The sequence below is a fragment of the Gigantopelta aegis genome, chromosome 4 (genome assembly GCF_016097555.1).
Source record: "Gigantopelta aegis isolate Gae_Host chromosome 4, Gae_host_genome, whole genome shotgun sequence".
NCBI lineage: Eukaryota > Metazoa > Mollusca > Gastropoda > Neomphalida > Peltospiridae > Gigantopelta > Gigantopelta aegis.
The window spans coordinates 81,874,124-81,928,790 of record NC_054702.1 but is presented as its reverse complement, the minus strand read 5'-3'; the positions used below and the strand labels follow the sequence as shown (position 1 = coordinate 81,928,790).

At 35.9% G+C, this 54,667-nt stretch overlaps 1 protein-coding gene across 3 annotated transcripts; it reads right to left on the bottom strand.

The window, feature by feature from the left end:
• Positions 1 to 9,201: 9,201 nt before the first annotated feature.
• Positions 9,202 to 30,565, bottom strand: LOC121371203 (ADP-ribosylation factor-like protein 6-interacting protein 4). 3 transcript variants are annotated; one of them, XM_041496910.1, is made up of 10 exons: positions 30,495 to 30,565; positions 26,464 to 26,557; positions 23,399 to 23,458; positions 20,780 to 20,845; positions 19,211 to 19,273; positions 17,249 to 17,314; positions 15,755 to 15,813; positions 12,507 to 12,551; positions 11,356 to 11,448; positions 9,202 to 10,607 (listed from the first exon to the last, which is right to left on the bottom strand). In XM_041496910.1, exons 2-10 carry the CDS (start codon positions 26,498 to 26,500, stop codon positions 10,557 to 10,559), a joined length of 540 nt encoding a protein of 179 aa, XP_041352844.1. In that variant the 5' UTR covers positions 26,501 to 26,557; positions 30,495 to 30,565; the 3' UTR covers positions 9,202 to 10,556. The 3 variants fall into 3 exon arrangements, with proteins under 3 accessions (XP_041352844.1, XP_041352846.1, XP_041352845.1); XM_041496912.1 differs by having other exon boundaries at positions 12,507 to 12,548; XM_041496911.1 differs by having other exon boundaries at positions 30,535 to 30,552.
• Positions 30,566 to 54,667: the final 24,102 nt, after the last annotated feature.

Sequence of the window (54,667 nt, the reverse complement as noted above, 5' to 3'; positions counted from 1 at the left end):
AAAATCCCATGCCTCGACTGGGATCCGAACTCAGTACCTACCAGCCTGTAGACCGATGGCCTAACCACGACGCCACCGAGGCCGGTATATGTACTGCTATTGTCTTGCAATATATATTAGATACCGGGAACTCTATTTGATTACTTTTACCACCGAGGGGGTAACTAGGAAATAATCAGATTTATCTCATGTTGCTCGACTACACCAGTCCATAAAGCGAAAAGACGGCCATAGCTCTGTAAACGTTGTTTTCTTACTATGGTGTGTATTACACTTATTTTTTATATTTTTTTCAGAACCGATTAAAAAAATATAATGAACACATAAATGGTCTACTTTTGTTATTTCCAAAATACTTTTACTATTCTTTCTATCTGAAACCAAACTGAAATTATTTGAACCCTCACCCCACCCCAAAACAAAAACAATCACCTATTGTTCATGAAGGCCAATATGGACTATAGGTATTGTATAATTAAATGTTATAGGTAAAATGCATAAAACAAATGCACTGAACTCCACTGAAAATGCACCATCCAATGTTCAGATGTTTTTACTATCATATGCGTGTGAGGCTGCAGCATTAAAGCACGCAGTAACTCTAACCACTGTACACACAAAACTACCTCAGAACAAACTTTTTAAAGTGTCAGTGTTATTAGTATATTTAAATATAAATACAGCATGAATTGTTATAGTACTGCATCAATTATTTGAAATAATTAATATAAATATTAAAAGAATTGGTGTGTTGTGATTCATTCAGTCAGTGGACCACTGGTCATATTCAACACACAAACCATAGGCGTCAGAAACGGGGGAGTTAGGGGACAACCCTCTTGTACTTTAAAGGTAAAGTTCCTATTGAAATGGTTTTGTTTGGAGTTTATTGATGGATGCCAATAAACGTAGTACTCTGTGTGTACATGTGCGTCTATATTAATCAAAATAATTTAAGAGTCAAAAGGTAATAACCAAATCGGTTTCAGGGTGAATTAGATTGGTGATGCAAACTACATCCAAACGTTTATTATTCCATATTTACAGAAAACTATAAATAAACGTCACTGTATACAAGTGAGTAACGTGACATGCTGTCAAAGTTGGAGGAGGTCAAACATGGAGTTTACAGATTAGCACATTTGTTTAATAACGCGTCAATCCACCCCTGACACACATACACACACACACACACACACACACACACACAGAGAGAGAGAGAGAGAGAGAGAGAGAGAGAGAGAGAGAGAGAGAGAGAGAGAGGAGAGAGAGAGAGAGAGAGAGAGAGAGAGAGAGAGAGAGAGAGAGAGAGAATTAAATGAAAAACTCCAAATGAATGCTGACGTAATGATCGGGTGGTCTTTTTATCTTTATAAAATATAAACATATTTGTATGTTGAAAAAAACATGTATATGGTGATCTTATAAAACAAGTTATTGTTATACATGGAGCTCTTTTTAGTAGACTACTGTATTGTGTTGTAAAAAAAGGTCTCTTGACACAAACGACAAGGTGGTTTCGTAAAATGATAACATGATGGTGTTTCAAAGGATATGAGTTGTATGGTCATGACCTACTTTTGACCGTTATCTATTTCCCCGTGACCTTGACCTTGATGACGTCACACACACACACACACACACACACACACACACACACACACACACACACACACACTCCTGTACCATACTTTATGTGTCAGAACGTATATAAGTAAAAGGGTAGTGATATTCGTCATTTGAGGTAGAACCTTCAGGGGAGCAACATTTCAGACCAATACAAGTTATATGTACCCGACGTGGACAAGTGAACCCGTTTCTCCAAACTGCAGGCACAAGGCAAACATCAACCTCACTTCGAAATTCAACGTGGTGGGAAAAGTCAGATCATGTACATTGTGGATTGATGTCTAGAACTCTACGATCCCACGTGAAAAAAAGAAAAAGAGGAACAGAACAAGCCCCCGGCAACCAAAGTAGAGCAAGCCAAGGTCGACCTGAAAGGGAAACAACAACAACAACAACAACAACGACAAAGTGGTATGGGTTGGAAAGACCCTAAACGGCAGAAACATTTCTAAAAAAGACTACAAAAGGAATTATGTGGGTCAGATATCGTCATTTCATTTAGAGTCGTCATGCAGAGCACATGTTCAGAATGTGGTTTCACATTCTCGAGGAGAGACATTTTCAACAAAAACATGCTAAAGGTCTACCACCACCACCAAAACAGCAGCAGCCACCACCACCGCAGCAGCCACCACCACCACCACAGCAGCAGCAGCAGCAGCAGCATCACCTAAGATTGCTACATCCCTTCACCATGATCGTGTGACCACAGGTATCGCAAGACTGCAGGGACACCCAACTGCTATTGGAAGCGACTTGCAGGGACACCCAACTGCTAAGGGATGGTAAAATCTTCCCACCTCCTCAACGCATCATCTGGCTCTACAAACGATGGCAATCCCTCTACGACATCATTGGGGCAACCGTTCGAATGAAATCTATTAAGAGGCATTCCTGAGAATTTGGAAAAGAATCGTTATTTGGATCCCAGTCAGAAATCTCATCGTGTTGGACGACCTGGTATGTATGGCCAATAAAGACCCAAGGATCACCGACCAGTTCACGGAAGGCAATCATCACAGACACGTATCCGTCATCGCCATAAACCAGAACCTGTATCACAGCAAAAACCCGGCACAGAGAAAAAACTGCCATGATCTAGCGCTGTTCAACAACCAACTCGGCAAGCAGCAAGTTCTGACGTTGGCACAGCAGATGTATCCGGAAAATACTCGTCATTTGATGCAAACGTTTGAGGAAGCAACCCACAGGCCCTGCGGACATCTCATGGTGGAAACCGACCACGTCTGAATATTGGCGTCTCGACCTAATGGTTTAGAAACAGACGTGACTGAACAGTATAAAAGCACAACGCAACGGCAAATGTCTCAGAAGACGTGCAATCACCATCAGAGAAAGAGCTCTACATGCAAATAATGCAAAGGGACGCATTCAAAAGAAAACTACCAAACATACCCGCCTACGAAAGTGACTACGAAGAAGATGATGAGGTAGAATTCTATCTGAAAAAAAGTCAAGAGGATGCTGTCTTGCGATACCTGTGGTCTGGTCTTTAAAGACGGAAGCGACTTGCAGGGACACCTGAGATTTAAAACGTGCGAGGAGGAGAATGAAGAGCCGTCGGCCGATCTGGAAACGAAGGCGTACGTCTTATGGTGGAACGTGAATTGGACATCAATCGTGACTATTTCGAAAGCAAGAGGAAACGCTACGAAGAAAAAAAAACATGTCCAAATATGCCATCGAAAGAAACATGAAGACATTGCAATGGAAGTTATTTAAAGACACGTACTCTCGCTTTCTGACATATATGCATTACTGTGACAAAGGCCCCAACACGCGGAAAATGCTACAGTCTGTGGATTCTGGCAGAGATGTGAGACCACAGGTTCGTTCTAAATTAAATCAGTATCGTTTCTGGATCAGCGAATATTTGCGCGACGAAGTAGGTCAGTCTGGAAGCGCTCTCTTTTGTGAATGCATTGGCGCCACCAGACAGCGCGTGACGAGAATTCTTTTTTTACACCAATTTAAATCATTTCGTATTCTGTCACACTTTGAGAATGTAACTTTTAGAAGTTCCGTAGAGTATAGCGACGGACAATGAAAATAAAAGCAAGGCCGGATGTAAGCAGTTATAACCATTCAACATTCAGCACGGTAAAATTAAACACACTACCTCGTGTCGGGCCGAGTCCTTTGTTTAACGACACCACTAGAGCACCTTTATTAATCATCAGCTATCAGGCCCGTAGGAGCCGGGGGATGGGGGTGGGGGGGGGGGGGGGCCCGAGCCCCCCACTTTTTTCGCCAGTTTTTATTTCGGGACTTTAAAATGTCTTATAATGCTAATACGGAAACCTGACGCTAGAACAACCATAAAAATTAGCCCCCCCCCCTCCCCACACACACACACTTTGAAAATCCGTCCTACGGGCCTGGCTATTGGATGTAATGTTCATTAATGTTTCTTCTCATTACAAAGATTGCCGGTACCGTTCATTTAATTACAGAATTGTTTTGTACAAATGTATGTTGTAATCACGCAACATGGAATTTCGTTGCTTTCTTTCGTCTTCTAAAATATGTACTGCTCACATCCACATGTCCAACATAACTGCCTTACTAACTTTGTTTATATGCATGAACTCTGCATGTTTCCTTATTTTATTCCATCGTCAATTATTTTGCTTTTGTATCTCTGTGTACAAAATGCATAATTACTAATTAAATCTGTGTATAATATTATTTTCCTCGAAATACCCCTTCATCTCTTATAAACAATCTTCATTTCCCATCCATCTGTATGTCTAAGTGTATAGTCCCATAAGAGATTAAATACTGTTAAACCAATTATATACAATTCTGTTGGATATCACACAGTCTTTTGTACCTTTCTTTTGCAACTTAATCCTGTTGATTTATTATCCTGTTACTTGACCGTCTTGGCAGTATACAATTCTGTATAACTTTGAAATTGACAATCCACTTGACTCACAATTTAGTTTTTAGTTTTTTTTAATCTGACAATCCTGTCTGTTTACAATTCTGTAAGACTTTGACAATTGACAATCCTGTCGGCGCCGCCATTTGTGGTCAAGTGCATAAAGCACCCTTACACAAACACTACACAAGTTCCATCTCGATTATATTCTTTAATCCATGATAACATATAGACAATGTAAATGATATAGAGAGTTGGCCCCAAACGTCTTTCTCTCTTGCCAGATACTCTCTCTCAGCAGCTCATCATCCTATATGGAATAACCATGCTGGTCGCTTTGACTCTCTGGAAGATCGAAATCTGGATTCTGCCTCCTTACTAATATCTTTAACGGCTATGGAAGCCGAAATCTTGAAAGCAAAAAATGGTGACCATTATGAAATACAAAATGTCTATCCTCAAATATTATTAGTTGAAATATATGACTCTAACTGCAGAATTGATACAAATTTCTAGAACACAGTTGGTCAGTGAACGTTTTTAATATTGCAGGGAGAAAGGAGGCAAAATTTCTTCTTTTTTTTCGCAATATATTTTCTGGGTGAGCATGACTTAAGTGAACTTTATGAACGCTCGATGTCCCTATAAACTTCTGTCGCCAGTCCAGACATCCCCTGCTAACATTCTCTCTCACGCTGCTGTTTCGCCCGTCCTCTCGTTTGCAATGTGATGACTACGTGTGAAAACTATTGCCACAGAACAGTAATTCCCGCATTAATTAATTAATACAACGTAAATATGTTACACTTCTTTATTAGTATCACAGCTGGATCTTGCGTTTGTCTAATTTATATTCATAGTAATAAGCATCTAATCAAAATTTGATTAATAATGAATATCGTTATTAATGAAACTTGGTTAGACGCATATTACTAAGTACTAGTATGTAAATTAAACAAACGTGAGGTCCAGCTGCGATATTAAAACGAGGTGTCACATTATTTGTTGTATTAATTAATTTTAATGTTATATATACAACGGTGGTCGCCAAATACTTTATCATTTTAAGTTGACACAGACTTAGCCGTGCTGTAACATACAATTCTCAATTCACTGAAGACCATGGGCGTACGGCCTGGGGGTGGGGTGGGGCAACTGCCCCCCCCCCCCCCCCCCAAATTCGGGCAAAACAGTGGGGAAAATTCGGGCAGTTTTTATCTGGGTAAAATTTCGGGCAAATCAACCCCTCCAGCCCCCCTAAATCAAAGAGTCCCCATACGCCCATGCTGAAAACTGACAGGTATTTTCCTTTACTTTGTGTATACTGCCTTTTATTTTATCATTTGTGAAATTAACTGGAAATATTTTGTAGTAAGAGACTGTCAAGTAGTTTATAGTTAGTAGCTTATTGGATTTTAATTAAATTTAAGTGTTATATTTTATGATTTGTTATGCAAACTGCTGGATACTTAATTTGTTGGGAGTTGATAAAGCAATGTGTAGTTTACGTAAACGCAACATGGTTAAATAATGTAAACAACAACAACAACAATAATAATAATGATAATACACTTTGTATATAATGGCTTTGTATAAACCATAGGCTACAATATTCTACTTCATTAACTTTTGTATTCATTATTGTTATTAATTATTATTATTGTTGTTATTATTATTATTATTTTATTCAAGTGCCACTGCGGTCTTGTATAATTATATTTTAACCTACAAAGTGCACTACATAACAACGTTCACAGAGTTATGGCATAACTTGTTTCATGTACTGGTATAGTCTTGCAATAGATATTAGATACCGGAAACTATTTGATTACTTTTACTACCAAGCGGGTAACAAGAAAATAATCAGATTTATCTCATGTTGCTAGACTACACCAGTCCACAAAAATAGAAATGGCGGCCATAACTCTGTAAACGTTGTTTTCTTACTATGGTATGTATTACACTTATGTTTTTACTTCTTTCAGAAGTTAAAAAAAAATAAATAATGGACACATATATGGTCCACGTTTGTTATTTCCAAAACACTTTTACTTTTCTTTCTATTTGAAACTATTTTGAAATTATTGGAACCCCTCACCCCAAAACAAAAACAATCAGCCATCGTTCATGGAGACCAATATGGACTATAGGTATTGTATAATTAAATTTTATAGGTAAAATGCATAAAACAAATGCACTGAACTCCACGCATCTTTCTAGTGTATCTCCTGCTCAGCTGCATCGTTATCACCCAGGCCTGGTGGCACTACGGTATCGGAAGAGCTGGGCTAAGCAATGATGACAACCGAGTCCGTGATCAACGAAAACGAAGCTTACCGTTTTCGGCTCTGAATGCACCTAAGGGCACAGACAGACATAATCAACCTTCACGGAATTTAGATGACCAAACGGGCGACCGGCGAAAATGATGTCTGGAAGAATAGTTAATAATAGCGCTTTAAAACGTTTTTCTCAGCAACTACAAAACTAACTCAGACCAAACTTTTTAAAGTGTCAGTGTTATTCGTATATTTAAATATAAATACAGCATGAATTGTTATAGTACTTCGTCAATTATTTGAAATAATAAATATAAATATTAAAAGAATTGGTGTGTTGTGATTCATTCAGTGGACCACTGGTCATATTCAACACACAAACCATAGGCGTCAGAAACGGGGGAGAAACACCCATCTTGAACTTTAAATGTAACATTGCTATAGAAATGTTTTTGTTTGGAGTTTGTTGATGCATACGTCAACTGTGGATGCCAATAAACGTAGTACTGTGTGTGTACATGTGCGTCTATATTAATCAAAATCATTTACGGATCAAAAAGTAAATCGGTTTTTGGGTGAATTAGATTGATGATGTAAAGTACATGCAAAATTTTATTGTTCCATATTTAAGGAAATCTATAAATAACGTCACTGTGTACAAGCGAGTAACGTGACATGCTGTCAAAGTTGGAGGGGGTCAAACATGGAGTTTACACATTAGCACATTTAATAGCGCGTGAATCCACCCCTGACTGACACACACACGGCACAGAGAGAGAGAGAGAGAGAGAGAGAGAGAGAGAGAGAGAGAGAGAGAGAGAGAGATAATTAAACTGAAAACAAATGAATGCTGACGTCATGATGAGGTGGTATTTTTATCTTTATAAAATATAAACATAATTTTGTATGTTGAAAAAACCCCAAACCCAAAACATTTATACGGTAATCTTATGAAACTAGTTACAACACTTGGAGCTCTTTTCAGTAGACTACGGTTTTGTGTTCTCAGAAAACAACTGTGTACAAAGGTCTCTTGACACCACACAGTCATACTGTTCACATATGACAAGGTGGTTTCACAAAATGATAACGTGATGGTGTTTCAAAGGACATGAAAGTTAATTTTATCATATATTAACATGCCGCTGATAAAGCTGGTCCGATCCATGGCACTAACGACCGCCGGTATTAGGGGAGTGGTAAACGGAAAGAAGGAAACAGGACAAAAAAGTAACGGAAAGAAAGAAACAGGGTTAGGGTTAGTATATATTAACAAAAAAAGTTAGTATAAATTAGTATATATGGGGCGTTTGTTTCTTTCCATTACTTCCCCCCCCCCCCCCCGTTTCCTTTTTGCCGCTTCTTTCTTTCTACGTTTCCTTCTTTCCTGCATTCTAGGGGAGTATAGTAGGTCGTTACAAGTGTCAGAAGTAACTACTGAAAACTGCCCCAAGTGGTTAGTCTTAGACTAAGCCCACAGCTAAAAACTGATGGTAAATGACAGGTGTGTTGCGTGGATAGCCACAAGATTCAAGCGGTTGAAGAGACAAGGACTGGGACATGGAGGTGAACAGTGAAAGACGTTGAAAGATACGAGGTGTTGTCAGGTTGAGAAGAAATGAGATGGAATTCAAAGGAGAGAAGAACGGAAAGGGGAAGTAGGATAATAACCCCAAAACCAAAGTAATGTCACTAGCAAAACATAATGTTTTAAATGATATAGTCACTAGGTTTTTGAACCAAATATATATACTCAAAGTAGTAGAGAAAAGTGACCGCTTAAGACAGGTGGCAACTGATAACAGGTCGCCACTTATAGTCTTTAAAACATATGTTGTTGTTTTTCCTTTCTTTTATCATCTGTACTGCTAGTTAATGTTTATGTAGTCCATAGTGGACTATAAATCAACTTTTGACATGTCAGAAATAATGTGTAACTGGAAAATTTACCTGTTCTCAACACATTTGTTTTCCATTTAATTCCTACTTCATGCTGTGTATTGTCATAAAAAGTCAATCTATAAATATTATGCATAGCCTACCCAGACGCAATTAGATGCATTCCAGTCATACTTTCTTAATTGACACACAGTAAAGATGTCCGGAATGACTGGGTGTTAATATTCCTGAAGGATGTGAATATCGGTTATTTGCTGCACCTTGTCACTGTTGTTAAAATATCCCTTTTATGCAATACTAAACATTTACTGTGGCCGCTTAATACAGGTATTTTAGCAATTTGGAATCCGATTTAGGTGGCCGCTGGCCACGTTAGATAGGTGGCCGCTTATTACAGGTGCATTTACATTAAAAATCGTTTGTGAGGGGAAAAAAGTGGCTTCTTAAGTATATATCTACTAGTATTCATGAAAACAAACACTTTTCTTATAACATTAATAAACATTTTAATTCATACAAAATGAACTAATAACAAATTATTAATGAAGTGACCGTCCATTCTGTGAAGAAAAAAAAAGATATTGGTATGGAAGAAATGCCCATGGTTCAGTTAATAGTTATTAGTTGACGTAACGTATATTTGATTGTACCTGTAAAAAAAAGGGTACCAAAATTATAATTATTATTATTTTTTTATGTACATGTAGCCAATACAAAGGTACAATGTCCACAATTTCGTCTCAAAGATATGACGACTATTCTATGATAGTATTTTGGGCAGGTAAAATCCTATAAAGTCCTAGAATTCATTATGAAAATACAATAGATGACAACTAACAAAAACATGCTTTGCTTTTGATGTACTGCATTAAATGCTTACATATTGATAATGTTTCCAAGAAACGTGTGTCACACTGAAATTTCACATGACATCATTTTGAATGATGTTTTCTATGAATACCACATCTGAACATTGTTTTTACAGACACAGTCACATATTGTAAGTGTGACACTTGGTCTAGTGCTAGAGAAGAAAATTATATTTCTGATCAGCAGCAAAAAAAAATCTACTATTTTAACCTTCCCAACATCAGGGCAACTCATACCATGCCGTTTGATAAATCAGTTAACACAGAAAACAATGTTTACATTCTAAGCAAAAACAACGACAAAATGTTTTCAATAAACAAGTCTGCGTAATGTAATACTACTCAACTTTCACTAGGGGTATACCAAACATATGTCATAAAAAAACTATTTGTGCACTTCTTAAATCTGTGTAAAATTTGATAAAAGAGACTCTTCAGTTTACATGTTCCATACATCAACATAGTAATGCATTCATGACTACAACTACCCACTGAACACAATAAATACAATTGCAATACTTGCAATATATTTTTCCAAATATCCCTATTGAAAGTTGAATAATATATTTCTACAGATATTTAACTGGCCATTAATAACAAACCATTAACAATATCCAAGATACAACTCAAATGGCTGCAGTGTGTGTCCTGTCCATAACATGTTTGAATCAAAAGTGGTTAAAAGCATGAAAATAAATGTAAAATTAAAAATTATACATAAAAATCAAGCAAAAAACTAAATAAAAAAGGATAATTGTTTTTCCTTCTTCAATTGAGACATAAAATATTTTTATATGTCAACAAAATCCAATGTCCCACTCTACATAAATATTTTAAAGAAGGCCTATCTACATGTATCTATATATGTATGTTTTTATTAATATATGATACCATTGGTCTGATGTCTATTAATAACAGTTCATTCACATAACTGTTTTAGTCACGATGGCACTATGTCCACAATTCTTTCTAAATTTACAATGTCGCATTCAGGAAGTCCAGTATTTTTTCACGAGTTTTGTCTCTCTGAAAAGATAAACAAAATCCACTGCAAATAATATATGCCTTGTGATGTAAAGTTATGAAAAACATCAGAGGTGATCGAGCATGAAGTACTGCAACATGGTAAAAACTAACAATATACAAGCTCATTATCATTAAAACTAAAACAATTTGAATAACCCAACCCTCACCACACACACATACCATATGTGATGAGCAGATTAGCCTTCAGGTGTGTTCTATGTCCTTGTATTTTTGGTAAATACAAGGTATATGTCACAGTGAACAACCAACTTCTACAAGTTTTATTGAATTAACTTAAATATACATGTATAAACCTAATGAGAACAAGCTGAGAACAAACTGAGTGATTATGTCGTAACTGTGACGTGTCCCTGCTGAGTTAGGTCTTATTCTCTGAATTGGGGCAGGACATAGCACAGTGGTAAATTACTCACCTGATATGCTGTGGTCTGGGAGTGATTTCTGTCGGTGGGCCTATTTAGAATTTTCTCGTTCCAGCCAGTGCCCTATAACTGGTATATCAAATGCTGTGGTATGGGCTGTCCTGTCTGTGGGATGGTGAATATAAAAGATCCCTTGCCACTAATGGAAAAATGTAGCGGGTTTCCTTTCTAATGTTTGAAACCCAACAGCTGATGATTAATAAATCAATGTGCTCTATTGGTGTCATTAAACAAAACGAACTTTAACTTGAACTTACTGTCTGTATTATGAATTTCTGTTACAACACCATTGGTGACAGACTAACCTGTTTGTCCTGTTTAGTTTTCTTAATTTTCATCTTTATTTTCCTGCCAGATATTGCACTCACAGACCCCTTGCTCTCTCTTTCCTTGAAGTACTACAAAACAATATTCATATCACATAACATAAGAGTAAGCATAGTCGTAAATCTTACTATGTGCATGTGTTTATTTAAAAAGAAGAAGACGTATGACAGAAATAGTCATTACATGTACAAACAACTTTTAAAAAACAAAGTGAAAGCAAATAGCCATACGTTAAGAAAATTAACCTGTATTGATCCTTAGTGAAACAGATGCTGTCATACTTGAAAAAATTCATGGTATAAAAACACCCTCCTCCCCCAAAAAAACAAACAAACAACAAAACAAAAAATGAAAAGAAAGACCCCAAAACACAAAAAAACCCCATAACAAATATTTACAGAAACACCACTGGATCACAACACAAAACTGAAAGATACATCTTACATCTGGTAACTTCTTGCTGCAGGTGATGTTCTGTTGCATACACTGACAAGTAAATTACTAGTCTGAGGTTAGAATCACAATAAATTGAAGGGTCTAGTATTTTGATAGGCTCTAGCACAATCTCAGACTCTATGAATGGTGTTTTGTCTTGGGCAGCACTAATGTTTGTTAGTAATACTTCAGAACATTTTAAACTATGGCTACTTACTGTCTAAACTATGGTTATTGCCATATTTTAAACTAAATAATAGATGGTAATTTTTTATAAGCACGTCCCAGCAGACAGGACAGCACCTACTACAGCCTTTAATACATATCGTGGGACACGGGCTGGGATAACTCCATTTGAAGTTCCACTAAGTGGGATGTGTATCAAGTTCAGTTTTTTTTTTTTAAATGGTATTCTAAATTTATAGTACATGTGTATTTTTGTGATTGACAAATTTCACTTTATAACATAATTATGCATGACACAATCCACACATAAACTTATGCAAACTCAGAAATATATTTTGAAAGTGAAACCAAAATTCGATACTCAGCATATTACTGGTGATGAATTGTGTTACTTCTCTGAAATATATTTTCTGAATAGGGATCAAGAATTCTATTTATTTTATAGATCATGTTTTTTTAAAACATCTGAATTGGCTGTTATCAACTTATTAATCAAATTTAGTTTCACCTTGGAAAGCTGCACAGGTCCCTTGCTCTTTGTTTTCTTCTTCTTCTTAAATCCACAGTGTGTGATCCAACCCGACAGTGATCAAACAGAAGTCATACCAGCAAGCAAAGCAGATTGCCAAGTACATGCCAAAAAGCAAAATTGAAGTCGTTAGGACAAAACAGCAAATGTGTATCAAAGAGGTTGCCATTAACAGTATCTTAACAATTTAGAAATATTAATAATTGTAAACTGACGGCGAGTGTGTTCTGTACTGTGATTGGTTAATTACATTCTTTTTCTGGGATCAAATAGACAATAACACCTGGAAAGCTAATGACATCATTAAAGGTGACGTCATTAGCAATAGGAACAGGCAAAGTTGACGATTCAAGGGTCTACAGTAGATTGTAGCCAGGTATTTTTTTCAAGAAATACCAAATATACAATCAGTTCTGTAGAAAAACAATTCAGTTTATAATGGACATAACCATATGGAGTTTTTAGATTTGTGGGTGCTATTGTCTGTTTGATGTCAGCAAATGTTTCATTTTTGACCTCAGGCCAACACCTTCGGTTAAACAGAACATTTGCGGGATCAAATAGACAATAACACCCGCAAATCTAAAAACTCCATATGGTTATCTCCTAAATATATACATACCATGGAGCAAAGATGCTAAATATACTAAATACTTAGAAAGAAAAACTGGGACCAAGACATTTGGCTGGTTTTAACCGGTATCTGGTTTTATCAAAATGTGATTTAGGTAGATTCAACTGTACATAAACTACAAAACTGCCCAGTATTACAGTAACTTTACTAACAAGTTAATAACCTTTAATTCAAAAATAAAATCTTATTTTGAAAGATCTGAAAAAATAAATATTTACAAAAATGTGTCATACATTTTAACTCTAAGAAACAGCAGCATCAAGCGGGCAGTCACCTAAGACAGATATTTGAATCCCATAGCTCAATTTGACCCTCTTCCCTTATTAAACAAAACAATACTTCTCAATATAAGAACATACATTTGAACTGATATGGTTTTTCAAGTTTGTTTTGTTTTTACACCACTAGAGCACATTGATTAATTAAATGTCAAACATTTATTGTAAACTAACTAGAGTGTGTTCTGTATTGTGAATGGTAAATTACATTCTTTTTCCGGGATCAAATAGACAATAACACCTGGAAAGCTAATGACGTCATTAGCAATTGGAACAGGTGAAGTTGACGATTCAAGGGTCTACAGTTAGATTGTAGCCAGGTATTTTTTTCAAGAAATACCAAATATATAATCAGTTCTGTAGAAAAGCAATTCAGTTTACAGTGGACATAACCATATGGAGTTTTTAGATTTGCGGGTGTTATTGTCTATTTGATGCCCGCAAATGTTTCATTTTTGACCTCAGGCTAACGCCTTCAGTCAAAAATGACATTTGCGGGATCAAATAGACAACACCCGCAAATCTAAAAACTCCATATGGTTATCTTCTAAGTAATTTTGACATGTAGTCATCAGATGATACCTGCTACATTTTTCCTAATGCAGCAAGGAATCTTTTATATGCACTTTCCCACAAACTGGAAAGCACATACCACAGCCTTTGACCAGTTGTGATGCACTGGTTTGAACAACAACAAAAACGCAATCAGTTGAATGGATCTGTCAAGGTGGTTTGATCCTATGACGTAAGCACTTCAAGCGAGGACGTGACGTAGCCCAGTGGTACAGTGCTCGCTTGATGCACGGTCGGTCGGGGACCGATCCCCATTGGACTATTTCTCACTCCAGCCAGTGCTCCACGACTGGTATATCAAAGGCTGTGTTATGTGCTATCCTGTCTGTGGGATGGTGCATATAAAAGATCACTTGCTACTAATGGAAAAATGTAGCAGGTTTCCTCTCTAAGGCTATATGTAAAAATTACCAAATGTTTGACATTCAATAGCTGATGATTAATAAATCAATGTGCTCTAGTAGAGGAGTTGTTAAACAAAACAAACTTTTTACTGTCCCTGGTTCCTCAAATACAACCACACACAATTTGACAATGTTTTACTCCGACAGCAACAGTAGGGCTCCAATTTAATGGTTGCCATGTGGCAAATTCCCGTAATGCCCTAGTCATATGCCTCAATGCTGTCAAAATTAAAATAGCCTCACGCCTAGTCTGGCTGTGCCTTTTTCTGCATGGTGCTACTTTGTCATCATATAAACACAACTCTTAAAGGGACACACCCTAGTTATGGCTATTTGTTAACCATTACGGCGTTGTTTTTCGCTATTAAACCCCATTTTTCACAAATAAAATTGCACTTTACTTACATTTTATTATTTAGAATACACATTTCCATTCACCTGAAGTGCTTTTTGGTAATCCTGATGTTTGTAAAACCACGAAATGCATTTTTTCACAAGACGTACTGTCGAGAAAAAAACGTTAAGCAAGCGAGGTCCAATCTATTTTTAGAGGGGATATTTCCATTTCAATGTCACAGACGTTGGTATATCACGTGACTGTTATCATTTTGGTTCGGTGTGTTTTCTCGTGCACGGTTCGCGCAGTCAACATCTGATTTGGTGTTGTTCATTTGTGAGATTTTTCTTCACAGTTCGTGAACATTTTCAGTAACAATAAAGTTCAGACAAGTAAGTGTCTCAATACAAAACGTTACAAACCCTTAAAACCAATAATTTTGCTAAGTCTTACGATATCTGGAGAGGGGATACAACCAGGACAGAACAGTTGGAACATGTCCAGGAGAGGTGAAATGAACGCACCCCAAGTCTGTGAAATTTGTCGTGACGTAGGCATTGTTGTGCTTCGAGTGACATCTACCGGTGACATCAGAATACTAACTTTCAAAACATTATTTCAAGCAATTCGGACATGGGAATTCCCATGGTATTTATCGATATAAAACCTGCTTTTTCACTCCATTTGATAAAAACGTGATCTAAGTGTGTTACAGGTTTGTAGATTAACCAAATTATAATTTATTTTCACTGGATGGAACTAGGGTGTGCAGCTTTAAAAGTTGTTTTATTAAGAAAACATAAAACCATTCACACTTTGTTGTCCTGCTTTCTGGCTGTAATGCCATAAAAAAAATCTCCATTGGTCTTAGACAAATGGCCTTTCCCATTACCTTATACACTTTCCTCTTAGGTTATCCTGTCTGCACATATATTAAATAAAAGTCTATATTTTTAAGTAACAGACCATTTCAAATGACATCTTGTGCAACTTTGTTATACCTTATGTTTGTGCTTTCTTAGTTTTTTCTGTCTCTTGTGCTTGCTATGTCTTTCATCATCTGAAAGGAGCATTACAGTTATTACCGGTACAGAGCATGAAATCAACATTGGCACTATCAAACACTGCATGTGTTTCTCAAAGTCTATGGGAACTGGGAACTCTTTTTACATGCCCATATCCAAAAGTAAGTTCAGGCCCGGCCATCCCAGATTTGGTCTCGGACATTGTCAGGGGGCAACTCCAAGATGTGTGTGTGTGTGTGTGTGTGTGTGTGTGTATGTGTTTGTGTGTATGGGAGGGGGATCAAAGTCTATGTTTTTATATTAGTAGTAATTGGGGTTTTATAAACTCACTCACAGGCACACTAGGGCCAAAAAAAAAAAGCTTCCAAATACCACTCACAGGGATTTATCCACATTGTTTGATGGGATTGGGAAAATTAGTGTGAGTAAATCATACTTGGGATATTTTTGGCCACTTAATGATGCAGTACACCACTGTTAAATTAATTTATTACAACAAACATATATTAAATATTTATACATGTGTATTGGGAATTTTCAGTACCACTTTCTTTTGGAAAGGGCCTTTCTTCGGACCCACAGAATGCCTGGATAAATCCAGACTCATGAAGCTGTTATTAGAATGGTAAATAGATCTTATATAGCAATTTGTACAACATGCACATACAATAGCGTCGAAAATTGACTACAGTAATTTTAAGTTATTCCTAAATGACTATTTGGTTTGTTTGAATCAAAAGAAGTTGCATTACATTTGTAGTTGTTCCCAGCAGTGAACATCGTTTTCTTACTATAGTATGCATTACAATCTATTTCTGAACCGACTGTTTTTTTAAATTGCACACAAAGATAGTGTTTCTTTTGTTATTTCCAAAAGACATCAACTTTTCTTTTTCAGTCAAATGAAACTGAAATTATTTACGGAAACAATATTCATGCAGACTGGGAAGAACTATAAGTATTTTATATTTGTTTACACAATTCAGTGTTTAGTCTGGTTAAAATCCCATAGCTCAATTTGACCCTCTTCCCTTATGAAACAAAACAATACTTCTCAATATAAGAACTGACATTACATAGAGAATAGTATAACTAGTTAATGATGTAGGATATTGACTTTATTCTGTGAAGGGAAGAATGGGAAATTCTGCAAGACATGCCAAAAACAATTTCTCATTCAGCCTGAACAGGATAAAGCCGATATCCTACGTCATTAACTAGTTATTATCTTTATCCCACAGACCATAAAAATTAAGGGGAAAAGCTATTATTTCTGTTATTTCAGCTACATTGTATGATGAACTAGAGGTCAAATGAGCGATTTTGTAATGTTGCTATGCGTGTGATGTCACATGAGTGACGTCAAAAGTCATAATCGGCTAGTAAATGTTTATGACTTTGCTTTAATCAGTCATCATAATCAGCCAATAGAAACAGTAGTTGCAGGATAAAAGTTATCAATTACAACACCTGATGAGGACGAACTGCTTCTTTCTGCTCGCCGTTTCACCTTTCTTCTTCTACCACTGTTAGAATCTGAGGAAACACAGTGAAACGTATCCATGATACAGAAATAATGGATTATGTTTATTACTATTTGGTAAATACTCACACTCCAAAAAACCCCCACAGTCCCCAAGCACAAACCATTTGATTAAATATTCACCAGAGTCACATGCGACACGTTTTACTATCATTATGTAGGAGTTAGTGGGTCATTTAGCAATTCGATTTTCAACTGACAAAGGGCAATGCATACCTGTACATGTGTTCCAGCCATTGGTTTCAGTTTAGGAAATGTGCGCACGTGTGTGTGTCTCTGTGTGTCTGTCTACATGTGTATGTGTATGTGTGTGTGTGTGTGTGTGTGTGTTTGTGACACCTTTGAATATAACTGTCCGTTTGGGGTTATTTTAATGGATGTGTGGTAGGTGATGTTTACTTCATGTGCAAAATCCATTTTTTAGCTACCAAAGGATTCTTTAGGAAGCCACTACCAACACACTAAAAGTTGCATATTAAATTAATGAATTATTAATTATACTTGTTTTTGTTTTTTTAATCACAACTAAAATGTCAAAATATGGCAATGCATCTTCAGTTCTACTACTTTTAAAATTTGTCATTATAAAGTTTGTTCCATTTTTACGTCATTTGTTTTTAGAACCAGGGGACATTTCTACTAAAATTATTATCCAAATTTAAGCCCATGGGCTTAAATACAGTGAAAGTTAATCACAGAAATTAGGACACCAAGACAACCTAGCAGGGTACCAAGGTGGACGTTTTCTTCAAATGAGAAGGCACAAAGGCAACTTAATACTTTCTGTCAAGTCTTCTCAGCCAAAACAATTATTTCACCCTGAAGCCTTGGGCTCTGGCCTAAGCAGTTTGTTGGATATTATTAATGACAGTTTTATTCACGTACATAATGGAATGACTGGGAAGGGCATAGAGACAAACCAGGAAGGGCACTACATCATTTTTCTTTGCTGTTCAAAAAATCCCAATATTTTGTGAACAGCAAGAAAGTAGGGCATTTGTTGGCATTGCCGTTGAAAAATGTGAAACTTGATAATATATATAAGCGGTCACTTTTTTAGAACCATATAACCCAGTGGTAAAAAGTTTGCCAGATGCGCAGTCGGTCTGGGATCGATCCCAGTCGGTGGGCCCATTGGACTATTTCTCGTTCCAGCCAGTGCACCATAACCAATATATCAAAAGCTATCCTGTCTGTAGGATGGTGCAAATAAAAGAACCCTTGCTACTAATGAAAAATGTAGTGGGTTTCCTCTCTTAGACATGGTCAAAATTACAAAATATTTGATATTCAATAGCCGATGATGAATAAATCAATGTGCTCTAGTGGTGTCATTTTCTAGAATCTGTACAGGTCATAGGATTTCAAATTTCATGGAAAACACTTTTTCGGTTCAATACCTTGTAACCATGGAAACCCATTGGAAACTGTTTAAAAAAAAAAATTATATATATTTTATTTTCGTTGAATAGTCGTACTCCATATAATAATCATGGGAAACAAAATTTCAGTTCCATGATTTTACCGACACAGTACTGGAAAACGATCGTTTCTGTGAAAGTTAATGTTTGTTTTGTTTAATGACAACACTGGAGCACATTGATTTATTAATCATCGGCTATTTGGTGTCAAACATTTGGTAATTCTGACTCTTAGTCATGCGAGGAAACCTGCTACATTTTCCCATAGGCAGCAAGGGATCTTTTACATGCACTTTCCCATGCACAGGCCTTTGTCCAGTTGTGGTGCACTGGTTGGAATGAAAAAATCCCAACCATGGATCCACCGAGGCGGTTCGATCCTGTGACACAAGCACCCCAAGCAAGCACTCTACTGACTGAGCTAAACCCCGCCCCTCGTTTCCGTGAAACCCCGAGGGCCTGCTGTACCTCCTGAAGATGAGGCACCCTCGTCCGATGAGCTGGGACTGCGTTTTCGCTTCTTGCATTCATCTGTGTGAAAGAGAGAGAATATTTCAACACTACTCACACGGTTGCTGACTAAAATTATGTACCCCAAAGTCTTTGGAAATTAATAGATACATTTTAATATTTTTTTTAGAAAGATTATATTAAGAGAACTGCTGTATAAAATTGTAGTTGAAGTAGATGCAATGCAGTGTCCAAGTTCAACAGATTTCGAACCCATAACCGTCTAGTAGAGGCACTAATTATTTTCTGAAAGCTTAACTTAGTTGTATTGTGTTTACTGGGTTTGTTATCATACACGTAGGTTTGCCTTCTGAAAGGATACATTAGTAGGGGGTGGTAGACATGTTTCAAAATATTAGTTTTGGAGTCGGATGGAAGTTGAATCTTTGCCCTTGTATTCCCTTTAAGTCATATAGTTTTGTATGAATAAAGATCAGCTGCTATAATACCATGCATAACAAATTCCTTAATTATCCATTTTGACTTACTGAAGTTCAAACAGTTTTGGTGTTGGATATTGATAAAAATCAAATATGCCAACTTAACAGAATCAATGTAACATTATATCAAAAGTATATGAGAGAACTTTGATTAACTAATGTGTTTTCATAACCAAGAAACATTTGAAGCCTAGATTAGCTAATTTACTTCTCTGATTAACCCTCTGTGTATAATTTTAATGAACAAGTTATATTACACCTAGATATATACTTTTAAAGTGCTTTCTTCATCATTATATTTCATTTAGAAATGACAGTCATAACTCTTAAAAGGGGCATTTCTGACTTTATAAACATTTAAACATACTCTCTGCTAACAAGGCTTTTATTAGATAACACTGGATATTAATTATATTTTCTTGCTTAGAATATTAATGTTTGTACACCATGTGTTTCTGGTATTCCTAATGTTTATAGTAACTTAAACAGAATGTTTTTTTACATGTATAAAATTACCGAAGACAAAATCTTGTTTGAACTGCTAATTTGAATTTTTGGGCCTGGTGTTGACCACTTTTCAAATATGCCATGGTAGACTGCAATTTTTGTAGGGGGGGCAGGCTGGTTTTTGTCCGAATTAAACAAAAATGTCTGAAACTGAATAACGTTTTTTTTTTCTTTCATATTAGCATTGCTGCCAAACAACTATGTAGGGTTGGAAATGATTCATTAAGCATTTTCATATGCATTACAACTAATTTTGTGGGTAGAATGATAAAAATACATCATAAATAGGCCTCAGGTTAACACATTTTGCCTGAATTTGAGGATTTGCTCCAGCACTAAGGGGGGGGGGGGGGGGGGGGGAGAGAGAGAGAGAGACACACACGACTGCCTCGTACGCTTATGCATCTGATGAAGATGATCTGCAGTTTTCTGTTTTAATACTGGGTTATGATGTAGACTTAACAGCATTAATAGTAATAATTAATACAAAAACCTGATGTAGATGAACCACTATTTTCTGTTTTAATACTGGGTTGTAAGGTAGACTTGATAGTAATAATAATAATAATTAATACAACACCTGATGATGAGGAACAGCTATTTTCTGTTTTGCGTTTTGCTCTTTCTGGACGTCCTTGACCTGAATCTACACAAACAAATTGCAGTATTGGTACAAAGTCAAGCTGTGACACATAATAAATGTATACAGTGCTAAAGGTTAGACAAAAAGTTCTGCTGACTGTTAGAAAATTATGTTTGAAAAACTTTAAACAAATTGACTTTTACCAAGTCAAATAAAATGCCACAAGTGAATGGTCATTAAAAATACTCCAATCCTTGAGCACACAAAACCATCTCTCCATAAACAGTTTAAATAAAAGTTTGTCTTGTTTAATGACACCACTAGAGCACAATTGTTTATTAATCGTCAGCTATTGGATGTCAAATTTTTTTTTTTTTTTACACACTATATAGTCTTTGAGAGGAAAGAATTAACATTTAACGACATCCCAACATGAAAAATACATTGGCTATTGGCTACTGGGTGTCAAACTACAGCAAATGTAAAAATGAAGTGATTAGCAACATCAATAGTCTTAGAGAGGAAACCTGCTACATTTTTCCATCAGCAGCAAGCCGGGCTAGCTCTGGGTGAGCAAAACATTTTGCCAAATTATCTATAAAAAAATCCAAAACCCAGTTATTTTCCAACAAAACATCAATTATTACTTGATTTTTTTCCGCCAATTTTAAAATAAAATTTGCAATTGGCGAGTGGCAGAGCTAGCCCTGAGCAAGAGATATTTTATATGCTCCATCCCACACTGTGACAAACAAGATAGCACACACCATGGCCTTTGATATACCAGTCATTGTGCACTGGCTGGAACTGGAAATAGCCTAATGGGCCCACTGATGTGGGTAGATCCTAGACTAACCACACATCAGGTGAGTGCTTTACCACTGGGCTACGTCCCGCCCCATATAAGTTTAAATTAACATAACTTAAAGCCTGGTACCTAAATTAATTTTGCTGTACATAATACAAGGCTATCACATATTATGTGTTTGCAACACTAATGTCAAGAATTCTAAACTAAATGTCTCATCTACCATAACCTGATTTGGTGAAAAAAGCAAGAATGTGATTTAACCTACATGTATAACTTACCCATAATATCTGTCATAAACCAGGGGACAAAATTTCAAAGTCTTAAGTAACCAGAAGTCAGTAAACATGAGTTTTACTTAGGTAACCGATTGTTTGGTTACATGAATATAGCTCTCGTAACCGATGAGTTAGGCCTACCTAATCCTGGAACACTTGAACTACGGTTCTGTGCTACATTGGTGGTTCAAATGTATTTAAAAAATATAAACCAATTTTCACTTTCATTACTAATATGTGGTACTTTTAATTTTAGAATGTAATTGTTCACCACATAACTGATTGACGGTTTTTATGATTTTAAAGTTGTGTAACTGACACGCGAACAGAACAACGGTTCTTGTGAAATAATATATTGTTCCATGTAAACCCATTTGATAGTTACCATTATTAACTTGGTTAAAAATGTTTTGCTGTCAATGGGTCATTTGTTTACCACCAAGAAGACTTGTATACACGAGTGTAATGTTTTGATGAGATTTAAAGTCCAAACCAAATTGTTAATAACTACGATAAATTACTCTCCTATCTTTAATTATTGTGAGATTTCTACCACATTTTGTCCAGACACAAATCTTAAAAAACCCATTACATTTAACATCAATATCTTGCCTTTAAAATTACAACACACTATGAGATACCTTAGTGTACATTTAATATCAATATCTTGTCTTTAAAATTACAACACACTATGAGATACCTTAGTGTACATTTAACACTGATATCTTGTCTTTAAAATTACAACACACTATGAGATACCTTAGTGTACATTTAACACTGATGTCTTGTCTTTAAAATTACAACACTATGAGATACCTTAGTGTACATTTAACACTGATGTCTTGTCTTTAAAATTACAACACACTATGAGATACCTTAGTGTACATTATTTAACATCAATATATTGCCTTTAAAATTACAACACACTATGAGATACCTTAGTGTACATTTAACATTGATGTCTTGTCTTTAAAATTACAACACACTATGAGATACCTTAGTGTACATTTAACATCAATATCTTGCCTTTAAAATTACAACACACTATGAGATACCTTAGTGTACATTTAACATTGATGTCTTGTCTTTAAAATTACAACACACTATGAGATACCTTAGTGTACATTTAACATCAATATCTTGCCTTTAAAATTACAACACACTATGAGATACCTTTGTGTACATTTAACATTGATGTCTTGTCTTTAAAATTACAACACACTATGAGATACCTTAGTGTACATTTAACATTGATGTCTTGTCTTTAAAATTACAACACACTATGAGATACCTTAGTGTACATTTAACATCAATATCTTGCCTTTAAAATTACAACACACTATGAGATACCTTAGTGTACATTTAACATTGATATCTTGTCTTTAAAATTACAATACACTATGATATACAATATACCTTAAGTGTATCTTTATCATTAATATCTTGTCTTTAAAATTACAACACACTATGAGATACCTTAGTATACATTTAGCAACCAGTATAAAATGGACATGTTTATTTGTTTCTCACCTGAAGATTCTGCTCCAAGGTCTGAGGAGCTAGGAGTTACATGTATCTTGGATTTTTTATCTGAGAAATTAAAGACAAGCAAACATTATCGATCAATGATCACTAGCAAACACACTGAACTACATGTACATTAATCGGACTGTAATCTGATCATACGGCCTCAGGTTTCTGTCAGTGTAACCCATGTCCAGGCCAAAGGATTTCAGATTTCATGTGAAACACTTTTTCGGTTCCATGCCTTTTAATTATGGAAACCTATTAGAAACTGTTTTAAAAGAAATAATATATTATTTTCATTCAATAGTCTTACTCAATATAATAATCATGGGAAACAACATTTTGGTTCCATGATTTTACCGACACAGTACCGGAAACAATTGTTTCTGTGAACTCTGAGGGCTGGCGTATGTCCAGTTTATATTTCATCTAAATACACAACCATGTACCTAATATGCAGTAATTAAAATATAAAACCCCTAAAAATTACATTAAAAATCCTGACAATCTAATTGGGTGTGGCTATATACATTGTGTTACATAGTGTACATAGTTGTCATATGAGCAAAACATATAGGTACCAGTGTATATGGAGGATGATAGGTGGCTTTCCAAATTCTAGGCATGTTGTACATGAAATAGTTATGCACATAAATATATAAGGAAATCTTAATTTTTTAATTCTTAATTAAGAATAACCAGTTACTGTGTTGTTGTTTGGAACTGTGTGAGAACTATCATACTATGATATATATTTTAGGTACAATGCTAACGCCACAATCTTTATTCCCTATCCTTCTTGTTGTTAACTAATTAGTGTTCTCACTACTCCAGGTTTTCAAGGACTTGTTGTCCTGGTATCACAATTTGCTGCCTTGCATTGTATACACCTGGAAATTAATTACCGTAAACACCACCAAGTTCTGACCATGTGACCTATACTTCGAAAGTAATTACTAACATTTCATGGATACAAAACACTCAATTAATTTTCTGTGTATACATGCAGTGAATCTTGAAAGTGTTCGTGCCATCTTCGACTGCAACGATGCCAACCATTTCAAGGAATGGAAAAAAATCGCTAATGGTTTTGAATGAAAATGTTTATAAATATTATGAGGATTAACATTATTTTTAAAATTCATAAACACATACATGTCTAATATACACATACTTAATGTGTTTGACAATTATATATTAACTATTCTATAATACAGATTAGTAGATTAAAAAGTATATACATGAATACTGTCAATGTCCCTAACTGCATTATGCTTCCAACTCTGTTTGATTTGTTTTCTCGTACACGGTTCGCGCAATCAACATCTGATTTGTTGTCGTCTGCTTGTTATTCATTTGTGAGGTTTTTCTTCATAGTTTGCGAACATTTTCATCAACAATAAAGTTCAGACAAGTACATGTAAGTATCTCAATACAAAACTTTACATACCCTTAAAACCATTAATTTTGCAAAGTCGTTTTTGTTTATTCCTTAAAATTACCAATATTGGGTCCACTTGACTCGTAGAAATTGAGTTGAAAAGGAGGAAGATGAATTAACATTCGGTGCGTGTCACATGACCTCATACGTGCCAGATCAACAAGGCCAAATCATTTAATGTCGATGATTTTAAGCCCCCTATTGTTAGTTTGTTTTCAATTATTAAATTAGATCTGCAAAAGGTATGCTACATTTTTGTGCCTTTACTGTAGGAAATAGTATTCATAATCATTTTCGTAACAATTGTACATAATTTTGAGTGTATAAATTGTGTTAATTACGAATCAATTTATTTAAAAAGTGTTAATTACAAATCAATTCACTGGTATGAATGTAATGCCTATCTATATATTGACATCAACTTTTAGCGATGGGTGTTGGTAAAACGCAAACTGGACCAGATGGCTTGACAAACTGAATTTATCCTTAAAACCCCCCCCCAAAAAACAAAGTATTCGTCCACTGTACCTATTTCAGAAACATATATTTTTTTGTATATAGTGGACGTAAAAATGGAAAATGACGAACGGCACATGCGTGGTACGATACTTTTTGCAAACGCATGCGCCTGAATGCAGTTAGAAACATTGCACTCTTTTCTGCTTATTGGAGGGTGCTTCACCATTGTTTACTAGAATGGATTTATTTTACATCCACATTGTTCATGTTTTATGTTAACTGATTGCAATCTATTTTGTTTCAAGCATAGTAACTGAAAAATGTAGAATAGTATTTCCGTAAATATTGTATTAGTGTTTTTGTTGTTAGGTGAATGCAGTTTGGGCATCGATGGTATGTAAAGGATATTCCACAAGTGTCTTGTAATATCATAATTTATCAGCACTAGTTGATAAAAGTATAAAATCTGAGGCTTGCAGAGGATTTTTACACTTTTATCAATGAGTGCTGATAAATTATGATATCACAAGCCACGTGGGGGGGTATTCTTTTTATCATCAATTATCATTCTTTTCATTTTACTTAGAATACAGTGTTTAAAATTTGACCAATCAAAATTCTAAGAAGCGATATCTCCTAGGAGAATATCGCAGGAGATATTGCAAATTACAAATTGCCAGCGATATCTCCTACAAAAACCTCTAATAGATGACAAATTGATATATATACATGTATATAAATTATAATTGAGACAAATTTTGTTGTTTGTACATATATACAGCTAGCAAAAAAACGACTATAACAGATCACAATTAAACAATACTGGAAAATCATTTGAACAGTATAAGAAAAACAAGAACAAGATAGCTAACACAAAACAGTTTGACAATGAATTGTTAACACTGTCACATGATCTGTGTACAAGTGCACACTACATGTATATACATGTAAATGCAGGCATTGAATTTGGGGACTTTTTTAGTATTCCGCTAGAACCATAAACATAATTTAATATAGATAGTTTAGGATTCTATCTCATAACCTTATGCTTCCAACACAAAATCTGGGATTCGCGGAAACATAGAATCGTGTATATACTATATTTTATGCTTAGTCTACATGCATGTAGCTATTAATAATATGTGAAATAAAGAATGGCTTGGATTACCCTTGTCTACACCAACATGTTGCTTTTTCTTCTCCATTCTTTGTCCGTTCTATTTGTTATCTTTCAGATCCTTCACTTTTGATAATGATCACATCTAAATTAAAAAGAAAATATGAAAATACAAAAATAAAAGTAATAATAATAATTAACTCACCATACCCACATGTACACATCCAGTGTTCAAAATAAGCACTTATCCGTTTGTCGTGACAATCTGCTGGGACAAGCAAAATGTACCTTAGTAGTTGTCCAATGGACAAGCGAAAATTTATAATGCTGTTTCATTTTGAACAATCAAAGACATTGTCCTTGCTCTTGAATAAAAGTAACAACTTATTTGAACAAGTAAAAATAATGATGGAAAAGTAGATTTGTAGATGTACCTGTCCGGTGAACTAGCTAGTGAAAATGTTTGCTTATTTCTATCACCGACATCGGCAATCTCTACATACAATACATGAACCGTAATACAGGTGTAAATATATCAGTAAATTACATACAAGTACAACATGTACATGCACTGATTGGTTCCAGCAATTCAATAAACCTCAAATATTATAGGTTTTATAGCAATTCTGAATGATACATACACGTGTATGTATCTGGTGGATTATTTTCCCGTTTTTTTTTCCATTTTAAGGCAGCACTTTATACCTTATATTTTATCTTCTTTCTTTTTTTCCAAAGACAAAATCAGTTGTGTTTATCACAGGTTATAAAGGCTACAAATACATTTATTTTGTTTTAAGTATGAATGGTATATACATTTACATGTACTTATGAGTAAATTGTGCATTTTATTTGTGAATTCCTTCAACATTTTATAGTTCCCTTTCAAGACTAAGATCACCTGCTGCAACTTTGTTTTCACAGTAAATATAACATATTTTAGCATAGTTTCACATCATGGCAATTTGTCGTAAATAGCAAAAAGAATTAAATTACACCTTTGTACAAACATAATTATATACGCTAATTGGTAATCTTAAAACAATTTTTTTTTATACATTGGGAGTTTTCCAGTGCTCTGAAAATGGAAGCCTCATGCACCCAGTTTATTGTTATTGCAGGGAGATGCAAAGTGACATCAGTTGAATAGCCATATGCACAACAAAAACATTTGGTCTAGTTACTTTCACCCATGTCATATTGAAATAATTCTGAGTTTCATATTGAGCAGATAAATAATTTACGTGTCAGTATGTTTTTATTTGTCATAATTTTAAGACTAAATATTAAGTTTAAGTTTAAAATGATAAAAAAGAAAGAAAAAGAAGAGTACCATTCCTCAAATACAACATATCAAACAATTATGGTAAGAAATGTTATTTTAGCTGTGTACAAAGCCAAAACGAAGGTGTGACAAGTAAGTCATCGACTTTAGAAGGGGCTCGATATAGCCCTGTGGTAGAGTGCTCGCCTGATGTGCGGTTGGTTATAGAATCAATCCCAGTCCGTGGGCCCATATTGGGCTATTTCTCTTCCAACCAGTGAACCACGACTGGTATATCAAAGGCTATATGATATATATATATATATATATATATATATATATGCAGGATTGAAGCTGGACTTAAAACATTATTAGCAATTTGGCTAATTTGACCCAAAAATCTGTAGCCAAATTCAGGTTTCAATTAGCCCCAAAAATGAAGAAGAAATGTTTTATTTAACGACGCACTCAACACATTTTATTTACGGTTATATGGCGTCAGACATATGGTTAAGGACCACATAGATTTTGAGAGGAAAACCACTGTTGCCATCCCCACAAATGATGACAAAATTAAGGCTCTTTTTAATGTAATTTATTTCTAACCCATAATTTCTGAATGAATATGGGTGTCCATGCCCAGTTACTACTTTAATGTATCCATCAGTTCTGCCACATTTTAAAATCCACATTGTGAAGTGCATTTCAGGCTACATTAAAAAGAATTGCGAACCTTTTTCACTTTTGATGGTGTGACAATTTTGTTGAAGTTATCGAAGGTCTGTGTAATTTTTGGAACAAACTAACTTTGTTTTCTAGTTGTTCATATAGTTAGGACTACACCCCTGGCATCGACGTCTTGTCTTGCACAGTTGCTTGTAGGGCTATGTATATACGACATCAAAGACCAGGCCCATAGCCAGCATGTTTTGTGGAGGGGATCGAAATTGCATTTGAACGGAACTTATCAAATGCGAGCGCAGAAGGCGCAGAGCCGTAGGCAGTGTGTGAGTGTGAGTGTGTGTGTGTGTCCCTAGAGAGTAAAATGGGTTTGTATGTGCGACGATCAAAAATATTACATGCAACTAAATCGCAATCGTCCGCAAGGCTTACTGCATTTATTGCTATTGCTAGGAGTTGTTATGACAGTACATTGTTAAATATTCAGCAAAAATAAAGATAGAGTTAAACAGTTTAATAAGCGTTTTAATGATCCTTTATGATATACCCAGTAAGTGGTATTCCATGAACAGTCAATCAAGACATGTTGGCTTTTTCCGCACACAAGAAATCACGTGACATGGGCCACATAGAGGAAGCAAAAAGGAGTAAGCTATTCCAATCGACAAAAATAAAGCCAGTTACGGAATCCGACGGAAATGGCTCAAAACAAGCATGTGCAAAGTAGATGTACAAGTAACAAATAGTGAGACTAATGCTATGTTCACGTTTACTCGGAAGTTGTTATTTCCGACTAGTAAACGTATTTTCGACCTGTATGCGTTTTAATGTATTAACAAATACTCCTCAAAAACAAATAGCGAGACTAATGCTACGTTGATGTTTACTCGGAAGTTGTTATTTCCGACTTGTAAACTTATTTCCGACCTGTATAATTAGTGTTTGCGTTTTAATGTATTAACAAATATTCCTCAAAAACAAATAGTGGAAGATAATGAAACAGGATTTTCAAATCAGCTTTTTGGCAATTTGATAATGAAATATTTTTGCCAAATTCAATATTAATTTGCATTTGGCGATGTGGCGAACGACAGCTTAAACCCTGGATTCATTAATCATCGGCAGTTGGATATCAAACATTTGGTAATTTTGACAGTCTTAAAAAGGAAACCTGCTACATGTTTCCAATATATGCACTATCCCATAGACAGGATAGCAATTTAATAATGACCTTTGGTATACCAGTTGCGGTGCACTGGCTGGAATGAGAATTAGCCCAAATATATATATATGGTCACCGACGGGAATCCCTCCCTGAAATAGGAATAAGGATACAGTTTGCTAAATACCAGTACAAAGTAGTTGGTTTTAACAATATTTATTTCTATTAATATTAATTAGACATGAATAAAAATTATAAAGTGCATATAAAAAGATCCCTTGCTGTATTAGGAAAAAGGTAGTGGGTTTCCTCTGGTGACTATATGTATCAGAATTACCAAATGTTTGACACACAATAGCCGATGATTAATTAATCAATGTGTTCCAGTGGTGTCGTTATACCAAACTTCTTTTTATACCAATGCTGGTGTAGAATACTATATATATAGTCCATCCCATCATGATCATTTGATAAAAATATTTTTGTAAAAACTTTCAGTTTGTTTGGAATACTGACGTCACTTTGCATCTCCTTACAATAACCCTAAACTAGGTACATGACGTTTCCGATTTAAGAATGCTGGAACAATTCCAATGCAAAATTGCTATTGATTTTGTTTGTTTGTTTGAACATTACTAATCTAATGCACCTGAATGTGTTTGAAGAAAATCTTGTGATTAAAAAATTGTACCTTTTACGAAATATCGATTCCAAGTGAAATTACGTTAAGATATGCTTTATTTATTGTGTACGAAGCCAAAACAAGCGTGCGAAAAGTAACACTGACTGTCGTCGACCACTGGCACCACATGATCAATCGATTCAATGAATGAATGATTATGCATGCATGCTTAGATGCTATAATTCGCAGTATCGATACTGTGTGAATCGTCTTATATAATACCGAAGTCAGGTAATTTGTTTGATTATTAAATATTAGTTCTAGATTAAATTGGTACAAATTTAAGAACATACATTTAAATTTTCTGTACTGCTTTATAATTTCAATTTTTACCAGGTTTTTCTTTCAATGGACTAGAGTTACTTCCCATGATTTTGGCAGGGGAGACAAGCATAACTTGGACGGAAAGACACTCTGTGTTCAGTGACAGCGAATGACGCTGGCGTTCGCGAACAATTTCATTAATGCCCATTATGGTCAGCAGTCCTGAACAAATCTGCGTTTAGTGACAGCGAACGATACTAACTATCGCGAAATATTTAATTGTTCCCGATATATCAAGTAGTTTATTCGGTTTAAGTTAACACAGGTTGGAAAACGTCTTGCCGCTCTGGCTGAACGCAAACTACTGTATCGTTTTTAGCTTACCGAGCGACGCGAATTATTTGACTGGTTTCATTGGCTATCATATCACATTCATCTAACTTTAGGCACAAAATACGGTCTAGCTTGCCCTCGCCCCTGAACATACATTAGTTTATTATTATTAATTTATTAGTAGCAAGATGGGGCCGAATAATATTTTTTATTTGTAGGCCTACTTTTCTATAGACAGGACAGCAGCTACCACGTAGTCGTACGGCCTTTAATGTACGTCAGGTCAGGACGAAGAAAGCGAGTCTATCGAGTGCGATCAACAGGACAGTAGATACCACGGCCTTTGATATACGGTCATGAGGGTACTGGTCAGGACGGGGGCAATCAATTATACGATCCAGTGCGCCAGAAGTGAGCGCTTAAACAGTAAATTTTGGGGGCACTTCGAATTTTGGTGGAGGTGCGCACCCCCAGTACCATCCGCTTGGATCCGCATCTGAAAAACAAACTGAAAAACGGACAATTAACATTCAATGATTGTAAACATTATTAAACATTTAAAGCCGCACACCCTAGTTCCATCCAGCGAAAATAAATTATAATTTGGTTAATCTACAAACCTGTAACACACTTAGATCACGTTTTTATCAAATGGAGTGAAAAAGCAGGTTTTATATCAATAAATACCATGGGAATCCCCATGTCCCAATTGCTTGAAATAATTTTGAAAGTTAGTATTTTGATATCACCGGTAGATGTCGCTCGAAGCACAACAATGCCTACGTCACGACAAATTGCACAGACTTGGGGTGCGTTTCTTTCACCTCTCCTGGACATGTTCCAACTGTTCTGTCCTGGTTGTATCCCCTCTCCAGATATCGTAAGACTTAGCAAAATTATTGGTTTTAAGGGTTTGTAACGTTTTGTACTGAGACACTTATTTGTCTGAACTTTATTGTTACTGAAAATGTTCACGAACTGTGAAGAAAAATCTCACAAATGAACAACAACAAATCGGATGTTGATTGCGCGAACCGTGCACGAGAAAACAAACCGAACCAAAATGATAACAGTCACGTGGTATACCAACGTCTATGACATTGAAATGGAAATATCCCCTCTAAAAATAGATTAGACCTTGTCTGCTCAACGGTTTTTTCTCAAACGTGCGTCCGTTTTTAAGAAATACGAAAAACGTATTTTGTGGTATTACAAACACCAGGATTACCAGGATTACCAAAAAACACTTCAGGTGAATGGAAATGTATATTCTAAATAATAAACGGTAAGTAAAGTGCAATTTTATTTGTGAAAAAATGGGTTTAATAGCGAAAAACAACGCCGTAATGGTTAACAACTACCCGTAAGTAGGGTGTGTCCCTTTAATGCATTTCACTTTAATTAAGGCAAGAAGGATTAACTTCCAAATGTTTGTAGGTGTGTGTGTGTGTGTGTGTGTGTGTGTGTGTGTGTTGTGTGTGTGTGTGTGTGTGTGTGTGTGTGCGCGCGCGCGCGCGCGCGGGGTGGGTTGGGTGGGGGGGGGGGATGGCAAGGATTCTAAAACAACTGACCAATCACATGTTCTCTTCTTAAAAAACAATAAATGCATTGCATTCATTTGCTAAACTGTAAAGTTTTTTTTGTTTTGTTTTTTTTTGTTGGGGGGGGGGGGGAGGTACTTCGAGTTTTGGTGGAGATCACCCCCAGCATTATCAATGGATCCGCGCCTATAAATCAAAAGGAAAACTAAAATACAATCAACATCCAAATATTTATTATATTTCACTCCGTTCCGTGGTTAATGACAGAAGAAGGATTAATTTCCAAATTGGGGGTGGGGAGGATTCTAAAAAATGGACATTTTAAAGTGACAGGCCATAGTTTTTAAACATTACGACGTATTTGTGAATTTTGTCACTATTAAAGCGGAGGTTTTGTTTTGTTTTGTTTTTTGAAAATTTTAATTAGGAGCACTTACAATTTTATTATTTAGAATATTAATGTTTCGTACACCTGAAGTGGATCTAGTCATCCAGGTTTTTGTAAGACCGCAAAATGTATTTTTCATAATTCTAAAAACGCACGTTCTTCTAAGAAGTAATGGGTATCGAGACAAGCTCTAGTTATTTTTAAACGGTATTTCCCTCGTTTAAATACCACAGACTTTAGCTTCTCTCTGTTATAACCTTATCAAAATGTGTTACAAGTGTGTAGATTAACTAATTAAACTTCGTGTCATTTTTCACGGGCTGAAACTAGGATCTGCGCCTTTAAATTCCTAAATGCGTAGTACGGATCCCCGGAGATGACAGATGTAAAATTAATTTTATTATGTTCCCTCATAATCATATTATGTTCCCTCATTGTAACATTATGTTCCCTCATAATAACATTATGTTTCCTCATAATAATATTATGTTCCCTCACAATAAATATTGTGTTCCCTCATAATAATATCATGCTCCCTCATAATAATATCATGTTCCCTCGTAATAATATTATACTTCCATAACGCGATTGGTCCGGAGATGAGAACACGTTTCCAGGTGGGTATACCCAACAATTGCAATTACTTACTGGTCTATATAGCATGTAGACATATACGACAAAACAGGCATGCATGCACGCACGCACGCACGCACGCACACACACACACACACACACACACACACACATGCATTACTCACTACTCTACAAGTTCAGCATTCTAGTCAGATATAGGCCATTCTGCTACTGTATAATAAATGTGTACATTTATTTTCATTCAGGTTGATGAAAATTTACTGGCAATTATTTCTAATGAAGATCTGGCAAAGTATTTGCCTAATTATGGTGACAGACTAGAATAGCATCGGGCAATTTCGCCAGAATACATTTTACAAAGGACATGTCTCAAAGGAATGAAAGGATAAAAAGCTGGTGAAACGTCTACCAGATGCGCTAGATGGTACACAAACAACAAACGCAGAACATGAAGCAAAATGTAATTTAAAAATTGGAAATATATACGCAAAACGGGAACACAGGCGTATAGAACTGGGCTGAATGGATTACAGTGACGATATGTCGGACTACAAACAAGTTCGCAGTCAAAAGGGTGGGGGTACTCTGCAACGCACCGTAGCTATATCAAAACGAGCCAAAGATTTACTCAAGGAAGCAAAATATTTTTTTTTTCCTGAAGGAACGTCTATGAAAGGACCCGAAGATAACTTTGAATGCCATATTACTGACTTTTATAAACGAAAAATCGACGATGAGATCACTGTTGGAGAATTATATGAGAATACAAGAGTCAAAATGCTACGGTTATACATGTGCACAAAGAAACAGCCAGGAGGACATTCACAGGACAATGACATGACTATAGAATTTGGACCAGTTCCCAGTGCAAGACAATAAACACCTTGAATGACACAATACCTTTCCAACAGCCAGTCACCGAAGTGGTACATACAATGGAAGAATTAGATAGAAATTAATTAATAGAACGAGTTGCCAGACTTATTTAATTGCACTGCAAGAGAAAGCTGCACGCCTAACAGTACCATTATCAGCACTGAAATCGAACACTTCCAGAAGCTGCAAGATGGGTACGAGTCGTTAGATGAACTGTCACGTTTTCTGTCTTCCCAAGTACCCACATCATCACCATTAAGAGAATCTGCAAGCCAATCTCCTTTGTTATATATCTCAACACCAATCCCGACTCTCACCCTCGACAGGGTTAACATTTTAAACGAAATGATGAGCTATTTCAAGGAGGATAGATTGTTACATGAAACAATTAGAATGCCCATGAGCAGTTCATACAGAAACCAAAATATGCATTAGACTCCATAGCAGCTGTAGCCCAAACTTCACTAACAAAGAACCACTTTAAAACTGTGCAAAAGCTGAAATCATTCCTCGGAGAAAGGAAACCTACAGATCCACAGGTGATAATCTATTTAAACGAACACTAAAGAGCCCTTGCGAAACTACAACGTTTCAATATTTAACCCAGTATGTGAAGGCTCAGGACGAAACAGGTTTGGCACGGCTTTTGATATTCTTCATAGGATCTAACATGCTAAGTGTAAAACACATTGAAATTAATTTTACCCAATGGATGGTCTTGAAATACGCGTCATAGCACACAGTTGTGGACCACTTATGGAAATACTAACCGCCTGCTCATCCTACAGGGAATTTCGAAACGAAATGGACGATATCCTAAAGTCTGAAGAAGTTTTGAAAATGAACATAGTATGAGTTCAGTTGTGGACTGTGTGCATTGACGTTTGCATGTCTTCATTATGTAGTATTTCGTTTATTTATTACTTCGTGCATATACTTTTTGATAAATGGATCATCAGTAAACTTTACGTTGGAACACATGACATTTACAAATTAAGAGAAGATAGTTCAGTTCATTTCAGTAGGCACTGATATTTAGGTTAATGATTGGAAGTCAGCCTAATTACCTTTGAAGTTGTAAACTTATGCTCCTTAAAATGGCTTAAAATGTTTTCAGTTTTTCTCATGTTTCATTTCCCTTCATGGGGTACACCTGTTTAAAAGTATATAAATTAGACAAGCGCTCTATTTGTCAATTATTGTTACGTGGATGACTGGTTCTCTTGAATCACCTATAGGCAATAAAGATGAACAAAAAACTAGTTTCTTTGTTCGTAATTTCTGGTGATAATTTTGTTGCTGGAAGAGAAATTATTGTAGACACTTACATTTAGCGAAAATGAATTAGGCATAGTGAAAAACATACAAGTACATGTTTTTGTTACCAATATCCATAATGTTTGAGATGCTCAGTTTGCATTGGTCAATGCTGACAGAACTAACCATGTTGAGCAAAGATTCCTTTCCTTTTAATACTTTTATGAATTATGCTCTGTTAAGAGAAGGATGTTTCATGAATGGTTAACAAAGTTACTGTTTCTGAACTATGGCCCTGTCACTGATTAAGTATTACCGGCCTCGGTGGCGTCGCGGTAGGCCATCGGTCTACAGGCTGGTAGGTACTGAGTTCGGATCCCAGTCGAGGCATGGGATTTTTAATCCAGATACCGACTCCAAACCCTGAGTGAGTGCTCCACAAGACTCAATGGGTAGGTGTAAACCACTTGCACCGACCAGTGATCCATAACTGGTTAAACAAAGGCCATGGTTTGTGCTATCCTGCCTGTGGGAAGCGCAAATAAAAGATCCCTTGCTGCTAATCGGAAGAGTAGCCCATGTAGTGGCGACAGCGGGTTTCCTCTCAAAATCTGTGTGGTCCTTAACCATATGTCTGACGCCATATAACCGTAAATAAAATGTGTTGAGTGCGTCGTTAAATAAAACATTTCTTTCTTGATTAAGTATTATGCGAATTGTCATTAAAACATTCCTTTTCTTTTAAAATCCAAGGTGGCCACCATATGCTTCATCCTTTGAACTTTCAATTAGAAAAAAATGAATTCTGCATACTCAACAACATATAATATGTACATGTTTTTGGCACTAAAATCTGTAATGTTCGAGATGCTCAGTTTTCATTGGTCGATGAGCAAACATTCCTTTCCTTTGAAAATAATACCGGTAGTCTGTTTGAAAGCTACTGTGTCTGAACTTTGACCTTCTCAAAGCAGCTGGTGAAATAATATGCTGTTATGTCTTTAAACAAACATTGCTTTCCTTTTTATAAATTGATGCATATGCAAAGAAACAATGTGCTGGTTTGCCTTTCCTTTTTATAAGTTCATGTATATGGTAAAATATTTTTTCTTGGTGGCTCTTTTAACCTTTGACATTTCCAATAACTGAAGTACAATCAGAGAGGTTCGCATCCCGGTACCGGTGTCACATATTATTTGCACTCCCCTGGATTTGCACTCCCCAGTCAACATTATACGTAGAATAAGCACTCCCCAGTGCATATTATACGTGTAATATACACTCCCTCTGAATAATATGCCCTCCCCTATTACACGTAGGGTATAATATATTTTTAGGAACTCACATAATTATATATGTTTAGTGTTTTTGACGTTTGTATTGCCAGTGCACTTTGAAAAACTTGGTATAAATCTCAGTGGTGAATCTAAACGAGGGTGTTGGGTATATGAATCAGGGGAGGACCCAAAAAGGCTAAAACTCTTCTGGATCCGCTCTTGCAAATTTGCAGAATAAAACTAATAACTCATCATATGTGGTGGTCGGATGGATCACAGAATATCTTCACCCATCACTGGCTTCTCTTACTTCCGATTAATATGACAGAAATTATGTGGAGATAACATTGCAAAGCTTGGTCTTAAACAGGTTCATATTGTATAACCACAGAATAATTACATCAGACCCACCCTACCTCAGGGTTAAGTGCCACCTTGTATGCTTAAAGATCCGACATGAACAACCACTGTTTGTTTAACGACATTTATGAGGTTTTAACTAAAGGAAGTTAGATGGACGATCTGAAAGACAATGGAAGAAAAGCGAATTTTAGACGACCTTGCAACGACTTTTATTTAAAAATGGAAAATAATTGTACTCAGCAAAACAGAAGAATGAAGATCAAATAAAGGTAACTTAATTTTGGTGCATGTTAGTAACATGTGGGTATTAGCGTATTAGACAATAATACACACATGGCTTATTATACATATAACCTACCCTCAACATTTTATTATTATACACATACTCTACTCACACCCCATTCCTTACTATACATATAAGCTGTACTTTCCATTCATTATTATACATAAAATCTGCACTCCCCATTCATTATTATACACATAATATACACTCTCCGTTTATTACCATACATATAATCTGCACTCCCCATTCATTACTATATAAATATACTCTTCAAAAAAAGAAACGCAAAAGGGTACAAATGGGTTATAACTCCGATTTTATGTTTCCTACCGGTTCATGCTTTGTGAATATAAGGTCATTGCATGTCCCAAACACATTCCCACGGTTACATTCGATAAAACGCAGCTACTGTACAATAAAGTTCCAAAATGTGAATATTCGCAAAAACGCAGCCACGTGCAAACCATGTCACCACTGCACGTGCGTTGTCTGCACGTGCAACATGAACACCGACAGTATAAAAGTGCAGGGTGTTCGCTTGCCTGGCCTCTGTATCTGGCCGACAGTTGACAATCCAGGACATGCCACGTCTCAGTGAACCGCAGAGAAACAATGCCATCGGCCGACTAGACGCAGGCGAATCCAGAACGGCCGTTGCCAGGGCATTCCATGTGTCCCCAAGCACCATCTCCAGACTGTGGGACCGTTACCAGCAACATGGATCAACACGTGACCTCCCTAGATCCGGTCGACCACGGGTCACTACCCCCGGGCAGGACCGCTACATCCGGGTACGCCACCTTCGGGAACGATTGACTACTGCCACCTCCATAGCCGCAGCAATACCAGGTTTGCGCAGGATATCCGACCAGACCGTACGGAACCGCCTACGTGAGGTAGGAATTCGTGCCAGACGTCCAGTTCGAGGTGTCATCTTAACACCACAACACCGTCGACTCCGACTGCAGTGGTGCCAGATTCATCGACAATGGCCTCAACTGCGATGGAGACAGGTGTGGTTCAGTGACGAGTCCCGATTTCTGCTCCGACGTCATGATGGAAGATGTCGCGTGTATAGGCGTCGTGGTGAACGTTATGCGGCAAACTGCGTGCAGGAAGTGGACAGATTCGGCGGGGGTAGTGTCATGGTGTGGGCAGCCATCTCACACACTGGCAGAACTGACCTGGTCCACGTGCAGGGCAACCTGAATGCACAGGGCTACATTGACCAGATCCTCCGGCCACACATCGTTCCAGTTATGGCCAACGCCAACGCAGTGTTCTAACATGACAACGCCAGGCCTCACACAGCACGTCTCACAACGGCTTTCCTACAGAACAACAACATTAATGTCCTTCCTTGGCCATCGATATCACCGGATTTGAACCCAATTGAGCATCTATGGGACGAGTTGGACCGACGCCTCCGACAGCGACAACCACAGCCCCAGACCCTGCCCGAGCTGGCAGCAACCTTGCAGGCCGAGTGGGCCACCATCCCCCGGGACGTCATCCGTACTCTGGTTGCTTCAATGGGCAGGCGGTGCCAGGCAGTTGTCAAAACACGCGGAGGCCACACCCGGTATTGACTCCAGATGACCTTGACCTTGGTGGTGTGTCCTATCACTTACTCACAATGGACTAGAGTGAATTGTGAACAATCCTGCAACATTTGGTAATTATCGGACTCACCATTCAATAATAAAATCAATTCTCCAAATGTTACGACAATGTGGTTTTGCGTTTCTTCTTTTGAAGAGTATATAATCTGCACTCCCTCCATTCATTACTATACATATAATTGTAATCCCCATTCATTACTATACATATAATCTGCACTCCCAATTCATTAGTATACATATAATATACACTCCCCATTCATTACCATCAATTGACAATCATGCCAAATGACATTTTGTGTTTTAAATATACATATAATGTGCACTCCCCATTGATTATTATACTTATAATCTACACTCCACATTCATTATTATACACATAACCTGCACTCCTCGTTCATTATTATTCATATAATTTAGACAACACATTCCTTTTTGTATATATAGTAATGAAGGAAGGAAATGTTTTATTTAACGACGCACTCAACACATTTTATTTACGGTTATATGGCGTCAGACATATGGTTAAGGACCACACAGATATTGAGAGGAAACCCGCTGTCGCCACTTCATGGGCTACTCTTTTCGATTGGCATCAAGGGATCTTTTATATGCACCATCCCACAGACAGGATAGTACATACCACGGCCTTTGTTACACCAGTTGTGGAGCACTGGCTGGAGTATAGTAATGAATGTGAAGAGTAGATAATATATACAATCATAATTGTGGAATGCAGAATACATTTATATTAATGAATGCAGAGTGTAGGTTATATGTATAATAAAAAAAGTGTGTAAATCATGTGTATAATAAAGCATGTGGAGTGTAGATCATATGTATTGTAATGAATATGAAGTGTATAAATACGATGTGTACATTATTATTATGTACATGTATACTAATGAATGTGGAGTACATATTATAATAATGAATTGTAATGAATGTGGAGTAGCCAGGGCTATTTATATTCATCACCTCATAGACAGGATAGCACATACCACGGTCTGTGATGTACCAGTCATGGTGCGTGCACTGACTGAAGCGAAAAAATAGCCCAATGGGCCCACCGACGGGGATCGATCCCAGACCGACCGCGCATCAAGCGAGCACTTTACCACTGGGGTACTTCCCTTCCCAAATCTTCATGAAAGTCAAACTTGATCTGTAATAATATATGATAAAGCTCTATACAAAATTTCAGCTCAATATCTTGAGGTATTGCCAAAATAAAGTCCGGAAAAATAAATTTCGTATCTCCTAATTCATTAATTCAAGGGACATATATCTTACAAAAATAGGTAAATTGTCATGAACTTGATCTGTAATGATACACTATAAACTATATACAAAATTTCATCTCAATATCTAAAAAAATCCAGAAAACTATATGTGGGACAGACAGAACGACAGACGGAGATGAAACTTATAGTCCACTCCAGTTGGACCGATAGGGGACTAATAATGAATGTGGATTGTATTTATTGAATAGCACATGAATTATTATCAACCCAAAGTTTTTGTAAGAGACAATGTATTCAGTATTCGACATAGTAGTGGAGAGTGCATACCGGTCTAGGGTTGATCCCCGTCGGTGGGCCCATTGGGCGATTTCTCGTTCCAGCCAGTGCACCACGACTGGTATATCAAAGCCGTGTTATATGCTGTCCTGTCTGTGGGATGATGCAAATAAAAGATACCATGCTACTAATGAAACATGTAGTGGGTTTCCTTTCTAAGACATTATGTCAAAATTACCAAATGTTAGACATCCAATGATTAATAAATCAATGAACTCTAGTTAAACAACAACAAAAACAGAAAAAAAAACAGAAGAAGAAATTGATTATGTCCATTTTAGGAGTGACAGGTTATTTGTTGTAGAACGTTTAAATGTTCTTCAGCCAAATGACACGGGTCACAAGTCCTTACATTTACTCCATACTGTTAAACAAAGATTAATATTAGGACAATATCCTGTGATGTTAACAATACCATGTGTCTTCATTTTAAAATGTGTATATAGCTATTTTAAATTATGTTTGTATATATTCTACGACGAGCTCCTGTTATCTTGTCACTGTAAATACCCATTGTACAATCATTCCTCAGATGATGTCATTCGACGGCCTGAGTGTACGGAAATAAAGTTTCAAGTTTTTGTGTCTATATGGCGGCGACACTATGAAACAATTGCAATTACCGATTTAACTAGGTCATATTCTTTCAATGAAATCCATTCAAATTGGAGAATAAATTGCATTAAAAGGTCATTCGGGAGGTGGGTGGGTGGTTAAGTTTTGAAATACTGTAGCATTTTGGAGTGGTGATGAATTAGAAATCGATATATCATGGGTAGGTCAAAATGATTTTAGGCAGTATCTCTTTGTTTATTCATTCATTCATTCATTTCATTCATTCATTCATTCATATCAACTTATTTTCGTCCTTGTATCTAATTAACGTTCAAGCACGCTGTCCTGGGCACACACACCAGCTATCTAGGCTGTCTGTTCAGGATAGTGGGTTAGTGGTTGGTGAGAAAGAAGTCAGTGTAATGGTCTTACACCTACCCATTTAGTCAGACACAGTACCTATCAAGTCTGATGACTTAACCACTACACCACTCTGCCAATGTCGGTATATCACTGGTGATAATGGATCATATAAGACGCCTATGGTAAAATGCACTGAACAATCTTAATGGCCTATCTGGATCCAGTATCAACATTGCGCAGACACATGCTCATAAAATATGGCCTGGCAACATCTATAGGATCCAATTTCAGAGGATTAGTGGGAAATCTGCGCATATTTACAAACTCGAGAATTGTTGCATATTGTTCATGTGTACAGAACATTAAAACACTAATGTAATGATTGTTAACAACGGTAAAACGGCACATACATTTCTAGCAATAGCATGTTCCTTTGGAACTAATGTTTCAAAAAGGCAGATGACTCGCTAAAGCCTACCAGATGTATATTCTTCTACCAACGTTGGGGAAATTACGTTTAATGTTAGATTCTGTATGAATAAAAGCACACAAGAAGTTAAATGTTACGTATTGTAAACATTGTGCATACTATTTTTAAGTTAAAGTTTGTTTTATTTAATGACACCACCAGAGCACATTGATTTATTAATAATCGGCTATTGGATGTCAAATTTTTTGTAATTCTGGCATATAGTATCAGAGTGGAAATCATTACATTTGTTCATTAGTCGCAAGGGGTGTTTTGTATCCACCATCCCACAGACAAGATAATAGATACTTATCGTCGTGCACTGGATGAGTCCACCGACGAAGAAATATATTTTTGACGGCACATTCCTTGAAACTATCGTTTGTACTCACAAATAATGATTTACTAGTATACGATAAAATATTGGTTACGTAGAGTACGAGGACAAACAAACTTTGAAAACATCAAAGTATAATATTACTAAATGAGTGCAACAGTCGAAAAACTAACTTTATTTGCTGCCTATATACTACAGACAATTCAGTATTCTTCGTCAGTATATTGTAGACACATGGTCACGAAAGCTTAATAGCTGAAAATTAAACAATGATACACAGGTTGAAAATAAAAAATTGATCAAATAGCACACTAGGCATATGTAACACCATATATAGTGAAACCTGCAGCAGTTATGGAGATATACGAATACCACTAGTTATGTGGGGTTTCTTTTGGAGGGGCATGCAATCCCGTACTCCCTGTTAAAAACCCGGGTAACGAATTTATTACCTTTTAAATCTGTTTTATAACTAAACACAAATTACAGCAACAGTCAAACTTTTAAACAAAGCACACACATATTTTGAGTTGTAATATATTTTAATAACATAACATGCCATTAAATATAATGTAATATATAACATATAATCAAATTTCTAAAAACCTATTGGATACAAATAACTATGTATGATATTTGCAGCTTTTTGTTAGCTGCTTGGGTATGAAAAGTGTCAACATTCTAATTTCAAAAGCAGACGATTTGTAAACGAATGGTGGACAACTTTTATCACCTTATTATCTTGCGTGTTTTAAACGTTCATGAGTATTCATGATTATTCTGTAATCGTGTCGGGGGGGGGGGGGGGGGGGAATTGAACACCCGCAGCCGAAAAAAAACCCCAATTTGTTGGGTTATACGAACTTTTAGAACCTGTAAGAAAGCATGTCAAGTCATTACTTAAAATATTTGCATGACAATTACAGGCACCGCGGAACACCTCCCAATAATTCTAAATCAAACATATTATTGGTAGTAAATCTTAATTAGGGCAGAGATAGAGATGAATTTTACTTGTAGAATGCAGGAAATTGCTTTTCATAATATCTAGTTTTCAAAGTTTTACAGGGGAGGATAAAAATAAAGGTAAATTGCCCAAAGTTATATAGTAAATAGAAAATTTCATGTTTTTTGTCAAATATGATCTACATGTATATCTCATCTTGTGAAGTTTGCAATCATATCACACTCGTCGCGCAAGATGAGATATAAATCATATTTGACAAAAAACATGAAATATCCTCTCTTTATTACCGATTTCACTTGTTCCAAACATTCATCGCGCCAATTCAATTCAACTCGGTTTAAGATAAGAATTATGTAACATCAATAACAACAACAATTAGTAATAATAATATGAATTTCAGGCCAGAAGTAGGCACAAAATATGTATTCCTTTTTATAGGAATAAAATATCTATGTTGTAAATGAAAGGTCAAATTACTTGAAAATAAGTAATCAGCGATAACGTGTACATTGCGAAGATTCATCGGCATAGTTGCCGTTATTACTTCGACATTCCTATCGGTGTCACACCTATATAAACAACATTTAGGACATACTATTTAGACCAGCATGAAATTTGCTTCAGAAAAGTTTCAAAGGTGATATTTTAGAAGTAAATACTGCCAACTAAACAGCGAAAAGTAGCATATGAATATTTAAATAGGCTCATCGACAATGCTTGAAATGCCGGTTTTATTGCGTTTGTTTTGTTTAACGATACCACTAGAACACATTAATTAATTAATCATCGGCTATTGGATGTCAAACATTTGTTAATTCTGACTCGTAGTCGTCAGAGAAAACCCACTACATTTGCCTAATGCAGCAAGGGACCTTTTATATGCACTTCCCCACAGACAGGAAAGCACATACCACGGCCTTTGACCAGTTGTGGTGCACTGGCTGGAGTACAAAAACCAACAACAATCAGTTGAATGGATCCACCGAGGTGATATGCCGCTTTTAGTACCGCAAATGGATTTGATTAGCTAATCAAATGTCACGTTATATCCAGGTTGAATTAGAATTTACAATTCTTGATTAACATCGAGTGTTTAGTGCTCATCGGTTGACACGCATATATATAATAACAACTTACAGACAAGGAGAACGTAAGAAGATGTGTTTACAACACTAAACAATCTGAAAACGTAAAATGTAAATTTTATAACTAGATTTTGGTCTATTAAACATATAAATATTTCCCTAACTTACATTATTCGTTGACGTTATTAGTAGATAATAACTATATTAATTTAAACATAGATGAATGGATTCTATAATAATTTATATCAATATATAAAACTCTGTAATCCTGAAAATGCGCAATATATTATGAAATTCATCTTCAATCTCGCCCAAATTGCACAAAACATACAATCATTCATTTATTCATTCATGCTTATATCCAATTAAAGTTCAAGCACGCTGTCCTGGGCACACACCCCATCTATCTGGGGTTTCTGTCCAGGACAATGGGTTAGTGAGAGAGAAGTCGGTGTAGTGGTCTTACTCATCGAGTCGTCAAAACTCGCTCTGGGTGGGAGCCCGTACCGGGCTGCGAACCCAGTACCTACCAATATATCCGACGGCTTAACCACGACACCACCGATCTGTTAGACCCATTGTGTTATCAATCAACCTCAGTGGTTACACTGTGATGATGATAATGATGATGATGATGATATTATTATTATTATTCTTACACACCCGTTGGTGAGAACACCATGCGTTCTTTTTGGTTACACATGGTTGTTTACAGACTTTCAAGACATACGACTGGCTGCTCCAAGGTGATGACCAGGTATACATCCAATGAAAAACTACACGATGGAAATCGATTAGACTGTGGCGTATAGTTAACCTGACATTCATGTGTCTGTGACGCGTAAGTCAGCTACAAGTGCAACGGCAGTAAATAACGTAATTGAAAAAGATGTTAAAATTTGCTTAAAACCTGTTTTTTGAGGATATGTAAAAAATAGAATAATACATTCGTGTCCGTCAGATACCATTTATCTCACAACTCGTTGTTTAAAAACGTATCAAACTCGCTTTCGCTCATTAGATACATTTAAAAAGATAAATGGTATTCAACGACCACTCATGTATTATTCTTTATGTAATGCACTTTTAAAAGCTTGGATAGGTTCCATTAGACACTATTGTAATATAATCCTTTTCACTATATATTTATAAAGGGATGAACGTTTGACAGGTGTATCTAGATGTATGACACTGGTTTGTAAAATATATTAGTCATCAATAACATCCACCTGACTGGAGGAAGATCATAGTCAGATCAGTTCAGCAACAATAGTCTTGTTTGGTGTTCTCAGTAATATATCTGAAATAGCATGTTTACAACTGTTTTTTGTATAATTCTTAAAAGACTACATTTATTATATATTTGCACAAATATATTATACTTCTCTCAAACATTTTGTAAAATTTTAGGCTTTCGTTTTTGCTTAGTGTCTGTCAGTTTTTAAACAGAGAAAGAATAGGTGGGAAAAAAATTAGAGAAAATCACAGTATGAAATGTGTACAACAGCTTAGAAAAAACTCTGGTTACCAGTGGTGAAGCTCTTGCTTTATGCAATAAAACCAGTTTCTAAACGAACTTTATTCATGATGAGTTGGTTATTGCACTGATTGAGACATCTCGCAAAGATCTGAAATGAGACTGACATTTGTTGTGTAGCACAAGAAAGCAAATATCAAAACATTAACAACCACACTAACACGGACTAAGAATGTCCATAGTTAACACAACCATAGCGCAAACAGGTTGTAATTTCGTATAATTTAGTTTAAGTTAGTTACCGGTAGGTTTATTTAGGGTGGTGGTGGTTTGGGTTCGGTGTTAACCGTGTTAGTATTAAGATGTTTAGTGTTAGAAGTGTTCGTGTTAAAAATGTTAGTGTTACCAGTGTTAGTGTCACTGTTAATTATTAATACGTGTTAAAGTGTTAGTGTTACCGGTGTTATTGTTAGTCTTAGTATTAGCCTAAAGCGTTAATATTATTATTAGCATAAAGTGTTAAGAAATGTTAGTATAAGGTTTAGGTTTGGTGTTGGCGTTGGTATTGGAGTTGGTATTGGAGTTGGAGTTGGAATTGGCGTTGGCGTTGGTGTTTGTGTTAGTTTAGGTGTTAGTGTTAGTGTTAGTGTTAGTGTTAGTTTAGGTGTTAGTGTTAGTCATAAGTTTGTTTTAGTGTTAGTGTTAGTTTAGGTGTTAGTGTTAGTCCTAAGTTTGTTTTAGTGTTAGAGTTAGTTTAGGTGTTAGTGTTAGTGTTAGTTTAGGTATTAGTGTTAGTTTAGGTGTTAGTATTAGTGTTAGTTCAAGTTGGTTTAGTCTTAGTGTTGGTGTTAGTGTTAAGTTTGTTTTAATGTTAGTGTTAGTGTTAGTGCAAGTTTGGTTTAGTGTTGGTGTTAGTTTAGATGTTAGTGTTAAGTTTGTTTTAATGTTAGTGTTAGTGTTAGTGCAAGTTTGGTTTAGTGTTAGTGTTAGTTTAGGTGTTAGTGTTAGTTTAGGTGTTAGTATTAGTGCAAGTTTGGTTTAGTTTAGTGTTAGTGTTGGTGTTGATGTTAGTTTAGGTGTTAGTGTTAAGTTTGGTTTAGTGTTAGTTTAGGTGTTAGTGTTAGTGTTAGTGTTAGTTTAGGTGTTAGTGCTAGTGCTAGTGTTAGTGTTAGTGTTAGTTTAGGTGTTAGTGTTAGTTTAAGTGTTAGTATTAGTGCAAGTTTGGTTTAGTGTTAGTGTTGGTGTTAGTGTTAGTTTAGGTGTTAGTGTTAAGTTTGTTTTAGTTGTTAGTTGAGGTGCTAGTGTTAGTGTTAGTGTTAGTTTTGGAGTTAGTGTTAGTTTAGGTGTTAGTGTTAGTTTAGGTCTTAGTGTTAGTGATAGTTTAGGTCTTAGTGTTAGTGCAAGTTTGTTTTAGTGTTGGTGTTAGTGTTAGTGTTAGTTTAGGTGTTAGTGTTAAGTTTGTTTTAGTGTTTGTGTTAGTTTAGGTGTAAGTGTTAGTTTAGGTGTTGGTATTAATGTTAGTGTTAAGTTTGGTTTAGTGTTAGTGTTTAAAATAAGAAATCAGACGTTCTCTATAAAGTATATATTAATAAAACAATATCCACTTTTACTTGGTATAAAAACTAAATCTAAAAATCAAAATAATAAATAGTAAACAAATATATGTATAAATAAAATGTATAAATAAAAGTAAACAATGGCTTCCTGTTAAATATTGATATATACGGCCATATAATCGTGCGTTAAAGGATATTAATTGAGTTTCGACCTTCATATTACGTTTATGTCTTGAGTGAGACCATTTCAATTTATTACAATTAAAAAAACAAAGTTGCCCTATAAAATAACCATGCATGATAGTCAGGCCAGGTCTGTCTTTCCCGCCGTCAACCTTTCTCCGAGTGAATGGCCATTACTAACACTTTCACTAATCAGAAATATTGATGTTTTGCAACTTGGCTAAACCATCGATGTAAAAATTAATAAAAAGATGGGTTTTTTTTTATTATACCAAAAAAAAAAGAAGAAGAAAGAAACATTTGTAAATGAAATCAGATAGCAATCCAGACAATATCAAACAGGATTCGATATGTGTCATTGGTAACGCCGGGTTTCTATGAACTACTTGCCAAGGAGAGAGAGAGCGTAGTTTAACTTAGCCAGAATGTGCATTTCATTAATCGAAGTGATATAGTGAAACGGAAGAAATAACCGACAGAAATGATGAATTTTCAAACGGTGTTCATGGGTGTGATTATTATCATTTGTCAACAAGCTTACACAACAGGTACATAGTCATTAGTTTGCACTGAATGTGACTTATTGCACATTGTGATGTAATATCTAAATCTGTAACTATCTAGGTCTGAGTTTCTAATTGATTATCTGTCGCTATGTTATGTCTGTCTACCTGACCTGTCTGTTCCTCTTTCTGTCTCTCAGTTTCTGTGTGTCTCTCTCTATGTCTGTCTGTCTCTCTCTCTGTCTCTTAGTTTCTCTCTGTCTCTCTGTATGTCTGTCTGCCTGTTTCTCTCTCTCTCTGTATGTCTCTCTCTCTGTGTCTATCTGTCTCAGTCCCAGTCTCTCTCTCTCTCTCTCTCTCTCTCTCTCTCTCGCGTGAAATGCATTTTCAGTGTTACGTTGGACGATCATATGGCATCGTCTTAAAGTTTAAAAAAAATAATAACATGTGATATAAATTATATAACTGCTACTTTACGACACACAAATAACATGTAACATACATTATATAACTATGCTACGTTACGACACACAAATAACATGTAGCATAAAAATTATATAACTATGTTACATTACACCTCCGCCTGTTACCAGCCCCGGTCGGGGTCTGGTGCTCTGTTGCATCTGCCAGCACAGGCGGTCCCTTCTCCCACCCACCCCAACCCTTCCCTGTCCTGGGCGGACGAACCGGCCGAGGCCGATACCTGCGCCCATGACAGGCGTGCGCTACAACAGTTTGCTCTGAATGTGCACGTTAAACAATCTGACCTAACCTGCTACTTTACAACATACGAATAACATGTAACATATACATTATATAATTTAAGTTTGCTACTTTACAACACACGAATAACATGTAACATATAAATTATACAACTATGCTACTTTAGACAAACGAATAACATGTAACATACAAATTATATAACTATGCTACTTTACGACACACAAATAACATGTAACATAAATTATCTTGATCCATTTGCATTTTTGGGAAGTGACTAGTGCTCAGAATTATTTGGAAGCTTCATTTTATGAAATTTGTAATAAAATAGTGTTTGAGGATTTTTACTAACAAACTGGGGACACACATATGTATAAACACCTTGTGAAAAATACCATCAGACCGGGGACATTTTAGAAATAATAGAGTTGATATCTCTTCAGTAATTCATTTGTTAGTACATGTCATGTGCTGATATTTTGGACGGGGACTCCATGAAGTTGTGGTTGTTTACAAGTTGGTCCCCTCTTCTTTAGATGAAAAAAAAGTCCGATACACTTAGAATTCTTGTATATGTGAGATTTTTAGTTGCAGCATAGAGCTGGGGCCAATGGACAGTTGAACAGCTGCTGGTCATATATATATATATATATATCAGGCCCGTAGGAGCCAGAGTGGCTAGAGGAGGGGGGGGGGCGCAAAGCCCCCCCCCCCACGTTTTACGCTTATTTTTATTTTAAATATCTCAGGTAATAAGCCGAAAACACGCCAAAATCACTATGAAGGGGGTTAATATTTTTAAATTTTCCTTGTGGGGCTTTGGGGCTTTGCGCCTGCGGCCCTCGCGGTTTCGCACAACACATTTTATACAACCATACAAATTAGCCCCCCCCCCCCTCCCACACACACTTTGAAAATCCGTCCCACGCGCCTGTATATATACAGTAATTTGAACATTTAAATACATAGTGTGTATGCATCCTTACTAAATTAATAAGCCCCCACCCATTAGGAACATGGTATGAATATGACTGTTCACATTTGTATGCACCATATTAAAACAATATGTTTGTAAGTCGCCGGTTTGTATGTATCATATCAAAGCAATATGTGTGTAAGTCCCCGGTTTGTATGTACCATATCAAAACATTATGTGTGCAAGTCCCCGGTTTGTATGTACCATATGAAAGCAATATGTGTGTCTAAGTCCCCGGTTTGTATGTACCATATGAAAGCAATAAGTGTGTAAGTCCCCGGTTTGTATGTACCATATCAAAGCAATATGTGTGTGTAAGTCCCCGGTTTGTATGTACCATATCAAAGCAATATGTGTGTGTAAGTCCCCGGTTTGTATGTACCATATCAAAGCAATATGTGTGTAAGTCCCCGGTTTGTATGTACCATATCAAAGCAATATGTGTGCAAGTCGCCGGTTTGTATGTACCATATCAAAGCAATATGTGTGCAAGTCGCCGGTTTGTATGTACCATATCAAAGCAATATGTGTGTAAGTCCCCGGTTTGTATGTACCATATCAAAGCAATATGTGTGCAAGTCGCCGGTTTGTATGTACCATATCAAAGCAATATGTGTGTAAGTCCCCGGTTTGTATGTACCATATCAAAGCAATATGTGTGTAAGTCCCCGGTTTGTATGTACCATATCAAAGCAATATGTGTGCAAGTCGCCGGTTTGTATGTACCATATCAAAGCAATATGTGTGTAAGACACCCTTGACTTTTTCGGATTTGGAACAGATATTAAACGCTGGATTTCTGTTTTTTACCAAAATATAAAATCAAGTGTTATAGTTAATGGAAATGTGTCTTCATCATTTAATATATATAGAGGCTGTAGGCAAGGTGATCCATTATCTCCTTATATATTTCTTCTCTGTGTAGAAATTCTTGCAGGACTTATACGTAAAAATAAGAAAATTAAAGGCATCTCAATAAACAATCAAGAATACCTAATTTCACAGTATGCCGATGATACTGATTTTATACTTGATGGTAGTAGAACGTCCTTTGAAGAAGCAATAAATACCTTGAATATTTTTTCCGAATTATCAGGACTCAATATTAATTATGATAAATCAGAGGTAATCTCTTAGGAATAGTCCAATACGATATTTACAAAATCTTAATCTAAAATGGAATCCTCCTTCATTTAAAGCACTTGGAATTATTTTTAGTACCGACTTGAATGAAATGACCAAACTAAACTATTTGAAATTAAACAAATTATAAATACATGGATGAGAAGGTTGTTAACACCACTTGGAAGAATAGCTATAATAAAATCTCTGTTAATATCTAAGCTTAGTTATCTACTTCTACCCCAGTTGGAATACACCATATCAAAGCAATATTTAGGTCCCCAATGCGAATACACCACATTAAGCAATGTGTGTAAGTCTCAATATTGTATGTATCATATCAAAGCAATATGCAACTCCCCGATTTGTATTCTCCTTTTTAACGCAATGTGCTTAAGGACCCGATTTGTATGTACCATACCAAAGCAATATACGTGTAAGTCCCCAATTTGTATGCACAACTGTGACAGGCCTAGACCGTAGATTTTTCAGTGGTAGCCCACTGAACGAATGTTTAACGACACCCCAGCACGTAAGATACATCGACTATTGGGTTATAAAATCTCGTAACCCTGAAAAAAAATCATTTGCCCTATAATTTTATTAAAAATAGAAAGAAAAAAATAGAAGACAGTTATGTAACATTTTCTCTTTTATTAAAATGGCAGATTGTTCTATTTCACAGTATTATCATCATTATTGTCATCATGACTATTAAAAATACAAACATTTATCGAGGTAAAGAAGTAAGAGCAGTATTCTGTGATATAAGCAAGGCATTCGACAGGGTTTCGATTAAAGGTCTAGTTTACAAATTAAGGTCCGTAGGTATCACAAATAATTTAGTGAATTGGTTTAAACACTACTTAACAGACCGCAAGCAACGTGTAGTTTGACAGGGTCACTCCTTATTGGATAAACATGTCCGCCGCGGGCGTACCCCAAGGCTCTGTCTTAGGACCTATTTTATTTCTAATATATATTAATGATATTGTCAAAAGGATAAATTCTAATATACGATTATTTGCCGATGATACCTCACCGTACATTACTGTAGAAAATCCTGAAGAATGTAGTAAGATTATGAACTCAGACTTAGAACATATAAATGACTGGGCAAACGTTGGCTCGTTTTATACCAAGCAACGAAAATTAGTAAAACAAATACGGCAGGTTTAGTCTGTTGGAAAACCTACACCGATTTCAGAGCTTTAGTGCACGTTGTTTTATTACATGCACTTGAGCAACTATTTCGTGATACCGCGGCAACGATACGTTGCGTATTTTATTATTTTATATTCTGTCCCCAGTCACTCAACTACTTAAATTATGTTTAATCAGTCACACACTGGTACCCGCATAACGCATACGAATACACACAGTTTTACATCTGAAATCAAACGAGGAGAGCAATTAGCATTGTTGGCGACACTCGTGTTAAGAGATCCAAACTTTGAAGTAATGTTTTAGACACTGGAACATGTTAGTGTCTGCTGAAAAGGCGGAAACATCTTGTAGCCCGTCAAACTGTCAGCTTTAAGAAGATGGTAGCCTGATATGGATTGTGCTAGGTAAAATACCCCGGCTACCGCTAACGTCGATCAATATAAAAACAATAAATGTATGTGTATATGTTCGATTTTATGCACCATATCAAAGCATTATAGTCCCTGATATGTATGCACCCTATCAACGTAATAGGCAGGTCACCGATTCGTATACACTATATCTAAGCAATATGTGTGTTGTAATTCCTTGAGTTTATGCACCATGTCAAAACAATAAATACGTGAGTTTTCAAATGTATATACACCATAACAATGCATATACATACACGTATAAGACACCGAAATAAAATATATGTAAGTCCCTGATTTATATACACCCTATCAAAGCAATATGAAAGTCCCCAATGTGTATGTAACATATCAAAGCAATATAGGTTTAATTCCTCGATGTTTATTTACCTCCGAACACTGACAAAAACATTGAAGTAAAATAAACTATGGGGGTATATGAACATACAACCATACAAAAATTACCAGTCATAAAATATATACATTTTGGTGACTAGATATAAGCACCAAAAAGATATTTGTCAAGTAATTAATTAAACACTTGGGTAAATATTGTCGTTTTACAGACAATCTTTAGATGTATAATATGCTGTAGTTGAAATGCTTTGAAACAGTATAAAGTTACATTTCGTAATATCCGAGCATTATTATCATTACTTTAATCAATGGATTTTAACACACTAGCGTATTTTCTAAAATATTGTAGAATATATATTTTTTCGTATGTTATCACACAATCAGCAGATAAGTTGAAAATGATATTCATCTACTACGTCTTTCGAATATCATGATCTTTGTTTTGTCAGTATTCACACATAATTTCCAACGTATACTATAACCACGAATAGTATCTAAATATAATTGTAAGTCATTATTATCTGCCAATAAGTCTATGTCTCGTCTCCATGCAATAGTAAACTTAATTTGATCATTCAATATCGATCCCCTTAAAACCTTTAACCTTTAAATTGTTAATAATTATACACTGTAGACAAGAAAGAGGAAATACGTTCTCCTTATCTTACTACACTGTACACACACACACAATGTTCAGATGATGTGCCATGCATTTTACACAACTATTTTGTACAATTATACATTCTACATATAATATTTAACATTCTTCCTTTAATTTCATTTTTAAAGTTTATACCATAAATTGTCACATAATGAAAATCTTTTGAAAAATAAGCAAAGGTGCAACATAATTTACGGATATCTACAAAATGCATAATCAAAGAATGCATATAAGCTGTATATATTATTTGTAGTGCCCACGCCTGTGCAAAATCCAGACAGTCTTTCAGTATAATAGTTTTCTGCCAAATACTTAGGTGATTGATCAATATTTCAGTAAAAGTGTGAGTAAAGTTTTTATTGATAGTTCAGCAATTTCTATTTATTAATTATTGTTGTGTGATTTTTATTTTAAAAACTTAGAGTGGCAGTTTTTTCAGGAATGGTCGGATAAATGGAACCACACATATTCTTTTGTTATACCTTATTGTATTTTACTTATACTAAATTCGATTTTTGTGCAGTAATTTTATTATGGATGAAATCTTTTATGTTTTTCCAGTGTCGCGTTTGCAGACAAGGTTCTACAGCAATACACTGATCTATTTGCTTCTTCCCAGGAAGACTCTCCATTGCGAAGTAGCGATGCAGCTGCCTTTGCACTGTCTCTCTTTCTTCTTTCTTCCATGATATTTTTCGACCTTTTGGAACAGTTGTTTCAAGCACATCATTATTTTTCTTTTCTGTAATGTGTTGAAGGCTTAATATGCCAGGAACAAACTATATAGGTCACAAAATATTATATACAAATGAAACATTTGATGTCTTGGCTTGAAGTATGTTAGACTGTCAGTTAAAACAATAAGTTACTAATAAATGTAATTTATGTTTGTCAGGGCTATACCACACACAGGCAGTATGAATTGCTCGTTTTCGACAAATTGTACAACAAAAGAAAATCATGTAAATAATGATATATCAATATTTAAAAAAGGGTAAGTTTTTAAACGATATTTTATGGGGGAATTACAATAAAAACAACTCATAATTAATCAGCTTACATTGTTCAGGTATGCGTACATGTAATATACATAGAAAATATTGTGAATAGCAAATATATGATGTAATGATTTGTTAAAATGTTTATTACTTTTTTTAATGAGAGGTTCGTCGTCTGAATCCGT

Excerpts from the sequence above, each read along its gene's own strand:
- LOC121371203 (XM_041496910.1), bottom strand. The coding sequence starts at position 26,500 with ATGGAGAAGAAAAAGCAACATGTTGGTGTAGACAAGG. Across the intron at positions 12,552-15,754 it reads TAAGAAAGCACAAACATAAG|AAGAAGAAGAAAACAAAGAG; the intron begins GTATAACAAAGT and ends TGTGGATTTAAG. Across the intron at positions 11,449-12,506 it reads GACCTGTGCAGCTTTCCAAG|TACTTCAAGGAAAGAGAGAG; the intron begins GTGAAACTAAAT and ends ATTGTTTTGTAG.